This window comes from Lithobates pipiens, unplaced genomic scaffold, assembly GCF_037356315.1.
Source record: "Lithobates pipiens isolate NorthernLeopardFrog02 unplaced genomic scaffold, aLitPip1_a1.2 Scaffold_1, whole genome shotgun sequence".
Classification (NCBI taxonomy): Eukaryota; Metazoa; Chordata; class Amphibia; order Anura; family Ranidae; genus Lithobates; species Lithobates pipiens.
This window is the reverse complement of record NW_027507685.1, coordinates 78,407,610-78,479,698: the sequence shown is the minus strand read 5'-3', so window position 1 is coordinate 78,479,698 and position 72,089 is coordinate 78,407,610. Positions and strand designations below refer to the sequence as shown.

General features: G+C 45.2%; 1 protein-coding gene across 3 annotated transcripts; it reads left to right on the top strand.

Annotated features, from left to right (window-relative positions):
* The first annotated feature begins 24,923 nt into the window (after positions 1-24,923).
* Positions 24,924-69,195, top strand: LOC143936148 (suppressor APC domain-containing protein 2-like). Of its 3 annotated transcripts, XM_077460642.1 has the most exons (7): positions 25,022-25,202; positions 25,704-26,026; positions 33,422-33,543; positions 49,102-49,236; positions 53,105-53,203; positions 66,362-66,445; positions 68,969-69,195. In XM_077460642.1, the coding sequence occupies exons 1-7, from the start codon at positions 25,159-25,161 to the stop codon at positions 69,071-69,073; spliced, it is 912 nt and encodes a 303-aa protein (XP_077316768.1). In that variant the 5' UTR covers positions 25,022-25,158; the 3' UTR covers positions 69,074-69,195. The 3 variants fall into 3 exon arrangements, with proteins under 3 accessions (XP_077316844.1, XP_077316768.1, XP_077316688.1); XM_077460718.1 differs by having other exon boundaries at positions 24,924-26,026; positions 66,362-66,509; XM_077460562.1 differs by having other exon boundaries at positions 25,054-26,026.
* The last annotated feature ends 2,894 nt before the right edge of the window (positions 69,196-72,089 follow it).

The window sequence follows — 72,089 nt, the reverse complement described above, 5'->3', positions numbered from 1 at the left end:
TAAAAGCCCTCAATCACTTCACAGTGCAACCAGGGCTCAAGTCCTGCGAGAACGCATGGGAACGGAATTCCTGTACTTTTTCCATAACAGGAACTCAGTTCCCATTAGCAGCTACGTCTTGCAAGACTTTGAAGTATGTAAGATGTGTGGCAGGTGTTACACCAGCAGCCGCCGACACAGCTCGCAATAGTAAGTACCGCACACCACAGGTGGACTGACCATTCAGGCATTGCCAGTAGGGGGCCCCATGACAGCTTCCTATTTGATCTACCTGTGAATCACAGCTATCTGATGGGTGGATCAGGTCCCTGCTGCTAAGAGATTGTATTTAGTCAGACCTCTCGTGATGCGCTCCTCCCCGCCGGCCCCTCCTGATTCTCTGTCTCCTCATCTTCCCCTCCCCCAGTCTCCTGCATACTTGCTCTGTGTGTCGCGCTGAATCCCCCCTCCTCTATCTTCAGTGCCATATGATGAGAGAACCCAGAAGAGGAGCACAGCTATTCTGCTCACAGGACATGCAGGTAGAGAGGTGAGCTGAGGGAGGAACATCAGTTTGGGGTGGTAAGCTGAGCACAATATCTGGCAAAGTTTAACGCCAGGTGGGAAGTTTATGTGGAAATATGTGAAGGGTTGGAATAGCAGCGAGTGTGTGTTGGAGCCCTGCAGAGTTTGCAGCCCTCCAAGCTAACATACATCTCCTAAGCAGGAACACATCACTATCTCCCCAAACATTCTGTCCAGATAATGTGCAGTTAATTTATGACCTTTCCATTTAACCCTGTGTTATCCAAACTCTGTTCAATGAAAAGTGTAACTCACCACATAAACACGCTATATACAAAATAACATTCCCCAATAAAGACCAGAACATGATGTTCACATTTGCATGGAAGCACAATTGAATGAATGCTGATTATTCAGAGAATTACCGTATTTATGTTTGAGGATTTTTTAATTTTTTTTATTTACTAACAGTTAAGCTTCATACACACAATATAAACATTGGATGAAAAATACCACTTTTGAAGTGTTCATGCATATGAGTGTATAATTTTTTTTTTGGTGGGGGAGTGGATCTTGGGTGGGAGTTCCCACACTTTTTTCCCCAAGACTTGACCCCCGAGCGCAACTGACCTGTAGCAGTAAATCTGCTATTATATGATCGACAACTGGTTAAGATCATCAGCATTATGATAACTCACAGGCAGCAGGCACTCTATCATGGCTCTGGCTGGCTCTGTCACAGTGTGTCACATAACATGGCTGCCGGGTGCTGATTTTGTTAACTTATGACCAATGTAGTCTATTCACAGACACCCCCAATGCACACCTGTGTTGAAGCCTTGAAGGCACTGGCAGCCACACAATCGGATCTGCTTCCCCTCTGTTCCTGCTGCTGGACACCATGAGCTCAGCTGTGTCTCTCTGCCCATCGCCCCCCCCCCCCCCCCCCCCTCACAGCCTCTCAAGTCTTACTGGGTGGGGAGCGGAGGAAGATCACTCCGCCAGGGAAGGCAAGGAGATAAACACGTAGGCGGCTGGCCAGGACTTGAGTCAAAGCAGAAGAACATGCGAGCAGAGCTGAATGGGCATTCACCTGAAACTGAAGAAATATTCCCTCTACTCCAACCAGCACATGATCATCAGAAAGCGGCACAGATAATAGAATAAATACACCCCCTTCAGCTAGTAGGAGCTGCGGAGCGGGGGTGTGTAATTCAGAATTCTTTTTTTTAATTCTGCACTGACTGTCTTTGAAACTGCCCCAGCCCCTGTTCAAATCCAATCCGGGACAAAACCAGGGACAGACTTGGTTCAGGGACAGTGTCCTCAATCCGGGGACTGTCCCCAGAAACTGGGGATGTCTGGTCACCCTACCTTAAGGCCCGTACACACGATCTGACTTTTTGACAACAAACATGCAAATTAGCTGTTTTGGAGCAACACCCGACCGTGTGTACGCTCCATCGGACAAACTTTTTCGGTTTTCATCTGACTTTTGTTGGCTGTGCGAACAGACAAACTTTCTGGCAACAAAATTCCGATGGAGCAAAGTCTGATCGTGTGTACAGGAAACCATAGGACTTTTGTACAAAGTACAAACACGCATGCTCAGAACCAATGCAAAAGATCAGACAACAATACAGAAGTTGACCAAAGGTGGCGGTAAAGAGCAGAAAAAAACACGTGATTTGGTGAAAGTTGGCTGAAAAAGTCCTGCCGTGTGTATGCAATACAAGTTCTCGGCCGACGCCCTTTGTACAAAAATCCACGGGAAAGTTTGTACAAAGTCCAATCGTGTGTATGAGGCTTTAGAATGCACTGGTCTGTGTTTTACAGGCACTCTTTTACGGGTATATGCTATACAACCAGTGATGGTCACTCATAATCTAAATGTTAAACTCCTTTAATGTGAAAGATATGTGCATGTTCACATGAAGGTGTAGTCATGTGTTGTGGAAAATTTGATTGTATAACATTTTATTCTAGGATGTGTGTTTTATAGTTTGTCATCTGTCTCCCTGTGTCCGGTTTGATCGAGGAGCGCTCTAGCAGAGCATACTTGGGTCAAATCGAGACCAGTGGTAAAAAGTCAGTATGAAAACCTTCTCATCGGATTTGAGACGTGTTCTCTGTGTCTGTGGATATTTGTAGGTACCAAGCGCAATGCGCTGGGCTTCTTGCCTTCAAATGAATATGGGCATTAGAGAAGCGAAGTCTACATAACGAGATAGACATATTATTTTATCTCTGTGTGGCTACGTTATCCTTTTTGGATACATATCTGCTTTAATAAGAGGACATTTGTATCTGCCTTGTTAATATACTAGTACCGTATGTTAACAACACCAGTAGCAATGTCCCCGCAGATTGTCTCAAGCTTTTAAGAATCATAATGAGCTCACCCCATACTGTTTACTTTGAAAGCACTATGGTCTGTGCGCCATACTGACTAAAATGTATGTCATTTCCTGTGATGTCATTTCCTGTACTAAGGGAATGCCTGCCTGTTGGGGGCAGGACTTCCTGTTTGTCATTCTTTGGGAGATAATAAAAGTCGATGTTGAGCCCCCAGGGGGGGTGCATAAGCATGCAACTGAGAACGTAGAAGGATGGTTGAGTCTGTTCATTGGGATGAATGTGTTGGAAGGTAAGCCTGAAAGCATTATATCATTAAGACGGAAATGGGTGCTTATTGGAAGCACAGCAGTAGATGAGGCTGTGGATAGCATACAGCCAAATTACCACGACAGATGGCGGGCCAAGGGATTTATGGACCAAACAGAGCCCCCCTCTGCACAGGCAGAAAGGGGGAGAAGGGAACCCAGTCCAGGACATCAAAACGTTGTTGTCCTGAAAAAGGGATACGTCTTCTCTGCCTGATGCATTGGGGAGGTTCTGCTTTGTGAAAAGAACAATTTTCCGTCTTTTTGAGATAATGCTGGAAGTTTGATTGTGTGTGTGTGTGTGTGTGTGTGTGTGTGTGTGTTTTGGATCAGTTTGAGTGTATCTGTTTGAAAACTGCATGTTGTGTAAGTAACTGAATGAGAAATGGATTTTTACCTATGTATGGAACAGGTAGACTGCATGAGTCTTGTAGAGCAGTTTGTAACTGCAAGTTTGTGTGCCATGTGGCCTTGTGTTGAACAGGATATGCCCTGTGGGAAGGGAAACAATGGCTTCCAATGAGCGGAAGGTCCACTTTAGGGTGGACCTCCGCTTTAATGTGACAAAATGAAAGGTATGCAGTTTGCAATAAACTTTGCATAATATAGTTAATTTGCATTTAATCTTAATGATTCAATGTCAGGCAAAATGGTCGCCCCTCACGCATTTTCACTTAATCAAATCTGGCTGTCTTTGAAAAAACAAATTGGACACCCCTGGCTTATATATCGTGGATGTCTGTAGATGTAGTGATTTAGTGTTAGGATGGACTTTTCTAGATGTTGCCTATAACATAGCAAATCTTCACTACTTACTTACTCTAGCTCCACTTAAAGAGTAACTTCACCTTTGGTAGCACACATGTAGAGTAACTCTCTATTAAGTCCTATGGAGAATTTTTAATTTTTTTTCCAATAGAGGAAGGAATGGAGGAGGAGCGCTGGCAAGGTATTGGGGCCCTTTTGCGAGGATGGTGTACTTTTCCCTGAATGGGCAAGGTGAGAATACCTCTTTAACCACTTAAAGAGGAAGTAAACTCTCCCACTCTGATGCTTCTTTTCATTTAGTCCATTATAATAAGTCATTATCAGACTATAGACACTGTAATCCAGCCCAAATCGCATATTACTTACTGTTTAAAGAAACTTTAAAAAACTTGTTTCCAGGGGTTAGGCAGCGCCATCTTAAGTATTGTTTTCTGAGTCCACAGTGGAGTGTATTTCCGCCCTTACATTGAGCACTTCCTGTACTGTTAACCAAGCCTCCTTCTCAATCCAATGTTTCTATGGCAACCCTGTTTCTCTGCTCATAGCTTACTTGTTTATTTCATAGTATTTACTTGTGCCGATGTCTAATGTTTCCCTTTGTCAGACTTATCAGCTTCAGCTAATAAGACTGCAGTAATGGGTGCAGTTTAGACTGTATGTCATGTCACATGGTCACATGGTGTGTAGGAGGAAGCTCTGAGTGATTAGCAGAGTTCATAGCTGTGCCCAGGAAGTCCTGATAACAGATAGATAAGACATAGAGAGTGTGCCTTAAATCAGGGGAGATCTGGGCATGCTCAGTGACTTCATTCTACAGAACAACAAGGGTTACAACAATACTAAGCAAGTAAGGAGATATCTACAAGCAGTGTCCATTCATGTTTTTTATGCTGATTTACATGGGACAAAGTTGTGGGGGAGGGTTTAACCACTTTCAGACCGGACCAATTTGCTGGTCAATGACCAGACCCCTTTTTGCGATTCGGCACTGCGTCGCTTTAACTGACAATTGCGCGGTCGTGCGACGTGGCTCCCAAACAAAATTGACGTCCTTTTTTTCCCACAAATAGAGCTTTCTTTTGGTGGTATTTGATCACCCCTGCGGTTTTTATTTTTTGCGCTATAAACAAAAATAGAGCGACAATTTTGAAAAAAACGCATAATTTTTTACTTTTTGTTATAATAAATATCCCCCAAAAATATATAAAAAAACATTTTTTTCCCTCAGTTTAGGCCGATACGTATTCTTCTAGATATTTTTGGTAAAAAAAATCGCAATAAGCGATTATTGATTGGTTTGCGCAAAAGTTATAGCGTTTACAAAATAGGGATAGTTTTATAGCATTTTTATGAATAATTTTTTTTTTTTTTTACTAGTAATGGCGGCGATCAGCGATTTTTTATTGTGACTGCGACATTGTGGGGGACCCATCGGACATTTTTGACACATTTTTGGGACCATTGTCATTTATACAGTAATCACTGCTATATAAATGCAGTGATTCCTGTGTAAATGACACTGACAGTGAAGGGGTTAACCAATGGGTGGCAGTGTAGGGGTTAAGTGTTCCTAGGGGTGTGTTACTAACTGTGGGGGGGTTGGGCTTTCATTTAGTGAACACTGATCTCTGCTCCAATCACATGGAGCAGAGATCAGCGTCACTAGTTGCTAGGCAGAATGGAGAAATGTTATTTACAACGGCACTTCTCCATTCGGCCACTCCGTGAGACGATCGCGGGGATGCCCGCGACGATCGAGTCCGCGGGTCCCACGACCGGACTCACGGGGGTCCCGACCAGCGCGGGAGCGCGCCGCCGGCAAATTTAAAGGGATGTACATGTACGCCCATTTGCCTGCACGTGCCATTCTGTCGACGTACATCGTCGTGCGCTGGTCGGCAAGTGGTTAAAGACCAGGCTCGTTTTGAGATTTTGGTGTTTTCATGTTTAAAGCTGTTTTTTTTTTGTTAGAAAATTACTTAGAACCCCCAAACATTATAATTGTTTTTTTTTCTAACACCCTACAGAATAAAATGGTGGTCGTTGCAATACTTTTTTTTTTACACCGTATTTGCGCAGTGGTCTTACAAGCGCACTTTTTTTGGAAAAAATTCACTTTTTTGAATAAAATAAGACAGCAGTAAAATTAGCCCCATTTTTTTTTTAATTGAAAGATAATGTTACACCGAGTAAATTAATACCCAACATGTCATGCTTCAAAATTACACCCGCTCGTGGAATGGTGACAAAGGTTTACCCTTAAAAATCTCCATAGGCAACATTTAAAAAATTCTACAGGTTGCATGTTTTGCGTTACAGAGGGGGTCTAGGGCTAGAATTATTGCTGTCACTCTACCAATCCCGGCGATGTGTGGTTTGAACACCGCTTTCATATGCGGGCGCTACTCACGTATGCGTTTTCTTCTGCGTGCGAGCTTGTGGGACAGGGTGAGTTTAAAAAAAATATATTATTTATTTAACCTTTTATTTTTACACTGTTAGGAATTAAAAAGGTGACTTTTTTTTTTTTTAATTACAGGGAATGTAAACATCCCTTGTAATAGAAAAAAACATGGCAGGTCCTCTTAAATATAAGATCTGGGGTCAAAAAGACCTCAGATCTCATATTTAGACTAAATGCAATAAAAAAATTAAATAGAAAAAAATTGTCATTTAAAAAAAATTGTCCCTTTAAGAGCTATGGCGGAAGTGACGTTTTGACGTTGCTTCCGCCCAGCAATTGTATGGAGATGGGTGGGGGCCAACTTCCCATTACTGGTCTCCATACTGAGCCATCGACAGGACGCGATCGCCTCCGCCGCTGCCGACAGCTCCGGTAAGTGGTGAAAGGCACCGGATCGGGGGGCCCTCTCCCGCCACTGATAAAAGTGATCTCGGGCGAATCCGCTGCAGGGACCACTTTTATCTTGTAGCGGACCGCCTTCTGAAGAAGGGGATACCGGGGTTATGGCAGCTAGGTGCTGCCATAACAACGATATCCTCCTTCAAACAGCTGCCATAAAACTGCGGCAGCCGGTCCGTAAGTCGTTAATGACCACTATAATACAGCACCAATACTTTAGAACCTTTCCAAGTTCAAAAACAGGTATAAAGTAAATTTCTAAAAAAAGCTGTGCTACCCTAATCCTAAACTACTTTTCCAACTTCTAGATCTATATCAACCAATATACATGTAGCACCATGGTGTTTAGGCAGGGTTGCTCACAAATTATTTTGCCAGATAATAAATATTCTGCTTAATTGTTAGAAGATCCATTGATCCCTCTATAATTCTGGAGTTGCTGCACCTTTTCTCTTCTGTCACTGGGTCACACTGTTGCTGGTGACATTAGATCGACAAGGGCATAGCAAGGACAGAGTATGAATGGATGGGGTGTCTCAGCCAATTGGCAGGGGTTTCTTTAGTCCCTTTGGTCTGCTGGGGGAGCCTATTTATTTGGGTAGAGTCAGGTGATATGGGTTCTGTGCCACCTGGAACACTATCTGGGCGGACGTGTGTTATGTCGTCCAGGGTTGCTAGACCAGAAGCTTGAGGCCTATCCCAGAGACACCTGACTGTTAGGCTGCATGAGGCCTATCCAGGAGTAGGAGAAGCAGCGTAGGGTTGGGACTGCAGGATTGGAGTCCAACCGAGTTACAGAGGTTCAGACGATGGGGAATCAGTCATGGTCGGAGGTAAAGGGGAAGCAGTTGCCACTAAGGGACCACTTACCTTATTACCAGAGACTACTGTGAGTAAGTATAAAGTACCAGAGCAGCCTTCTCACCAGCTGGGGACGGTGAAGAAGTGGAAAAGCTTGAGCAAGTGCCAAGCCAGGGACCCAGCGAGTTAGAGGGGGTGACGCTTGAGCAGTATACAGCGAAATAGCTGTGGAAGAGCTCAGGGGATCCAGCGGGCAGCTGAGATCTGGAAATCAAGTGAGAGACTTGGAGCTCAGTGATTGAAGGCCTACAGAGTGAAACTGTAAGAAAAGAAAAAAGTTCTATGTGTGAAGATCTTTGGAAACTGTTAAAAGCTTAGTTACCATAGGAGACAGCGGTCCTGCCAATACAGAAGGTTCATCCGGCTGGAGGCTTTGAACTGTATAGATGTTCACTTATTGTGTCTCGGAGCCTGCTAATTGCCATTGCATCTAGCTAAGGGGGTCCTGACCCTAACCCTCTCTCCCACAGTTCTTGTTAAGAGACCATAAATATCTTTATTTGCATTCAAAAAGTGATTTTTCAATGATAATTGAATAGCTCCTTAACGAAGGAACAGGGAGCAGTTCTAATCTATCACCACTCTATCCAAAACTAAAAATAAAGTTTTGCTGATACTTTAAATAAATGGTTTTATGCAAAGGGAAATTTTTTCATCTTTCTGCTTTTTATATAAAATTGAGGGAAACTTTTGAATAATCATGGAAATGGAGCTGGCATTGCATTGCTTATGAAATATACAAGCTCAATTGTGCGATTTAATATTATGCCACTTTAATTTGGAGCATTTTTGATTACCTATTTCTTTTATTTACAATTTATATAATGCAGAGAACACATAGGATATGAAAAGCGTGCACTAATATGTACTCATTCATATAATTTGTTTTTGTTGGAGTGCCTAGCGCTGTACATTGTTTGTAGTTTATTATACTTAGGTAATCGCCTCTGGCTTTCCGAACTATAAAACACATCTGGTTAGAACAGACTCACTTTGAAATTTGACATTGCTTCTGCACTCTAATTTCTGATTCCATACGACAGAGGCAAATAGTAAGACCGTGCTAAAGTGTGTTCAGCTGTTTCTGCTGTTTACAAAGATTACAGATCATTGAATTGTTTCCTTTCATGTGAGATTAGTAAACTAGTTTTGCAAGCAAGTCAAGAAATGGAAGCAGTAATGGATCAAATGCTATTGGTGGTATTTTCATTGTTATAATTATAGATTTGTAGCAGCAGTGTACGGATTAAAGGATTACTGTACTTTGGTTAATGTTCAAAGTTCAAAAAAACATATTTTGCTATGTATAAATTGTTTAAATGTTATGGCGGCTATGGTTGTCATACAAGCCTACCTCTAGTCTGCAGGGGATGTAAAGTATAGGGAAGCAGGCTGTATGAGAGGATTCTTATCATTCACACATTTTCAGTATTATTCCAAATCCCAAAAGGAGTCTCGAGACAAGCTCACTCCTGTCTTGCCTGTTGCGCTGCTTTAATAGACATGCATTATGTCATTTGGATGCGTTGTCCTTTAATTTAAACACTGAGGCTACTTTCACACTGGGGTGTTGGGGGCATCGGCGGTAAAGCGCCGCTATTTTTAGTGGTGCTATACTGTAATTTTTGCATCACTTTTTGACCACTAACGGAGCACTTTTAACCCCCGCTAATGGCCGAAAAAGGGTTAAATGCAGCAGCACTTTGCCGGTTCTTCGGCAGCGCTGCCCATTGATATCAAAGATGCTTCTTGCAGGACTTTTTTGTCAGCGCACCGCTCCAGTGTGAAAGCACTTGGGCTTCTACACTGGAGTGAAAGGAAAGGCTCTTTACAGGCGCTTTGCAGGTGCTATTTTTAGCACTATAGTGCCTGTAAAGCTCCTCAGTGTGAAATCAGCCTTATGCCGCGTACACACTTTCCAGACTTTCCAGCACACTAGGTATGATGGGATCAGTCCATCGGATAATCCGATCGTGTATAGGCTAATCCGTTTTTCGGGGGGAAAAAAAATCAGACGGACCTAGAAAACATGTTTTGAATCTTTCCGACGGACTCAAGTCCGGTTGAAAAATCTGTTTGTCTGTATGCTAGTCCGACGGACCAAATACAACGCAAGGACAGCTATTGGCTACTGGCTAATGAACTTCCTTGTTTGGGCCTATCTTACGTTATCAAGTTCAAACCGAACGGACCTTCGAACGGAATTAGCCCGTTCGTGTGTAGCCAAGTCCGTTCATTCAGAAAGTCCATCGGACCTCCGCTGAAAGTCTGTCAGGAAGACCATCGGACCTAGTCTGTCAAAGTCTGGTTGTGTGTATGCGCCATTAGTCAAAATGCATACATTAACTTTTAGTTTTACAAAATCATAACTCTGTAAACATAAATATATTTAATGATGCATTAATAAATACAATAATTTGATTTTAGATCTGCCTTGAGTTCAGCTTTAAACCCCCCTAGCGGTAATCCCGAGTCTGGCTCGGGGTAGGAATATACTGATAGGAGCGGTAACCCCGAGCCAGACTCGGGATGGCTTCGCTCGATGCAGGGGAGGACACAGGGAGAGTTACTCACCTTGTCCCCTGGATCCAGCAATGTCCGCCGCGCTGTGTGATCGAGCCGTCCTGCGCTCGATTCACAGTGCCGAATGCCGCCGAGCTACGTTCCCTGCGGCGTTACAGCGCACGGGAGCGGAGAACGGCGGTAAATTCAAAAAAGTAAAAACACACAAAACACACACAGCACTGTAATCTTACAGATTACAGTGCTGTATTAAAAAATACACACCCCCTTTGTCCCTAGTGGTCTGTGCAGTGCCCTGCATGCACTTTTATATTATAAATACTGTTTTTTACTGCCTGGAATTTGGAGATTGTCCATAGCAACCAAAAAGTGTCAATTTTTCAGTGTTTTGGATTTGATTACATTATTGAATAATTTTTATTATTCTTTATTATATTATAAACTTTATCATACCCGGGATGTCTGCTAGACTCTGGTTTGAACAGATTTAAGAGCGTTATTCCTAAGAATTACAGGACTACAAAATAAAAGCCAGATTTCCGTGCAAAATAATTGTACCGCTTTCAGCACCTAATTCCAGACTGAATCATACCGCCAGGGAGGTTAAACACTGACAGTCTATTTTTTATTTGTGTAATTAAAGGGGAGTTGAACAGTCCGGATACCCTGTAGCAAGGCCATTTCCTTTACAAGAATCTTCCCAGAAGAATATATGTGCAGTTAATATATTTAATGCATGCAATTTACTTATGCAAGCCTCCCTTGTGTAGACATCCAAAAACCCTAAGGCCGCGTACACACGCGCGGACTGTTTGCCCAACCTTGTTCGTCAAACAGTTTCGGCAAACAGTCCGCTCAAAATTTGCATGAGCGGACTTGCCCACACACGAGCGGACTGTTTCAGCGAACTGTTTGCCAAACAGTTCGCTCAACTTTTGAAATGAACGGACTCGCCCACGTAAGGAGGAGGCAAATCCGCCCATTTCGAGCGCGTGTACAGGTAGGCGGGGCCCGCGAAGGAGACGTCGCGGGCTCCGCCGCCTGGAATGGGCTTAAAGGGGAACCCCCACGCCGAAAAAAATCGGCGTGGGGGTTCCCCCAAAGTCCACACCAGACCCTTGTCCGAGCATGCTACCCGGCCGGCCAGGAAAGGGGGGCGAGCGAGCGCGCCCCCCCTCCTGAGCCGTACCAGGCCGCGTGCCCTCAACATGGGGGGTGCCTTGGGGAAGGGGGGGCCGCGCGGCCCCCCCACCCCAAAGCACCTTGTCCCCATGTTGATGAGGACAAGGGCCTCTTCCCGACAACCCTGGCCGTTGGTTGTCGGGGTCTGCGGGCGGGGGGCTTATCGGAATCCGGGAGCCCCCTTTAAGAAGGGGGCCCCCGGATACCGGCCCCCCCACCCTATGTGAATGAGTATGGGGTACAATGTACCCCTACCCATTCACCTGTGAAATAAAGTACAAAAAAAAACACAACACAGGGAAAAAATATTTTATTGCACAGCTCCGGGGGTCTTCCGTCTTCGGGGGTCTTCTCGCCGGACTCCTCCGCTATCTGTGTGTAGCTCTTTTGCTAGCGGAGGAGTCCGGCTTTCTTCCTCCCCGCCGCCGGCCTCTTCTCCCGACTTCGGGGGTCTTGTCCCCCTCTTCGGTTCTTCTGCCGGGCCACCGCGCCTTCTTGTAGCTCTTTTGCAGGCGGTGGCCCGGTCTTCTGTCGCCGCTGCCTTCCGTTCTTCTGTCGCCGCCTTCGGTTCTTCTGCCGGGCCACCGCGCCTTCTTGTAGCTCTTTTACAGGCGGTGGCCCGGTCTTCTGTCGCCGCTGTCGTCGCCGCCGCCGCCGCCTTCCGTTCTTGTTCTTCTTCTTCTTCTTCTTCTTCTCCTGGAGATGTTGACTCGACGAGCTCTCCGGCCGGAATGCCAGGGACACGCTCCGCTGCCACTTATATAGTGACAATGGGGCGGTGTCACATGGTATATGTCACATGGGTTGGTCACATGGTGACCCCGCCCCCTTACGATGTCATAGTCCCCATGTGACATCAACCCATGTGACCAACCCATGTGACATATACCATGTGACACCGCCCCATTGTCACTATATAAGTGGCAGCGGAGCGTGTCCCTGGCATTCCGGCCGGAGAGCTCGTCGAGTCAACATCTCCAGGAGAAGAAGAAGAAGAAGAAGAAGAACAAGAACGGAAGGCGGCGGCGGCGGCGGCGGCGACGACAGCGGCGACAGAAGACCGGGCCACCGCCTGTAAAAGAGCTACAAGAAGGCGCGGTGGCCCGGCAGAAGAACCGAAGGCGGCGACAGAAGAACGGAAGGCAGCGGCGACAGAAGACCGGGCCACCGCCTGCGAAAGAGCTACAAGAAGGCGCGGTGGCCCGGCAGAAGAACCGAAGAGGGGGACAAGACCCCCGAAGTCGGGAGAAGAGGCCGGCGGCGGGGAGGAAGAAAGCCGGACTCCTCCGCTAGCAAAAGAGCTACACACAGATAGCGGAGGAGTCCGGCGAGAAGACCCCCGAAGACGGAAGACCCCCGGAGCTGTGCAATAAAATATTTTTTCCCTGTGTTGTGTTTTTTTTTGTACTTTATTTCACAGGTGAATGGGTAGGGGTACATTGTACCCCATACTCATTCACATAGGGTGGGGGGGCCGGTATCCAGGGGCCCCCTTCTTAAAGGGGGCTCCCGGATTCCGATAAGCCCCCCGCCCGCAGACCCCGACAACCAACGGCCAGGGTTGTCGGGAAGAGGCCCTTGTCCTCATCAACATGGGGACAAGGTGCTTTGGGGTGGGGGGGCCGCGCGGCCCCCCCTTCCCCAAGGCACCCCCCATGTTGAGGGCACGCGGCCTGGTACGGCTCAGGAGGGGGGGGCGCGCTCGCTCGCCCCCCTTTCCTGGCCGGCCGGGTAGCGTGCTCGGACAAGGGTCTGGTGTGGATTTTGGGGGATCCCCCACGCCGATTTTTTTCGGCGTTGGGGTTCCCCTTTAAGCCCATTCCAGGCGGCGGAGCCCGCGACGTCTCCTTCGCGGGCCCCGCCTACCTGTACACGCGCTCGAAATGGGCGGACTTTCCGAGCGGGAACAGTTTGCTCATTTCGAAAGTAGCCTACACACGGGCGGACTGTTCGCTCAAACACAGTTTCAGCGGACAGTTTTTCGGAATTTCCGAAAGACTTTGTCCGTCCAACTGTCCGCTGAAACTGTCCGCTGAAAGCCCACACACGGGCGGACTGTCCGCCCAAACACTGTTCAGCGGACAAGGTTGGGCGAACAGTCCGCCCGTGTGTACGCGGCCTTAGGCTGGGTTCACACCTATGCAAATTGGATGTGGGTTTCACCACATCCAATTCGCATAGCAGGAGAATTTGACCGTCGCTCTGTGTGACATGTGACATGTCTCCGGGATGGCTGCGAAGTGCACTGCACAGAAACGCTGTGCATCTTTGCCTCCTGTTCAGGGCAGAATTCAGGCAAAGATTCTGTCTTGATTCATCCCTGAAACGGAGAACAGGGATGGACAGCGTTGCTGTGCGATCCGTGGCCGGTTTAAGTGTGAACCAAGCTTGATGCCTCGTACACACAATTGGACTTTCCACCAACAAAACCGTGGATTTTGTCCGTAGGGTGTTGGCTCAAACTTGTCTTGCATAGACACGGTCACACAAATGTTAGCCAACAATTACAAACGTATTGACCTACTAGACGTAGTATGTGGTTTTTCAGCTCTTTAGCACCACCTTTGGGCTCCTTCTACTAATTACGTGTTAGTAGAAGTTTAAGTGTTGAGTCGTGCTTTTCTTTTCGCGTTTTACTTTTAGAGCTTTTCATTTCATGCTTTTCATTTCGTGCTTTTCAATTTGTTTTTGAATGGCCATTTGTCAACCAGGCATGTTGTGGAATCAGAGGAGAAAACGTGTTGTTTATTATTGGCCTTGGAGTTATTGCTTTGACATTATTTTTTTGGATGAATAACAATGATTTTTTGTGCTATTGCCTAATGATGGCCGAACGGTTCGCCCGGCGGTCGTTTTGCGGCGAATTTCGGCTGTTCGCGGTCCGCCCGATCGGCGGACTATTGCCGCCGTTTGCCCGGCGGACTTCCGTGTTTACTGTGTAAAAGAACTTTGACCTATGATGACACATCCATCATGGGGTACAGGACAGCTAATTGAGACATTACAGCACATAGACACTTGGACATTCCCCCTAACTTATAAATAGACCCGATCCGGCGGCCATTTTACATTATTTCTTCTGTCACTATAGGGAGAGGTTGCTGTGTGGAGCAGGGAGAGATTGCAGTGACCCAAATCGCTAGCTATTTGGTACACAAAAGTTCTTTTCAGGACTGGTATAGGTGTAGTTCAGGATATAGGTTTGAGGCACTGCTGTGCTACTGATTGTTGCAGCAACCTGAGTGTCTTTTGTCAGTTTAGAGAAAGGGACAGGACGGTGTGTGCTGCAGGGACAGTCCGTTTAGTCATTAGCTGTTACTATCAGGTCCACAAAAGTGCTATTCAAGTTATTGTTCCAGCAGCCTTTGTTTTGTCAGTTTATATAGGGACAGTCAGGAAGCTGTGTGTGAGGCAGTGAGGGTCAGTTTAATCAGTAGCTGTTACTATATAAGGTCCACAAAGGTTCTTTTCAGGACTGGTATCAGTGGTATGGTAATAGGCTTGTACACGTATAATATTCTTTCTTCCAAATATAGAAAGACTATTATACTTGACTGCTGCCCTTCTGCTGCAGTCTGCTAATCATTCACAACCTAATTGTTCCACAAAGGTCCTTATAAGGACTGGTAACTTGGTCTAGGGTGCTACAGTACATAGGGTTGAGTGAGGTATAGTCTGCTATTCTATAAGGACTGGTATAGGTCCACAATACATAGGGTTGAGGTGCACTACTGCTGACCGCTGCCCTATACTGCAGCAGTCCTTTATCAGTATAGGGACTGATGTACAGTCTGCTAATCAGTCACACACAACCTACTTGTTCCACAAAGGTCCTTATAAGGACTGGTCACTTGGTCTAGGGTGCTACCGTACATAGGGTTGAGTGAGGTACAGTCTGCTATTCTATAAGGACTGGTATCGGTCCACAATACATAGGGTTGAGGTACACTACTGCTGCCCGCTGCCCTATACTGCAGCAGTCCTTTATCAGTATAGGGACTGACGTACAGTCTGCTAATCAGTCACACACAACCTACTTGTTCCACAAAGGTCCTTATAAGGACTGGTAACTTGGTCTAGGGTGCTACAGTACATAGGGTTGAGTGAGGTACAGTCTGCTATTCTATAAGGACTGGTATAGGTCCACAATACATAGGGTTGAGGTGCACTACTGCTGCCCTATACTGCAGAAGTCCTTTATCAGTATAGGGACTGAGAGTTTTGTCACAGGGTCATTTAAAAAATGACAGACAGAGGAAGAGGCAGGCCCTTCTGCGGGGGGGGGGGGTAGGGGTAGGGCAGGAGCAACAGGCTTGAGCCAAAGTGGGAAGTTGCAGAAGGTGCGTTCAATTCATTTAAAGGACGCACCAGACTTGGTTAAGTGGCTCACTCAGCCTTACTCTTCTGCACCCTCCTCATCCTCTCGATCTGCACCCTCTTCTTCACTCTCTGCTATGTGCACCCCCAACTGACGACAGTACCCAGATCAGCCCAAGGAGGAGGTTGGTCCCCGGTGTTGCTGCCTACTCCGAAATCTCTACTTATAGCGGTGGGGAAGGTGACGTCGATGATGACGTGTCTAGTGATGTCACATGGGTGCCCACAAGAGAGGAAGAGGAGGGGAGTTCAGAGGGAGATATGGACCAGCAGATAGGGTGGGGAAGCAGGAATAACTTACATTGAACAAGAGGGACAAAGCAGACTGTAAATGTATCAGGAGCGAGTCATCGACCATGTACGGTCACATCTGGCGCTCCCAGGACACCGGCACATGGCTCCACAGTGTGGGCTTTTTTTAACGTGTCCGCTGCTGACAATAGCGTTGCCATCTGCAATCTTTGCAGTCAACGCATTAGTCGCGGTAAGCCCAACACTCACCTAGGGACGACCGCCTTAAGAAGGCACATGAGCAGCCATCACTGAGCCCAGTGGGAGCAAAGGAACACACAAAGCCACACTCCAGGCTCTAACCGTCCAGCCTCGTCTTCTACTTCTCCTCTCTCCTCACAATTGTCCTCCACTCCACCTTCCATCACGCCAAGCTCACGTTTTTCTGCAAAAAGGCAGGCTTCCATGGGCCTAATGTTCGAGCGTAAAAAAAATGATGACGCCGGATAACCCTCTTGCCCAGCGGTTGACGACTGGCTTGTCAGAACTCATAGCCCGCCAACTACTGCCATATAAACTGGTGGACTCGGAGGCCTTTCGCAAATTTGTGGCCATTGGAACACCACAATGGAAGGTCCCAGGAATGAAGTATTTCTCACAGAAGGGCATCCCAGAGCTATATGGCCATGTTCAGCGGCAAGTGAATGTATCTCTGGCACACAGTGTCGGTGCCAAGATACATCTGACCACAGACACGTGGTCTAGCAAACACGGGCAGGGAAGTTATATCACTTTTACTGGCCACTGGGTGAACCTTCTGACGGCCGTCAAGCATGTAACCCGTGGCACCGTGTAGATTTGGTTTTACCGCCACGGATTGCATGCAGGCCTGGCCCTTCTTCTCCTCCTCCTCCTACTCCATCCTCCTCCCTCTCCTCCTCGGCTGACTCCTCCTTTTCCGCTGCTAGCGTCTCTTCCGCTGCGCCGCCCAAGCTCCCCAGAACCTATTCGACATACCAGGTGAGACGTTGTCATGCCGTGCTGCGTCTGTTGTGCCTAGAAGCCAAGAGCCACACTGGCCCGGCACTCCTTTCAGCTTTGCGTTCACAGGCAGATCAGTGGTTAACACCGCTCAATTTGACAGTTGGTAAAGTGGTGTGTGACAACGGTGCCAATCTGCTTAGCGCATTGAAACAGGGCAAAATCACACACATGCCATGCATGGCACACGTCTTAAACTTGGTCGTGCAGCGATTCATTGTCAAATACCCTGGGGTCCAGGACATCTTGCGGCAGGCAAGGAAAATCTCGGCCCATTTCAGAAGATCTTACACGGCCATGGCTCACCTTGCTGACATTCAGCGGCGACACAATCTGCCGGTCAGACGTCTTATTTGCGATTGCCCGACGCGATGGAACTCAACCTTCTATATGCTTGATAGGCTGCTCCAGCAGAAACGTGCAGTTAACGTCTACCTGTATGAACTCTGCGGCAGAACAGGTTCTGGTGAGCTGGGGGTTTTTTCACCGCGCCAGTGGCTGCTCATGCCCAACGCATGCAGACTTCTGCGCCCATTTGAGGAGATCACCAAACTAGTCAGTCGCAGCCATGGCGCCATCAGTGACATGGTACCTTATGCCTTCTTTATGGAGCGTGCATTGCGTTGTGTCATTGATCAAGCTGTGGAGGAGCAGGAGCGGAAAGATGAGGAAGTCACAATGCTGGATGAATTCCCAGGGGGGGCTACTCTATCTGAGACAAGTGAACAACAGGAGTCTGAAGAGGAGTCAGAGGAGGATGGTGCCGGGGCGGATGAGGAGGAGCAAGAAGAGCATGCTTTAAACCTTTCTGGGATCCCTGTTGTGCGTGGATGGGGAGAGGAGAATGAAGAGGACGACATTATCCTGGATGATGAGCAGGAGCCAGGCCACCACACCTCTTCCAGTTTAGTGCAAATGGGGGCCTTCATGCTCCAGTGTTTTAATAGGGACCCCCGTATAAAAAGCATAAGGATCAAGGACCAGTACTGGGTGGAAACGTACTTAGACCCCCGGTACAAACACAAAATGGCGGAAATGTTGCCGCCGTCACAGAGGGCTGGCAGAATGGAGCACTTCCAGGCCTTGCTTCGAGAAATGCTGCATTCTGCTTTTGCGTGCGCTGGCAGAGGAGCAATTCCCACTCCCAGAGAAGGAGTTGCGGGTACCAATCCAACAGCGCCTGCAAGAAGAGGCCGGTTTGAAGATGTGTTGGTGACTTTGGATATGAGGTCATTCTTTCAGCCGACCCATCGACAGGTGTTAACCCGGATCCAGCATCAGGGAACGCCTAGACCGTCAGGTGTCCGACTACATCGGGTTAACGGCCAATGTGGACGCTCTGAGGAGTGATGAACCCCTGGTCTACTGGGTGGGCAGGCTTGACCTCTGGCCAGAGCTTGCCCAATTTGCAATCGAACTGTTGGCTTGCCCCTCATCCAGTGTCCTGTCCGAAAGGACGTTCAGAGCAGCAGGGGGGATCATGACCGATAAGCGTACTCGCCTAGCTCACGACAGTGTTGACTACCTCACATTTCTAAAAATGAATGAGGCATGGATCTCGGAGGAATTCAACACATGTGACCAGTAGACCATGTATATGTCTATAAACAATTTTTTTAATCGAGCACACAGACCTTCTTTCTTCATTTGGCTCACTTCCTTGTCCAAAAAAAGCAAACCGTACTATATGCCCGTACCCTCCTCTTTGAAGAGGTTGAGCGGTGACATATTTCTACTGGGGCTGCTTATTATGAGGGGCTCCCACCATCCCTGTGCTGTGCTGACTTCCTCCTGGGGCTGTACCTCTGCTGTGCATATTATGAGGGGCTCCCACCATCCCTGTGCTATGCTAATTATGAGGGGCTCCCACCATCCCTGTGCTATGCTCATTATGAGGGGCTCCCACCATCCCTGTGCTATGCTGACTTCCTCCTGGGGCTGCTTACGGTGCAGGGGTCAGTGCTGTATATCACGGTGCTAATGTCAGTACTCTCTATCACGGTGCTGCTGTCAGTGCTGTATATCACGGTGCTGGTGTTAGTGCTTTGTCACGCTGCTTGATGTCAGTGCTGTATATCACAGTGCTGGTGTCAGTGCTGTATATCACGGTGCTGATGTCAGTGCTCTCTATCACGGTGCTGGTGTCAGATGACTCTATTACGGTGCAGGTGTCATTGCTGTATGTCACGCTGCTGATGTCAGTGCTCTCTATCACGGTGCTGGTGTCAGATGACTCTATCACGGTCCAGGTGTCATTGCTGTATGTCCCGCTGCTGGTGATCATCTCCTGCACCCTCTTCTTTGCCTACCCTGACCTTCCCTCTCCTCCATTGCCTTCATGCGCTCCACAGTCCTGAATTGTCACAACAATTTCCCATATAAAAAAAGAATGCTTGTAGTTGTCGATCCCAGATTCACCTCATACATGTGTTATGTCATTGGCCATGTGGTGGGACTATGTTTGCACAGCTATTAATTATTTTGTGGCTGCAAATTTGACCTGTAGGTTTGCAAAGTTCGCCTCCCATTGAAGTCAATGGGGCCCGCCGCGAACGTTACGGTTCGCGAACTATCGGCCGTGTTCGCGGTCCGCGTTCGCGAAACGTCCCGTCGGAAGTTCGTCCATCACTACTATTGGCATATAGCATGTCTAATTTTTTATTGTACACAAAAAAAAAAAAAAATGTGGAGAATAATACTTGACTATGTGTTTTACTTCAAATGACAGTTTGGGAGTAGGCAATGTAAAATTGACAAGGGACACCAACATAGTTGTATCTTTGATCTTAAAAACTACAAATAAATAAATAAAATTATAATAATAATAATCTTGATATCACTAGAAAAAAATAGCCTTTGAAAATTTGCAATAACTCTATCAGTATCACCAGCAAAGCAGCTTCATTTTTATCCCATTAAAGAAGAAGAGAATAGTGCCCTGCGTTTGGAGATTTCATAATTTGCCACATCACAAATGTTTCTCTGTTATGCCCTGTACACACGATCAGACTGTCCGGCGGACTTTGTAGCGGAGGTCCGCCGGACTTCCCGAACGAGTGGACCTGCCCACACACAACCGGACTTTCCCGGCAGACTAGGTCCGCCGGACTATGGCGGGAGTCCGCCGTACTTTTAAAATGAACGGACTTGCCCACACACGGAGAAAAGTCTGTTCATTTTGAACGTGGCTCCAGGTAGCCGGGACTAGCGAAGGAAGTCAATGTCACCCCCTTCGGCGGTGAGATTGAAACGTCGCTGGCCCCGTCACCTGGTATGGACTTAAAGGGGAAGCCCTACGCCGAAAAAATGGCGAGGGGGTCCCCCCCCCAGGTCCATATAAGACCCTTATCCAAGCACGCTACCCGGCCGGTCAGGAAAGGGGGTGGGGACGATCAGGAGCCGTACCAGGCCACGTGCCCTCAACATGGGGGGGGGGGGCTTTGGGGAAGGTGGGCCCATGTTGATGAGGACAAGGGCCTCTTCCCGACAACCCTGGCCGTTGGTTGTCGGGGTCTGCGGGCGGGGGGCTTATCGGAATCCGGTAGCCCCCTTTAATAAGGGGGGCCCCCAGATACCGGCCCCCCCACCCTATGTGAATGAGTATGGGGTACAATGTACCCCTACCCATTCACCTGGTGAAAAAAATAAAAAAAATACACCACACAAGGGTTTAAAATAATTTATTGCACAGCTCCAGGGGTCTTCCTCAGTCTTGGGGGGGTCTTCTCGCCGGACTCCTCTGCTATCTTCTGCTAGCTCTTTTACTAGCGGAGGGGCCCCGCTTTCTTCTTTGTCGCCGCCCGGGGGTCTTCTTCCGTATTCGGGGGTCTTGTCCCCCTCTTCGGTTCTTCTTGCCAGGCCTCCGCTTCCTTCTTCCAGCTCTTTTACTACTGACTGACATCCCCTCGGAAAGTCCGATCATGTGTACGGGGCTTTAGACTACTGCTGGGTGCTGCCATCATGGTTGTATTGTCAGCGGGTGAGATCCTGAACTCATTTTTAATTATCATAAGACCCTTGCACACCTGCACAAATAAAAAGAAACACGTGAGAAGTATTGACATATTGGTATGGAATGTCTGGTGCTTAAAGAGATCCAGATGGACAAAGAATTTGAATATTAAGTGTTGGGGTTTATATTTTATGTTTTATTGTGCATTGCGATCCCTTTCCGTATACAGAAGTAATTAATAGATTTCATACAGGTATGATGGCTGGTGGCCTATGTCCCTAATGGGGAATTAAATATTTTGCTTTGTGTGTTTGTTTACTTTACCTATTGCATTGGCTCTCCCATATGAGGGAGGAGTTTCGGAGCACATGATCCATCTCACTTGGTCCCAGTCACTCTGAGCCCACGTACACACGGTCGGAGATTTTGCCAACCAAATCTGTCGGATTTTGCCCGTCGGATTTAGTCCGATGGATTGTGTCCGAAACTGTTGCATACACACGGTCGGGCCAAGTTGGCGAAAAATCTGATCTTTCAGAACGTGATGACGTAATCTCGTTACGATGGGACTACATTCAGGCTAGTAGCCAATAGCTTTGATGTAGGAATTTGATCTGAGCATGCGTGGCACTTAGTCCAATGAAAATGCTCTACACATGATCGGATTAGGTCCGTCTGGCCCAGTTGGTCTGGAAATATTTCCAACATGTTGGAAAATTGGGTCGGACGGAGATTCGGACGGAATCAGTCCGATGCATACCACACACAGTCGGACTATCTGACGACACGGTCCGATAAGACTCATTCCGACAGATTCTACGACCGTGTGTACAAGGGCTAAGAACCGTCTACTTGCATACCAAACTTGGCTCTGAAGAAGAGGGGATACCCCTCAAAACGTGTCAGCTTCCTTTGAACTTTTATCCCATCTCAGTATACTGACCAGCAGATACTGCTGTATGAGGTACTTGATGGACTTTGAACTTTTGGCGTGATTTTACCATTTGTTTGTATGTAATTTTACCTACAAATAAATTTTAGTGTAACAAAGGTAATACGAAAGGTGGGGGCGCCTTCTGTTTTTTATTTTATTTTAGACACACCTGCATAAATAGCCAGTGTTGGTCACCATTCGGGATGAGCTCTAGGGTTGCCACCTTTTCTTCCAGCCAAACCCAAACACTCAGGCTGGATTCACACCTAAGCAGTTTTAGTGCTTTTTGCATTTTGCACTACAGAATGTGTTCTAGAGGAAACCATGTTAAATGGACTGTGGTGCAAATCTGCAAAAAGCACTAAAAATGCATAGGTGTGAATCCAGCCTTAAAGAGGAAGTAAACCCTGATGAGTTTACTTCCTCTTTCATTCCCTGCAAAGGCAAAGCATAATGGACTACTATTCATCGCATTGTAGTCCATTATGTGTCACTTACTTGACACAGGAGCCAGCAATGTCACCGCTGTCCCCTGTAGTCCGGCGCATCCATCTTCTTGGTGGGGTCTTGCAGCTCCGCCGCTGTCATTTGGCGAAGCCGCGCACGGGAGCCGACACGTGCGGCAGCACCTTCGTTGGAAATGCCGCGCTCAGTGCGTCTACGCGCTGCTGTCTAAGGCGCATGCGCCATAGACAGCAGTGCCTGTCTTCGGGCAAATATCTCCTAAACCGTATAGGTTTAGGAGATATTTCTTGGACCTACAGGTAAGCCTTAATCTAGGCTTACCTGTAGGTCAAAGTGTGTTGTAAGGGTTTACAACCACTTTAAGGCCTGATTCACACCTATGCAGGTTGCTGTTTGCATATTGCAGGTGCATTTGGTGTTTTTCAATACATGCTTTTGATCCATTGAAGTCTTTGGAACCAAAAAACTGAAAAAAGTCCCTGGCCCTTTTCCTAAAATGCACAGATGTGAACTACATTCATAGGAAACCATGTTTAATGGACTGCAGTGTGTTTCTGCAAAACGGAAAATGCACTAAAAAATGCATAGGTGTGAACCAGACCTTAGCCGTGCACGGCAATTTATTTTCTCTTTTTTTGTAGTATACACTATGCATATATTTTGTGATTAAATAACATTTCTAATCATATGGAGTTAATCCCAACTTTTCAAATTTGCTGTAGGAAGACACTATTTGGGTGTTGGCTGCTGTTCTACTTCAGGGTGTAAACAGCTTCCCTTTTTTTAAAAAAAAAACATGACCCCTGGCTATATCTGATGACCTGGGACAATGTTTTGGTCACATGGTCTTAGCTAAACTGCCAAGGCAACTCAAGTGGCTAGTTCTGCCAGGTTGTCATTTCCTCAAGTCACTTTGGCAAGACCATGTGTTCTGTGCCTTAGCATTGTTCTGCCCTGGGTTTCAGCTGCTAAAACCCAGGGCAGTTTTGCCAACCATCAGTGTTTTTACTGGCAACTAGCAAAAAACTGGATCTTTTCTCCTGCCAGTAAATGCCAGTGACAGGAAAAAATTGCCAGTAAAAAATATGGCTGCGACGCGCGTTACCATCCAAATGCCTGCTACAGTGTGTTTGGGTGGTGCCCCTGGCGGAGGGCAAGTCTGGGGGAGGCAGTGCCTGAGTGTGTCGCATGATGTCATAGTTTAAGCAAGCTGAGTGGCACGGCCAGGGCTGAGTGTGCGAGTCTGCGAAGCAAGTCAAGCTGGGAGTGGGACTGCCAGTGCTGTTCGGACTGAAAGGACCGCCTGCCGTGGACAGAGACTGCCACTGTGACTCAGGAGGGGTCGTATCGGTGGTGTCATCATCATTTGTGCTGCTGCACACTGCTGTCATTGTCACTGTGAGAGTCAATTTTATGTGTGTGTGCCTGCCCATTCTAATTTATTGCCCTCCTGAGTCCTGTCCCTGAGCTATTTACTGTATTGAAAATAAAATAAGAAATATGTTTTTGCCTTAATATCTACCTTAAAGCGGGAGTCCGCCGGGACTCCGCGTTTTTTTTTTTTTTTATAAAGCCAGCAGCTACAAATACTGCAGCTGCTGACCTTTAAAATAGTGACACTTACCTGTCCAGCGCGCCCGCGATGTCGGCACCTGAAGCCGATCTCTAGATCATCTCTTGGGTGCTGCCGCCGCCATCTTGGGTATGGGAATCAGGAAATGGAGCCTTTCGGCTTCATTTCCCGGTTCCCTACTGCGCATGCGCGAGTCGCGCTGCGCAATAAGGATGGTCCCCGCTGCCTCTGGGATCTGTGTGTTTCCCAGCAGGCAGCGGGGCACTTGCGGAAAGGGGCGGGCACTTGCGGAAAGGGGCGTAATCTACGCCCCTTTCCGCAGAGAGCTATCCCGGAAGTGGGTGCAGATACCTGTACTGTACAGGTATCTGCACCCCCTCCCCCCTGAAAGGTGCCAATTGTGGCGCCGGAGGGGGGGAGGGTTCCGATGAGCGGAAGGTCCACTTTAGGGTGGACCTCCGCTTTAAATGACATTGCTAATTGCATGTTTGTAGCCTAATTACTGAAATTTGCACTTAAAACTGTAATTTTGTAACCTTCGGAAATGCCAGTAAAAACTTGGCTGTGCCAGTAAATTTTGGGTGTCTTGCCAGCAAATTTCAATGTGGTAGGTTGGCAACACTGATCCAGGGACTCATTTTCCCCAGTAAGGTAGAAGTTTCAGTTTCCATTTAATGAAGCAGACTTGCTGTAACACTTGAGTATAAGTCAGCTGTAAACTGTATACTGTATCCTCCAGTTGCCTTTGAGTGACTCATGCAATGCGCTGCTTTCTTTGGCTGCATCAACTAAAATATTTATTTCTATGTAGAAGATTTTAGATGGGGGAGCACAAAAGAAAAAAATGATAGGTGAAATTGGTGGAAGGAGGGGCAAAATAGGGAGAAAGGGACAAAGGCGAAAGACACAAAGGACGGAGGGGACATGGTACTGGGGGGATGGGAGGGAATGAAAAATCTTCTCTGGTCCCGTCTGGTCCAGGGTCCCCTGTGAGACACTGCACATGTGACAGCCTGTAAAAGATACAGGAAGCATCACACGAGAAAGATAGATAGATAGAGACTTAGCAAGAATCACAGAGAGATTATCCAGGGAGGGAGGAGGGACAGCTAACTGGCCCAAACACAGACCAAGAGGTCGGGAGATAGCAGTAAAGAGAAAGTGGGAGAGCGAAACAGCACCCATAACTAATCCTAAAGACAGAAACAGCTCTTCTGACAGATGGAGACCCTGGAGGAGATGCCAAGCCTAACAGAGGGGAGAGTGTGAGTAAGATCAGAGACAAGACATAGCTGTACAAAATAGGAGACTGGGACTGTGCTGTGTATTGACCTCAGGGAAAACAGTGTGCTAGAGGGATTGCAAGTACCAGAGCTCCATAAACTAGGCAGGCATTGCTACTTGTCACACAGGAGAGGCACACTGCTGTCAAACAAAGAGTAGACAAAGACCACCACCAGCTGTAACACAGAAAGTGAATGACTAAAGGCGAGGGTTGTGAAAGAAGACAGCACATGGGACAAAGAACAAGAGAGAAGAGTCACAGAAGAGGCAACACAGATGACTTATTAGATTGCTAGTCAAGTTACTGTTTGACAATACTGAAATCTTTTTGCATTGCCTACAAAATTCATTGTTGCACTCTGTGCACTAACTATAGGTGGTAATTGCAGACATATACTTTAAAGCAAAAAAATAAGATATTCAGAGATCACTATGAATAAACTATTAGTTTCTTGCCCTACCTCTCCTCTTTGTGCCCCCAGATCCTCCTCTGCCACCTTGGGCTCCCCTGGCTCAATTGCCCCAACCCCTGTCTCCTCTGGCCTCCCTTGCCCTTCTCGAGGTTTTCTCCGCAGCCTTCGGGTGCTCTACAATATCTTGGAGGAAGAAGGGGGCGGCCAAGTTCATGTAAAGGATATCGAGGGTCTTTGGGGAGGACCAAGCATTCTGGCTGGGGTCCCTCAGGCACTTCGAGATGCTACAGCTTCCAGCGGAGGATACCTGAGCTTTCCAAGGATGGTGAGGGGGCTCACACAAGCACTGCGGGCAGCAGATCCTCAGGAAGTGGGGACTCCCAAAAAAAGAGGTGAGTTTCAGATTCTTGTTAAGTCTTTTGATATTCCCTTCTAATGCTGTTTATGTCCTGTCTTATTCTTGTTAGGGCATAACAGTGGGTGGAGAGGGTGCAACTGCAATCAGGTCCTTGCATTCATGGGGCCCACCTATGAAAGCTCCTCCTCTCATCTACAAGCTGTGTGCTTCCATTATACAAAATAAAGCAGTATTTCACTTTTGTACACCTTACATTTTTCATTGTGATGATGCAATTTTATGAAATCTTATAAAAATTATAGACTCAAAAGCTGTTGGGACAGCTAAAGGTTTTATAATGAGATATGAGGAATGAGGGGGTGTTTGAAATTGGGTGATTTTTTAGGGTTAGACTGCTAAGACCTGATATTTGGTTAATGCTGGAGAGGTAAATCGTATATTTTTTTTACCTTTATGGGATCTCTGAATATACATTTTTCATGTTTCTTCACCTTGTGCAAAAGAATGATACTGTTCTTGGTTAAACAATCCTAAGAAAATGTTAAAGGATGAATGGGATCATGAGTTAAGTAGGTGTTGGGAGCTGGAAAGGGGGATCTCACCTTTACTTGTAGGAGAAAATATAATAAACCAGCAAGTGACTGAGCCCACAATACTCCAACTATAACTAAAATATTCCTTTTAGGTCGATAGATACTTTTAGCTGAAATATCTGGTGCTCTGAAGAATTGCGTATTCTATGAAAATGCTCCATTCATCCCTTCCACGTCATCACCTCCTGCTCCATGGCACGCTCTCTGTCCCTCAGCTTCATCCCTCCCTCCCCAGTGTCTCTGGTCGGACACTTGTGTATCATAACCCTCTTTAATCTGCACCATCTGTCTGGGTGTAATCTGTACATTAAGAGATAATGCACAGAGCATGAGGGGATTATTACTTTATGCAATAAAAATGATTTTTCACGCAACCAGTCAGTTCCAATAAATAAAGCACACCATTTGGAAATGTATACCAGAATTATGTCAAACTAACCAGCATTCCGGAAGAATAATTTGTGCAAGCTATGAAATAGTAATCAGTTAATTGACATTTACATTGCCCATGTACTTTGTCTTCTTAACATCATTAAAGAACCAATACTAAACATTGAATGCATAATGTTTAAAATGGTGAGGTTTAAAAATATGTTAATGGTTATCAGAACAGGACAAATTTCAGATAAACTTGGTACACTAAGTAACAATGTTTTCCTGTAAAATAATACTACCACTTGTCATTTTACTGTCAGCTTTTGTCTGTGCAGCAAAGGCACAGAAATATTGAATATCTATTACAAAGGGGTGGGGACTTTTACTACATTATATAGCTGGGACTGTTTTCAGTAGTTCCCCTGCTTAATGTGACTTCTGTGACTATTATGAGCTTAGCTTGATCTCTGTTTGAACCCAGGGTCACTGCAATGTCAGAAAGAAGAGCAGTGACAGATTGATGAGCCCTTCCATCTGCCGTCATTGAACCTAGACCTTTTGGGTCCATAGCTTGAATGTCCCAGAACCAGTAGCCAAAAAGTTGGAGATTAAAGAATTGCTGTCCCCAATCTGTGTCTGCACAGAGGAGGCATCAGAGGTGTTATTTGACAACTGATATCTGATCAACCAGAACCTTTCAATATATGTGTATATTGTCAAATTTGGAAAATGTGAGCTTCCTTGTGACAGTAAGGACTTTTTTTTACATAGGGGAGTCAGCAAGTAAGCTTCCACAAAGCATTTGCAAAGTTTTTTCAGCAGCTTTGTTGAAGCCTTTAAAGCCCAATTCCAGTATTTAGATAAAATCTATCATTGCAGTGATCCCACCCCCACCACCCCCCCCCCCACCCCCGCTACAAGGGTCAAATGCTTGCTACATCTAGATGGAGATTAAAAAGCTGGAAGACTTGCTTTACCCCCATGCCTGCCATCTCTGGCGTTTTCCAACCTCCAGTCTTCCAGGTTGTGGGTAGTCCCTCAGCTTTAGTATGCACATAAGCACGCACAGGGGGTTGTGCCTGGGCACACCCTAATCACTATGTCCAGTGCCGGCTCCCCATACTGCCTGGGCTTCCCCCCATGTTGCCCCCCCCCACACCTGACAAAGCTGCTCTCTCCTCTCCTCTCCCCCGTCTTCTGTGGTTTCAGGATGTAAAATGGGGGAAGGGGCTACAAAATATGTAAATTACTAGCCCCTTCATTTTCTAAATGAACACAGTGAACAAACTTGCTCACTGTGTTCATTCCATTCTTGACTGAAGCATAATAACCTGTGTTAATTATGCTTCAGTTTGTGAATGATCGGGAAGCCGCTCAGCACAGAGCACTTCCTCTTTTATTCACTGAGGCTGAGCTGGGACCAACTTAGAGAGGAGGCTTTGCAGGACTGGTCACACCACTGGAGGAATCCTACTAGAGTGAGGAATATGGTGAGCATTACTCTTTATTCCTGCACCCCTAGACTAAATGAGCAGTTGACCCTTGCAGTGTGGGGGGGGGGGGGGGGCATTGCAAGTTTAGAGTTTAAGTCCTGTAGATTGGGCTTTAAAGCACCATTTGGCTCCAGTTAATTAGATCTTAATGGTAGCGCTAAATGTGAATTTAAAAAAGCTGTTAGCAGATTTCAGTAAGCTTTAGTACTACTTGAAGTTGTTGAAATCCTGCAGAAGCCCATTAGCTGCTAGTTTAAGGTGACAAGCAGCACTCCTATTAAAGAAAAGAAGTCCCACTATAATTTTCAAATAGTTGTGGAATCTAGTGCATAGGGCACTTTGTCCCATTCTGATCCGTTTGCTCAATGCGGTAATCAAAATACATCTCTTTTTCTGTTTCTGCTGGATTTCAGCTCCACCCCAGGCTGAAGCCCAATTTATGGGCATTCCTTTTGGGGAGCTACAACACAGCACTGTAGCCACTCTTTTCTCTCCAGTGTGCTGAAATAGTCTACTGTGAGCATACCTGTTGTGGTACTGACCAGATGGGAAGGCAGGTTCAGCAAGGATCAGCTGAGACAGAGAAGCACAGCACTCCATAGAATGATGTTCTTATCTCTGCACACTGGTGCTGACAATCTTGTGTACATGTTCCCCTATAAACACATACACAGCAGGCCCCCCTCCCCCACTGTGGTGAATGACAGCACACACTAGCTGCCAGCGATGAGCACTGTCATTCACACCTCATTAACAGTTTATCTCCTGCCGAGTAGTGTTATTGAAGAGCAGTGGGGGACAAAGAGCCCAGCTGAGGAGGGGGCGCTTTGTCCTCCTCAGCACCTGCTGCCATGTGGCCTCCCAGGTGGGAGGCCTGGAAGTTGGAGAGCTGACCCAAGTGTTTTGAAGAGCTGACTGAGGGGAGCTGTGCCACAGAAGATCTGTATGGGACTCCCGAGAGTACAGACTGTAAAGATCCTCTTTAGGCTACCCCTCTGTGCTAGGAAAGTCAGTTACTGGATTCAGCAGAAAGGGGATGCTGGCTAGTGTCCTGAAGAACAACAATCCAAAATCCTGACAGAGGACTTGTTCAAGAGTGCACAGTGCATCAAGTAGAAGTTCCACAGCTCGGTAAAGAAGTTGTCCTTAATGTAATCAGTTGAATCTCAAGTATCCCACCACATTGCCTTCCCTATCCAAGTTCTCAAAAAAACATCAAAAACAACCAAAAACCCCTAGTCAGATTATTGAACAAACCAGCATAAGTGTGTGCCTGGTTGTGGAAAATATTGTGTGGCTGGCTAAAGAGCTAAAACGAGAGATTACTAGCGGCTCCTATGGGGTGGTTCTACATTGGTAACACTTCGGATTTTTCATTAATTCTTGTTCCAGTGACAGTGATCACTAGGGACAAATGGAGAGGGTGATTCTACCCATCAGAGAAACAGTAATTCAAATTTGTCCAGGGTACTAACCCTTCCCCACCCCGTCCAATCTTTTGGCTCTAGATACATTATATTGTCAAAAGTATTGGGACACCTGCCTCTACACGCACATGAACTTTAATGGTATCCCAGTCCGTAGGGTTCAATGTTGCGTTCACCCATCCTTTGCAGCTAAAACAGCTTCAACTCTTCTGGGCAGGTTGTCCACAAGATTTAGGAATGTGTCTATGGGAATGTTTGACCATTCTTCCAGAAGTGCATTTGTGAGGTCAGACACTGATGTTGGACAAGAAGGCCTGGCTTGGAGTCTCCGCTCTAATTCAGGCCAGAACTCTTTGCAGGCCAGTCAAGTTCCTCCACCCCAGACTCGGTCATCCATGTCTTTATGGATCTTGCTTTGTGCACTGGTCCAAATCATTTGGTGGAGGGGGGATTATGGTGTGCGGTTGTTTTTCAGCAGCTGGGCTTGGCTTCTTGGTTCCAGTGAAGGGAACTCTTAAGACATCAGCATATCTAGATTTGATATTTGCCCCTTCCTGTGCCAACATGACTGCCCACCAGTGCATAAAATAGGTCCATAAAGACATAAATGAGCTAGTTTGGGGTGGGGGAAATTGACTGGCCTGCACAGAGACCTAACCTCAAGCCGATAGAACATCTTTGGGATGAATTAGAGCAGAAACTGCGAGCTAGGCCTTCTTGTACACAGTGTTAATTTTGTAGACTAAAATATTGTCTACTAAATTAATACTATTTCCACCAACTAAATACGACTAAAACTAAAACAATTTGAGATGACTAAAACTAGAATGGTATTTTAGTCAAAAGACTATGATTAAAACTAAATTGAAATTTGACATCAAAATTAACACTACACTATCACATAAGAATATGTAGGGAGCATCTACTAAGCTGCTAAAATGGAAAATTTTTTAGAAAAAGGCTTTTCTTATTTTTTTTTTTTTTTTTATATTTAAGGTTGGTAATATATTCAGGTAATGTGCAATGGCATTACAGCCAATAGAGTTTACAGTTTGGGCCGGTTCACACTGCGAGCCGCGGCGAGGCGTCTCCGACTTCCTCGCCGCGACTTGCAGGGGGGGTCAGCGGCGACTTGCAGAGGACTTCTGCATAGAAGTCAATGCAAGTCGCCCCCGAAGTCGCCCCGAAGTAGTACAGGAACCTTTTTTCTGAGTCGGAGCGACTCGAGTCGCTCCTCTCAGAACGGTTCCATAGTACTGAATGGGGGCGACTTGCGGGAGCGAGGCGAGGCGAGCCGTGTCGCCTCGCCTCGCCTCGCAGTGTGAACCGGCCCTTAATTGGAGTTTTTTTATATTTTCAAGTTGTACTTCTGCTTGTAAAAAAGCAATATTTTTGTTTGTTTATGAAACTTGGTTTTATTTATAAAGATGTTATATATGGCCACGGCTAAATCTGTGTCTGTAGTGCTGGTTCAAACCTTAATACCATAAATAACATGATTTGATTTTTACTCCAGGAGTATATAATGAGTATGGCAAGTCTAAAGAAATGCTTAAATAATCTTCATTTAACTAAACCTATTCGATCTTAGATGATTAAAATGTACTGGAGATTTTAGTCGAATAAAATACAACTAATGCCACGTAACACATGATCGGACTATCCGGCGGACAATCCGCCCGTGTGTGGGCTCCGGCTGACTTTTTCTTTACCAAAGTCCGGAGAACTTAAAAAGAAGTTTTCACTCAAAATTGTCCGCTGGACAATCCACCCGTCTGTGTGCTATTCCGCCGGACTTTTGAAATGAACGGACTTGCCCACACATGGAGTAAAGCCCGTTCATTTTGAACGTGGCTCCAGGTAGACAGGACTAGCAAAGGAAGTCAATGTCACCACCTCCATCGGCGAGATTAACAACTCACTGGCCCTGTCACCTGGTATGGATTTAAAGGGGAACCCCTACGGCGAAAAAACGGTCTCCCCAAAGTCCATAGCAGACCCTTATCTGAGCATGCGTCCCGGCCGGTCAGGAAACTGGGTGGGGACGAGCGAGCGCCCCCCCCCCCCCCTCCTGAGCCATATCAAGCCATGTGCCCTCAACATGGGGGGGTGTTTTGGGGAAGGGGGGGCTGCAAGTCCGCCGGACAATTCGATCGTGTGTATGCGGCATTATTCAACCCCAATCCTAGGGGATTTGTCACTATTGAGATTTTCCTTTTTCCTTTTTTGTATTGTGGATTTACACACTCACACTTATTTCCCATTTTTTTATTTATTTTTATATATTTTGACACAAGCACAATATATAAGGTGAACTATAAGGAACACAACCCTTTTTATTAGTTACCATTGTTTATGCCTTAAGGTATAGCGCCAAATCTACTTCTCTCTTTTCGCCAGCTTATAAAACAATTCAGATTACTAAGATATGACTAAAACTAAAATAGCATTTTAGTCAAAAGACTAAAATACGACTAAAAATAAAATGCCATTTTAGTCAAAAGAACTAAATCGAAATTTGATGTCAAAATGAACACTGCTCATCCAACATCAGTACCTGACCTCACAAATGTGCTTCTGGAAAAATGGTCAAACATTCCCATAGATACATTCCTAAACCTTGTGGACAGCCTTCTCAGAAGATTTGAAGCTGTTATAGCTGCAAAGGGTGGGCCAACTAAATTTTGAACCCTACAGACAAGCTTCGTACACACGATCAGATTGTTGGCAGGGGATTGTCTGTTGACAGACTGTTGTCCTAAAATCTGACCGTTGGCATGCTCCTTTTGACAATTGTTGTCCAACTTTCTGCCAACAAATGTTGGATGACATGCTAGTAAGTTTTCAGCGGACAACGGTCTGTTGTCAGATTTTCTGATGGTCAGTACACAAGTCTGTCACACAAGTTGAAAGTACAAACACGCATGCTCAGAATCAATGCTCACCAAACACAAAATTAGCAGAAGGGGTCCAAAGGGTGGCGCTCAAGAGCTGAAACTCCTTGTAGTACGTCACTATGTTTGTGTTTGTTGGCCGACAATTGTGTGCCGTTAGTATGCAAGACAAGATCTAGGAGCATGCCCTTTTGTCAAAAATCAGACGCTCGGTTGGCCAACTATCTGATCCTGTGTACCAGGCTTAAGACTAGGATGCCATTAAAGTTCATGTGCCTATAAAGGCAGGTGTTCCAATACTTTTGACAATATAGTGTATATTTTATTGGCCTTATTTTAATGCATCCAGCAACAAAACATACATTTCTGGATATGATACAATTTACACATTTCCTTGTCTAGTCAAACAGTTGCTTTGCTCCATGTGTCTCCAGTCCTAGAAATAAAAATCCGTCCATAAGAAGCCCTGATATGAACTCCTAATTTCATCAGAACAGATGCAAGGTTAGTAAGATGGGAACAGATGGAGAGAAACATTAATTACACGCAGAGACATATCAAACCTTTTAAAAAAAATCCTCTTTATAAAAATTCAGTCCATAATACACTAATATTTGCCGGATGTAACACACGTCTCTTCCTTTTAGGTACAAAAGGCGTGACACGATCCCAGAGCATCCACAATGATGTCCCCTCCTCCGTACGTCTGACACGGCAAGAGCAGCGCATACGCCGGCATACATTAACTAGTGGCATCGATTACAATACGGTACCTAAGGGACATTTATTTAAAATATAACTAACATTGCAGAGAGTAGATGCGATTCTTATTCCAGTTTTCGATGTGCATATTTAATTAAACAAGCAAGCATAGATTGTTTAGTTATATTGGTCTTCCTGCTTATAGTTACAAATTTGGCCATCTATGTGTCTGAATATATGGTGCTTCGCATTTGGCTGAAAGTGTCACTATAGTCACACAGCAAACAGTCATATTATGAGTGTTATTCTCCAACTGTCATTGTCCTGCATGGAATTCAAGTGTAACCAAACCCAGCTTACCAGCCCTTGCAATTAATGCGGAGGCTGCATTTGTTTCGTTTTTTTAGGCCGAGAACATTTTATGCAAGTATAAAAAATAATATCTTGTTATAACAAATGGGTGGTACATCAATGACATCACTCTTAGAAACGGCTTTATTGCACAAAATAGTACATCCGCCAAAGCCCCACCTAGTGGCCGCCCCTGCTGACATGTTTTACCCCACTGGCCTTATTGTAGACATCTCAGATGGCTAGGAGGGGCATGGCATGTACTTGTAGTGCTACCCCTGAAGCAGCCGCTGTTGTTTGGGTCCTCTGTTCCTAGTGCCAATGGCCTTCTAGGCAGCACGACACGCTCTGACTTTCTGGCAGGTACAACAGTTCAGTCCCAATCCGGTGACACGGGGGGAACTGGCACTCAGCAGTGTCACCAGCCTCAGCAGTAGACCCCACTAGCACGCAGATTAGCAGTATTTTTTTTCCTCCTGCAGCTACTCATCTCCTTGTACTTGTAGTCCCACACAGTCTCCTCTGTACAACACTTCCTCTTTTGGGGACTACATGTCCCACCAGTCCCTGCAGCTTCTACAGTTCTCTTCCAGATGGGGAGCTGGCTGTTCCTCCTCGGTCTGTGCATACAACAGACCGAGTGGCAGCACAGTGATGTAGTGGTTAGCACTCTCACCTAGCAGTAAGAAGGGTTGCTGGTTCGAATCGCAACCACGACACTACCTGCCTGGAGTTTGCATGTTTTCCCTGTGCTTGCGTGGGTTTCCTCCAGGTACTCTGGTTTCCTCCCACACTCCAAAGACATGCAGGTAGGTTAATTGGCTTCTGTCCAAAATTGGACCTAGTATATGAATGGGAACCTTGGATTGTGGGCTCCTTGAGGGTAGGGACCAATGTGAGTGTGCAATGTACAGGGATAGGGACAATTGTAGACACTCACTCCGGTTGAACTGGATGGACTGGTGTCTTTATTCAACCTTACTAACTAACCAATCACAGCTCCCCCATTCACCTTTCCAGGCAATGGACATGGCCTCTCCAGCTGCAGTTTTCTTAGTTTCTCCTTCTCCTCATTCCATGCAAACAGGCCCATAGAAGCCACTCCCAGCACTGTTTCTCTGCACCAATCTTTCCCTCTCCTTCCCAAGCATGGCAGTTCTGAATACATATGGCTATGAAGAGTAGTAGACATACCTCCCAACTTTTTGAGATGGTAACTAAGGACACATAGTAGCAAAATTATGTAGGCATAGAATGCATCTACTTAAAGGAGAATTATATTAAATTATTAGTTAAACCCATCAGTGCTTTTTGTTACCATTACTATTCCTTTAAACTGGCTCTTGAAATTAACAAATGCAGCCATTTTGAATTTGAATGACAGGTTTGGCACTGTGAAACACTTTTTGAAAGATAAATAGTGCATTTTATATACAATTATATAGATCAGACCAAAATGGGGGACAAATCAGGAGGAAAGACGGACAGAGGGACTTGTTCCAAATCAGGGACAGTCCCTCAGAATCAGGCTATGGAAACAGAGTGGTGGAATATTATGTGGATCTACAGAAAAATATCTATTTATCTTTCCCGAATTCTAGTCCTTGTAACGCCCTGAGAACTAATATATAGAACAGTCATCAGTTTTCTCAGTTATCTTCTGTGAACTGCAGCAGAATGCCTCCTTGTTTAATGGAGATTAAGAGAGAAGGAGGGATTACTCGTCCAAATCAGAAGAGTATCCTAGTGATGGCCATAACTCCCCCATAGATACAGTGGCTTCAGTGAGCTTAGTCATCCCAAGACATAACTGACAACATCATCTGGTGAAAATCCAGAAAAAAATCCAGAAAACAAGAAAACAAATGCAGCCACCACATCTAATGACTGATATGCTGCAATATATAATATTTTCTGTTGTAATTTTGGATGCACTTTAAATCAAATTTTCTAATATGGGGTCGAATTGCAGCACATAGTTGCCATTTATTGGTTGTATTTATTAACCAAATCTATCTACAGTATCTATCAATCTATCTATCTCTCTATCATATCTAAACTTGTTGTTGTGTCTGTATGAAGACAGCAGTTTTTAGTATAGTATGTCATGACATGCTGGCCTGGGTGTAGAAGACATCACACATTTAACAGCCATATTGTTCTCTTACATGTAATTTTCTCATATTATTGTTCATTATTAAAGTACATAAGGCTTCACTTCCCTGTGGGGACAGAGAGTTCAGCAGCTGTCCCACCTCTAGGCTTGCAGCACACACTTGTAACTCATCCACCTGTGATCTTTTCATAAGCGGCAGTTAATAAAATATATGACTCATTCAACAGCTACCTTCATGTTCTTCCAGTATTTTGCCACAAAACACGTCAAGGCTGACGATGGATGTTGTACTTTGTAAACCACATTTGTAATGGAAGGACGTAAAGGCACCCACACAGGTTTTCCTTCCAGTTTTTTGATAGCCTGACTGTTGAGATGTTCTAAAAAATGTGTGTGGGACATTTACGGTAATTTTTTTATTGCTTTGTCACACTGAAGAGCAAACAGTAATTAGATAGGGAAATGTTTGATTTCTTTGTTCTTGTAGTATTTGGGGAAAATGAACATGATTCATTTTTTAATAATGCAAGCAAAAAAAAAATATTTTAATGAAAAATGTTTGTAATTTCATTGCAATCAAAGAAGACGCAAGTGTGGCACCATCATAAGAAAATATTCTCTGAGAATGAGCTAATGAACCACATAGACTCTTCTTCAGTCCATCCAATTAAATTGACCAAGTGCCATCAGTGGCCCTCATGGGATCAAAGATGGGCAGAATTCACCCCCCCCCCCCCACACACACACACATTCTCATTGAAATATCTGCCGTTTATATGACCAGCTTGCACAATTTAACATTGCATTTGTAATGGTGCACAGGGCCTTGAGAAATTTCTATATCCCTTAGCAGGGACATAGACAATCGTAAAAACCAAACATAGTTTCAAATCTTTTCTTAGCTTTGTCAAAGAAAAACAAAGTTGCAGCTGAACTTCTGCTTTAACCAGAGTGACACTGTTTGTGAACTAGATAACAAAATGAGAATGGGGATTCTCAGGAAGCAAAGGAGGACACCTAGGAGGCTAGTAAACAAAACAAAAAATATAAAGAAGACACAGCACAATAGTGTTCACAATAGTTATAATTGTAAGTCATTAATTATGTACAGCAAAATACATATATGCATCTGACCTAAAACCCATCCCAAGATACCATACTACACTAGAAGGATCAGCTGAGAGGCTTAAGATCCATGTAAAGATTATGCCATTATGCCAGGATGACACTTGGTATAGATGGGGGTGGAAGACAATGTTTGAGGGTACAAAGAGAAAGAGGTTGTGCCTTTTAAAATGTTGTGTTCTGCCCCCTTCTGTAACAGGTGTCCCTTTTTTTTTTTTTCCTGGATCTGTATGCCCTGACATAATCTTTATGTGGCTCTAATGCCTCCCAGCTGATAGGATGTATTGCAATATTTACTTATAACCCATGATAAAAAAAATTCTAGTGTAGCATGGTATCTTGGGATGGGTGTTATCCTGTTGTGCATAATTGATGATTTACAAATATAGCTATTGAAACGGTATTGTGATATACTATCTTTATCATTTTTATTTATGTAGCCATGTTGTTGCAGCTAATGACAAACAATCTGCCAAATCACCCCACTGCCTGACTTCATACATCACTTCCAGACAATGAACAGTCTTTTGCAAGCTTTGTTTTTATTGGAGGATAAAACTTGGATAGTGATTAAGAACATGGGATGCCCATAGGATAAGTTATTGCCATCATATTTAAGGATTTGGTACATTCTCAATAAAGTTAGAGCCAGAAGATTGAATGTGCAAATTGAATTGGATACAAATTTCCTCCTGCATCTCCATGCAGACTGTTGTTCCTTCTGCAGCTTAACCTCCGCGGACTGTTCCATCTTCTCTTACCATGTGGCCGTGTGGTGGCAGAGACATCACTAATGACCGTGTAAAAGCAATGTTCTTAGATTTCTTTCACCTCCTGCACATAACTTGTTTCCTCCCGTACACTTGGTTCCTCCTGAACCAACTTGTAGTTACTGTATTCAAATATGACACATCCTCTTCTATTGAATAGTAGGGGCCCACTCTGAATAAGCCTCCCTACTGTGGCTCTGGTTGCTCGCTGCCACTAGGCCTGAAACCTGCAGAACCTCTCCCTGGAGGCCCAGTGGGTTAAAAGCATATCTTCTAGGAAATATGGACTACTGTTCCCAGCCAGCCCAACTTGCAAATCATGAGCCAGCAGGCTACATTGACTTGACACCGTCTCTTTTCTGATTCAGGACTCCCCATCATCCACTGTGTGTTTGAAGACTCTGCTAGTGACCGTGCACTAGCAGAGTTCCCCCAGACTCCTTGGCACTTCCAGCCCTTGGCACCTCCAGCTCCACTGTGGTAACACTCACCGACCTTCCAACAGCCCTGAGTCCTTGATGAGGAACTTTAACTGGACCAAAGGTATTGACAGTTTCTCCTGCCCCTCTGCACCATGTGGTGGCAGAGACATTACCAATGACCGTGTAGAGGCAATGTTCCCTCACAGCTCTCCCCGGGCCTTCGCCTGCGATCGGTGCACCCCCCTAGATGGAGATGGCCTCTTGCTACTGTCTAACATGCCATTCCTCACTTCACCCAGCCGACTCTGACCCCAATGGCATATCACCTCAGCTTATATATGAGGCCCACCCCCTGCCAATACCAATTGATTGGTCAGGGCTCACACACAAGCTGCCTGCCACTCCAGTTCCAGTTCCAGGCCCAGCCCCTCTTCTAGAACATTCTCCTCAGAAGCAGGCTAGGGACCACAGAACTGAAGTGCAGGTGGTCACACCCACTGCTACTCTGACCACTCACAGCTCCCAGATCAAAACAGACAGGCCTAGTATGCAGCACAAGCCTGCCTAAACATACTGGCACTGGAAAACCTAGTAAAATAGGAGTGTGCTACATTTACTAGATTTTTTGAAGACTGCTGAGAAAGCCTCTGTATTTAGCTTTAACTCTCCTTCTCTTATATGGTTTGCAAAGAGTTATTTGCTTTATTCAGGGTGTGCAGACATTTCTGAGAACCTCCATAATGATGTCTAAAGTGTTCAAAATTATTTATGAAAATGTTTGTGAAATTGTTAAAAAAATGTAGTGTTTGCTCTGATTACTGCAATCTATTGTTTCTGGTGGTAGAAGGGGTCACTTTTCTTTTCTTTTTTGCAGCTGCTGATCGGCCTGCTTTTTCTGAACCTCAGGCCTCTAAACTCTCCATGACACACACCACAGTTGCAGTAGCCGAAACAGAGGTGGACTAGTTTCGCACAGCTACACCATGCTTACTCAACAGTGTTCCTGTGCGAAACTAGTCCACCTCTATTCCGGCTATTGTAACTGTGTTGCGTATGTCATTGTTTGCCATGGACTTCAATCACGTCGGTGTGCAGCCAATTTCTTCCTTCATTCAGTCTTCTACTGCAGACGAGCCAGTGCTTGCACCCGTGTGAAGAGTCTTATACTATTCATTGTGCCTGAAGTCTCACCTTGAGTGGCAATTTTCCTTTGCTGTAGAGACCATGTGACCAGTTCAGGGTGAAGGATCCAAATTGCAGGCTTTAAAAATATCAATATACAGCACTATATTTAAAATATATATACAATTAATATATATGAAATATAAGTATAAATCATTATCCCAGACAATTAAACTGATCAACCAGTAAAACAAGTAATATACAGTACTAATTAGAAAAAGTCTGCACACCCTAAACAAAGCATATAATTCAATAGACTAATATTGAACGGAGGCTACAGTTAAACACAGAGGCTTCCTCAAGAGTGTCTAAACATTCAAGTAATTAAAAATGGTGAACAAACACATGTTGTATAACAGCGATGAACTTTCATGAATTATCACTGATTGACCATTTGTTTTACACAACACAATTTTTATTATGGACATTAATGTGTTTTTTGTGTGCACAGTTTATTAGTAGATAAGATGCATATTATCAATATATACACAAACGTATTTTGGATTTTATAGGTTTTATTTTTTTTATTTATAGTGCTGTATATTGGTGGTATGTATTTTTGAATATTTTAGTGATATTTGTACAGCCACTAGAGTGGAGTTTTTATAATATTTATGAACTTTTAGGAGTGCAGAAAATGTATTTATTTCACATTCCAAGAATGGATGCACAGGTACATTTTGGAACAGTTTCTTAACTGCTTTGCAGGATTTTAATGTAACATCACATACCTCTGAAGTTTTTGGGATTTGAACAAGGAGACACCTATTAGCAAAAGTTTGTAGGCTTAACCCCTGAAAGGAGAATTATACATAAAACATTATTGGTTAAACCCAGAAATGTTTTTTTTTTTGTTTTTTTGTTTTTTACCACTACTCTGCCTTTATATTTTTTTGAAATTTACAAATGCAGCAATTTAGAAATTTTATGAAATGTTTAGCACTGGGAAACATGTTTTGAAAGATAAATAATGCATTTTATATACAACTACAGTACATAGAGAAGACCAAAATTAAGGACAAATGAGTAGGAAGGGGGGACAGAGGGACTTTGTTTCAATGATTCCAACGCACTATTCCCAACGCACACGTCCCTGTATAAGTGGCTGTATGTAAAAGTGGGTGCTGAAGCGACCACCGGCTGGGACCGTTATCTCTAGAGGGATCACCAGCAGGAAGATGAAGGTCCTGATTTTCATATACAGTATAGCTCTTTAGTATCACTAGAGGGGTATTAGCAGGAAGAGGAAAGAGATCCTTAGTCCTCTATATACATTTTTAGTTCTCGCCAGAGATGTCACCAACAGAAGGAAAGAAGGGCTAATTCCTCTAGGTAGATATTTAGTTATCACTAGAGGTACCACCAGCATGAGGAAAGAGGTCCTGATTTCCCTTTACTGATGTTTAAGCTGGCCGTACACTGATTGAAATGTTGCCAGTTTCTAATGAACCACCCAAAATCCTCTTGTAGGTGGTCATGTCGGCTACCTCCAGATTAACATCCCTTGACTGAAAAATTTTAAGTGCTGCGCAGAATATTGTTGGTCAAAAAAATTCTGCATTCAATCAGGTGCAGCCATTGTTTGGGTATTTTGACAGCAGGTGTGGCACAGCAGGAGATTTGTCTGTCCGCGCTGTATAATTTTCTTATTTTACCAAAAGAGTAACTGATGCTTGGAACAGACTTCCAGCAGAGGTAGTTTGTCAGTCAACAGTGAATTTAAACATGCTTGAGACAAACATAAACCTATACTCAAAAAGGTACAAAAAAAAAGTCAAGAAGGGGCAGCCTTGATGGACCACGTGGTCTTTTTCTACCACCACTCTTCTGTGTTTATATGGCAGGTTCTGGGTTCATTGCTGTCAATGTAATAGTTTTGGTTATGTAAGGGCCCTGATGGAGTGAATGTAGAGATCAGAGACTACAGGCTTTACTGCACATGTTGGCACAATATGCTGCAAGTCCCCTGTGACCTCCCAATGAGGGATGCCAAGAGGACATAGTTATGGTGGCCTTCAAAGATGGCCCCAACCGTGTATGTATGCTCAGGGGCCCTGTGCCATCTATGTTGCTTCACATTCACTCCATATTTCTCTCAGTTTTCTCTCATCTCATTTATTTTGCTCCCTCCTTGCAGAGTAAAATAAAGACAGAAGAGGACAGGGTGGGTGAGAGGGGCCACAGGAGCTCTGAACAGATAAAGGAGGGGTGGGAAAGAGCGGGTGATGAGGGAGTGTCAGCTCTGGCCGCATAACTTCACTATTCACACAGGGCTGCTGTTTGGGAACAACAGGAGGACAAGTCTGTGCGGCTCAGCAGAGAAATTGGAGAGGGTTCCAGAGACAGGGTCACCCAGGGGGAGAGCGAGAGAACTAGTTACAGGTGGAGCCAAACAGCCAGAGAGGTAGATTACCAGGGGGGACAGAGGGCAGGAGAGAAAAGTGGGGTCTATGGTGAGGGACAGAAGGCAACAGAGGAAGAGGAGAGGATTAAAGGGGGCCAGAGAGAGGGGGAGAGAAGTGACAGCCAGTGACAAGAAGTCTGAGCCGAACAGAGGCTGGGAAAGAGGAGGGGGCCTGGGAGCTACAGACAGGTACATACACTGACACGCCTAGCACTTCACAGGGACTACATGTACACACCCACTGCTATACAGCCACATCTACATAGCATAGCCACTCACATACACGTATGCACACACATGTACATTCACCCAGAAACATGCATGCACATACTTCCACCCCTCCATGAGAGCAATACCAAATGAACATATACATGTGTAAACAGACACCTGAATAACACTGAGTTACACGGTACTCTGCACCCCACACACGGTATGTATGGCTGTGCACGCTGCCTATACCATCCTCATCCTCCCACTTCACAGCAGCCGAGAGGCCCTGACCTTCTACCTGTGGGTGAGTCTATAGGATGGTGTCATATGATTGGGGGGGGATTGTGTATGTGGGCCTAACACTCTGTCTTTGTCTGTCTATCTATTGATCAGTCTGTGTATTTATCCCATAACTGTTTTTCTGTCCATTTATCTAAAACATAGAACATAGAATGATTTTGATGGCAAATTGATGGCAGAAAAAAGACCAAGTGGTCCATCAAGTCTGCCCATTTTTTTAAATGTTATTTTATATATGTTTTAGTCTTTTTTTTTTTTTTTGTTAACTTTTTTCTGAGTATAGACGTTTACTATTGACTGACTCACTACCACTACTGTTATATATTTATACATGTATCTTTCCATCCAGCTACGTCTATCTACTTTCTCATATTTCTTTCCGCTTTGTCAGCTTTGTCATATCTAACAATCAGAATATCTATCTTTCTAATTATATCATGTCTGTTCTATCTATTTATCTATTTCACTTGACAACTTTGTCATATTGAATAATCAGTATTTCTATCTTTCTTATCATTCCATATTTATTTTATCTAGCTATAGCTCCATCTTTGTGTTCCTTTCACTTTTTATATCATTCTGTCTGTATGTGTATGTATGTATGCATCTATCTATCTCTCAATGATTTTATATCAGTTTGCCTGTGTGGCAGTCTGACTATCTATCTAATATATGCTTATCTATCTATCTATCTATCTCATATCTGCTATTTTATCTATCTATCTATCTATCTATCTATCTATCTATCTATCTATCTATCTATCTATCTATCTCATATCTGCTATTTTATCTATCTATCTATCTATCTATCTATCTATCTATCTATCTATCTATCTCATATCTGTTATTTTATCTATCTATCTATCTATCTATCTATCTATCTATCTCTAGCTATCTATCTAGCTATCTATCTATCTCATATCTGTTATTTTATCTATCTCATATCTGTTATTTTATCTATCTTTCTATCTATCATATGTCTATATATAATATAAAATCTGTCTTCTATATATGTGTTGCAGTATTGTCTGTCTTGTCCTCCAAGACTCCCCACATGCACATGCTGTAATCTGTTAATCCTCAGCGGGGTTGTGACACTTGGTCTATGTTTATGTGACACACAGCGGTGACTCTGTTGTATTTTTCTTCTGGTTTGTGCAGTAAATAAAATGATGGGTTTGGTTGTTGTTGGCAAAAGCTACACTTAGTGACTCCAGTTTTTTCTCAATCCTCACCATAATGTTATCAGGTGAGGCTAGACTGTAAATGTCATAATATGGACAGAACAATGAGATATGACAAGTAATGTGTGATCTCTGTCCTTGCAGCTGTCATACTTCTAGAGCAGGTTAGAATACATAAGAGAAATGTGATTGGTTACTAAGCAAAACAAACATTTCCTTCTCCTTAGCTTCCCAGCTTTAAATAGCAAAGGCAATAGTGTTGTTACACACACACATTACAATCTGTGCACTCCATTGTTTGATTTGATATTCTCATTTAGCTTGAGTAGCAGAATGGGTGACAATATGATACCAGGCACCTCATCCCTACTGAATTGAAAATTATAGCAACAGGATTATTGGGATTATAGCTGTGCCCACAATTAGAAAGGATACATTTTATAAAAATAGAAAGTTTATTCATATAAAATTAAAACAAGTTATGGGTTCAAATAAAAATCAGAGTATAACACATATCATATTACTGGTCACTGGTGTCCATATATAGAAAGTGATCAGTGCTTGATATCAGATCCCAACATGTTTCGCCAACATTGGCTTCGTCAGGAGATTTCTAAGGACCACCAAATTTCTATAAAGCTCCAGAGAGACATCAGAGAACATCACCAAGTGAGCCAACAGAAATATGGAGGAGAAGCTCTGTACGATCACAGGGGACACAAGGGGACAAGGTAAACTCTGATATGGACACAGATTAGTGCAGTGGCTGCAGCAGCTAGCTCTGGAAACAAACAAATGGTGCTAGCATATACTGACCACTTTCACCAAAGCAAAGGATCATAGTGGTTGCCCCTGCCTTTCAGCGATATTTTAATTTGTTGTTAAAAAAAACTGACCCATGTGTGGAGATCTTTCAGAGATTGAACTGATTTTTCTGTCACAAATCACAGAAGAAGCGATCATGAGGGTCATAAAAATAAATTTCATGTTGGGTTTTAAATTATAGTGTTCAAACTATTTTTTTTTACTAGCTCAGGGATTTAATTGGTAACTGCTAAAAAAATCTAAAGTAGATTGAATTGTAATCAAAAATAATAATAAACAGAATTAAATTATTATCACTCCTGTAGAAAATGCAACTCCCAATCCCAACCAATTTCAGTCACATTACCAAAGTTCTAGGCATTTGGTCATGTGATCCCTGCCAAAGGTGCTAATCAGTTAATCTGAACACTGATCTTCCCTTTAGCAGGATCAAGTGATTGAAAACTAGACATTTGGTCAAATGGCTGGCAACTGAAAGAGCCTGGAGCAGCATTTTCCCCAGGATAGGTAAATATTTCAGCCCCTCTGAAGCTGACCATACATTGATTGGAGTTCAGCCGGGATTGTCTGAATTTTGTTTAGTGTGTGGCAGTTCCTGCTCCACAGAAGTAAATTAATTGCTCGACTTCTGTTGAAGGGACACGTTGGAAATTTTTTATTGATCAGCTAAGAAGCTGCAGCAACTGATCCGTTTATTCTGACAGCGTCATGTGCTGCTGTCACAGCACAATGTCCCTAGCAGGAGACACTCCTCTATCCACCTTGTTTGTGTGGATAGGGGAATTTGTTAATTTTTTTTTCATTAAGCCCTGGTTCACACTCACAGCCTGAATGAAATCATGCAAGCTCAGCTAAAGTCGCACAATTTCATTATGCGGATATCAGTCCCGACTTCGGGGGCGATTTCAGTGCGGGCTTCTGCACATATGTCTATTGAAATCACACTCCGAAGTCACTAAAAGTAATACAGAAACTACTTTTGGGAATCGGTGCGTCGTCGCACCGATTCGGATAGTGCCCATGCCGGCAATAGCCGCTGATTTGGCATGTGAATACAATTTGACATGCCAAATTGCAGCAATGTAAACCAGGGCTAAGGACCGGTTTACACTGGGAATCGCACAGGAATGAACTGTGCGTTCCTGTGCAAGTCACATGCAGTTCTGTGCAATGTGATTTCAGCCCATTCATTTTAAATGTGTTGAAATTGCAGCGCAACAAAAGCAGTGCATGCACACTGCAACTGGATCACATGGTACTTCTGTTCTGTGCGATCCAGTGTGGGCAAATGCACTGCAATTGTAATCTGTGTTTGGGACGTTATTAATTTAATATTGACACCCGCTGCAGATCGCAACTGTCCCTTAACCTGCTGGACTGAGTGTACAGCCAGCTTTAAGCTGGCCATACATGGATGGAAATTTGGCCAGTTCAGCAGGGACCAGATGAATTTCGATCCATGTATGAGCAGGCTATTGTACGGATGTCAATCTACTGATTGAATTCTGTACATCTGCATTGTTGAATTTATATAGCTGTCAGTGCTGATCAATGTATTCGGAGAGCTGGAAAGTAAGTCTCCCTGCTGTAAGTAAACAATAGCTCAAAGGGGAGGATTCTCCCACATCAAGTGTGTGGATGGGAGAATCAAGTCAGATTTTTTGTTCTCTCTGCTGGTTGAACATCTTTTTTCAAGACTGTTAAGCCGCGTACACACGGGCGGACTGTCCGTCATACTTTCGAATGAACGGACTTGACCACACACACCACTTTTTGAGCGGACTAATACGGCGTACTAAGTCCGCCATACTATCCGCCCTACTTTTGAAATGAACGGACTCGCCCACACACGCGGAGGAAAGTCCGCTCATTTCGAGCGCGTCTCCAGGTAGGCGGGGCCCGCAAAGGAGACGTCGCTGACCCCGCCGCCTGGTATGGACTTAAAGGGGAACCCCAACGCCGAAAAAAAACGGCGTGGGGGTCCCCCCCAAGTCCACAACAGACCCTTGTCCGAGCACGCTACCCGGCCGGCCAGGAAAGGGGGGCGAGCGAGCGCCCCCCCTCCTGAGCCGTACCAGGCCGCGTGCCCTCAACATGGGGGGGGTGCCTTGGGGAAGGGGGGGCCGCGCGGCCCCCCCACCCCAAAGCACCTTGTCCCCATGTTGATGAGGACAAGGGCCTCTTCCCGACAACCCTAGCCGTTGGTTGTCGGGGTCTGTGGGCGGGGGGCTTATCGGAATCCGGGAGCCCCCTTTAATAAGGGGGCCCCCGGATACCGGCCCCCCACCCTATGTGAATGAGTATGGGGTACAATGTACCCATACCCATTCACCTGTAAAATAAAAGTACCAAAAAAAACACAACACACGAGATAAAATACTTTATTGCACAGCTCCGGGGGTCTTCCGTCTTCGGGGGTCTTCTCGCCGGACTCCTCCGCTATCTTCTTGTAGCTCTTTTGCTAGCGGAGGAGTCCGGCTTTCTTCCTCGCCGCCGGCCTCTTCTCCCGACTTCGGGGGTCTTGTCCCCCTCTTCGGTTCTTCTGCCGGGCCACCGCGCCTTCTTCTAGCTCTTTTACAGGCGGTGGCCCGGTCTTCTGTCGCCGCTGCCGCCTTCCGTTCTTCTTCTTCTTCTTCTTCTTCTTCTCCAGGAGATGTTGCCTCGACGATCTCTCCGGCCGGAATGCCAGGGACGCACTGCGCGGCCACTTATATAGGGACAATGGGGCGGTGTCACATGGCTTGGTCACATGGGTTGATGTCACATGGGGACTATGACATTGTAAGGGGGCGGGGTCACCATGTGACACCAACCCATGTGACATAAAGCCATGTGACACCGCCCCATTTTCCCTATATAAGTGGCCGCGCAGTGCGTCCCTGGCATTCCGGGCGGGAAAAGTCCGCTCATTTCAAAAGTACGGCGGACTGGCATACACACGGGCGGATTGTCCGCCGAAATACGAGTCCAACGGACAGTATTACGGAAATTCCGAAATACTTAGTCCGCCAGACTGCACGCTGAAAAAGTCCGCTGAAGCCCACACACGAGCGGACTGTCCGCTGAAATGTGTTTTGGCAGACTAAGTTGGCCAGACAGTCCGCCCGTGTGTACGCGGCTATAGGCATTAGGCTGGGTTCAGATTTGTGCAATATGTTAATGCGTGTTGCACGAAGGCAAGCTATTTATTTTAAATAGTATGTCAGGGCACTTAATCGCTGCCAAAAGCACAAATGACCCTTGTTTGTGATTGTGGTGCGCTGCAGTGCAGGTGTATTGCTTAAGTGCATGGAGTACTGTTCAAAACAAATAGCCCCCCCCCCCCCCCCCCCAGCGCAAAGATTTGCAGGTACCTTGGATAACCATTGGTTTGTGTGTATAGGCAGAAGAGAGAAAGCGGCAGCTTTTTCCTGTGTGGTTTCACTTTTCATACACATATTTTTTACCTGTAGAAACACATTCATCCTATGTAAATGTATTTATATATTGTAGGAACATAGTAAATCAGATCAGAACCAGTAGAACAAGAAAATGTAAACTCAAGAAGATCCTGCCAGAGGGATGTCCCTTTGGGCACCAAAGGTTGTGTGCCTACAAGCTTCAATAAAAGTCTGGACCTGGTGACACCATTTTTACTTATTGCTAACATGGGTTCCTCTGAATGATTTGGAGACGAGGGACCTATCAGACAGTTTTACCTCCACAGTGACTTATTGGGTGTTGGATATGGATAACGTGAGTCCGGAAACAGGCATGAGGGAGGTGCCGTAACCCTGACTGTATATTCTTTTTCAGTGAGCTATATTCATGGCTTCATGACAAATATTTATCACAAGATTCCCACATGGGTTTGACATTCCTCAGTACGGTGCTGGTAATCGCATGTGTCCAACCATGCATGACACAATGCCCATTCGCTGGTGGCTAGATAGCAGGAAATATAGCTCATATATCAGTGTACATGGTTTATTTATTCCTTGTTTTGTACTTGTCCACAAAATGAAATGGACTATAGATCAAAGAAAGTTATTAGATGGGGATATAAAAATCCATTGTTTGTCAGTGCAACTCAACAGACATTGTGTAAATGAGCCCACATAGCCACCCAGGGTAAAGAAAATGCGTGTGGTTGGTAGGATCACCAGGTAAAAATAAAGACAAAAAAAAGCAGAGAAAAAGAAAACAAATCTTTAAAAGGAAAGTCTATCTGCTTCGTTTAAATTTGGAGTTATTCCTTTTAAGTAAGCCCAATTCTAGTCACTAAATTCTCACATAAGTTTTACCACCATACTTTTATTTTATTAGCTGTTGTCAATCATTTTAATGCAGCTTTCATTAAAAGAATGCCTGGTGATCCTGCCATGAAGGTTCTTGTTCAGGCACTTACTGTTATAGGATGACAACACTGTCCCAATTGTGCTCCTGCATTGCTACCCTTTTGCACAGGCTTTTGATGGTGACTTGAAGTGGCCCAACTCACATTACACAAGCATAATCCATTGTTGTCACCATCAGATAATCCACATTGAATGTGCCTGCAAAGGAGCTGCAGGAGATCAGTATCACTGAGATGTAACAAAGGATGAAAAAGATGTGAAAACAGTATTTCATTAAAGAAAATGCAATTATTTATGATACACAGTACTTTAGTAAACTAAATGTGATCCATTTGGGGGTTATATCTACACTAAAGACCATTTTTTTAATAAACATTACTGTTGTTTATCCCTCTACAGCTTCGCCGTATGAAAGAGTTGGAGCAGGAAAGAGATGCTCTGTTAGATGGAGTCCAACTGGTGGACAAAGCACGGGACTGGTACCGGGAACGTCTACATGAAGCAGAGCAGAAGAGGGAATTGCAGTGCACATTGGTATGGTATTCCAATCCTACTTTGTTGTGAACTAATATTAATGTGGGCAGCAGAGTAGCTTAGTGGTTAGTACCGATGCTTTGAAGCAATAGGGTCCTTAGTTTGACTCACCGCCAGGACACTATCTACATGGAGTTTACATGTTCTCGCTGTGCTTGTGTGGGTTTCCTGTGGGTGCTCCGGCTCCCTTCCACACTCCAAAGACATGCTGATAGCTTAATTGGCCCTAGTATGTGTATACAAATCGGCATGTACATGTGTTATCACATTCTGCATGCCTGTCCCAAGCTCAGCAGTTGAGGGAAGACCCGGCGACTTAACTTGCCAAGAAAATTCTAAGGAAAGGGCGCTCAAGCATTTCAGACCTGTTGCCCATAGAATTGCTGAGTGTTAGCTACAATTGAATATTGCCCAACATTAATATGTTAAACTTTACTGATTTCATTTTTAATGTAACATCAATCAATTCCATGTAATGGCCTATTAACACTATATCATTGTAGTGGACTACCTATAGGTTGGTTAAGTGGGCATCTAAAGATCTATAGCTCATGGCAGCTCTAAAACCCAAGGTGCTCTATTAATTTAATACTGCTCTTTCTTGAAACTCACTGTCTGTTGTTTGCAAGTGGTAAAAATTTGAAATATTTGGAATAAATATAAGTGAAAAAAATGTACATTATTTTATCGGACTGAACAGAATGAACAAACAGAAAAAAAATCACCACACAAAAGAATGAGTACCGATACTTACCTACTCCACTCTGATTTTTGTGGTCTTATCTGGCTAATGATCTCCAGCATCCAACAAAATAACAGGTGTGTCACATACCTGCGTCTCCCACTGCCAGCTGCTATGTCACAGTGTTCTGCTGGAGCATAGCAGTGGTATGGTAGCCTGCGGGTGGAACAACAGTGCGAAGCGGGGAACACTGCCATCCAATACTCTCAAAAATGTGTTGAATGCTGAGCACCCTTTGGCTGGTGTAGTTCTGCCAGAGATTAAAGGTCAGAGGCACAGGTGGGTGGACAGGTAATTATTATATCTCTTGGGGTTCTTTTTTTTTTTCCACTAGCAAAGTCACTTGCTTACTGGGCACTTAAACCTCCTTCCTGCCCAGACCAATTTTCAACTTTCAGCACTGTTGTACTTTGAAAGACATTTCCGTGATCATGCTACACTGTACCCAAATAAAAAATTTTCACACAAATAGAGCTTTCTTTTTCTGGTATTTAATCACTGCTGTTTTATTTTCTATTTTTTGCTAAATGTATTTATTTTTGAAAAAAAAAACAAATAATTTTTCATAGTTTGTTATAAAATTTTGCAAACAGGCAATTTTTCTCATTTATTGATATGCGCTGATGAGGCTGCATTTATGGGCACAGAAAAGACGGCACTGATGTGCCCTGATGGGTGGCACTAAAGGGCACTGATAGGCAGCACTGGTGATGAGGAACTGATATGTGGCACTGTGGGCACTGGTAGGCGGCACTGGCAAGTGACACAGATCACTCTGCAGCAGCTCTCCACGATCAGGACGGACGTCCTTCTGACAGCTGACGATCGCCTTTTTTTTTTCTCCTCACGCTATCAGCTAATAGCTGATTATCGGCTCTGTTTACATCACATGATCAGCTGTCATTGGCTGACAGCTGATCACGTGGTAAGGTGTCGGGACTCATAGACTCGCTGATCAGAGCGGGGCAAACAGGCCACTCTAGCACTGGAGGACATCATATGACGGGCTCCTGGCAAAGTAGGTCCGTGCTGTAGCCATCATTCGGCTGTAGTGCGGACGAGAAGGGGTTAAAGTGGTTGTAAACTTCAGTCATGGAATCTTATAAAAGCACATATTTGCATTTTTTGCTTATCTCTGTAAAAAGTTCTAAGTGTCAGGTGCTTCCTGTCTCTGTTATCAGCAGGAGTCACTTCTGATAAGTTTTCCCCACACCGAGGTGGGGGGGCGCATCAAGTTTGTCTGTGCTGCTGACAGATGAAGAAATATTTGTAACATGATTTCCCCTTTTGAAGGGATGTTGAGAGGAGAAGACTGCAGATAAACAAGTAAAACCTATGTAGGAGGATTTGTTTCATTTTTGTCTATCATCAGACACTGTTCACTTCACTGGGTATATGTGAGGGTTTACGACCACTTTAACCACTTGCCGCCCGCATTATATAACAAATTGACGGTGGAAAAGTGGTTGCATAATCCTGATCGGACGTCATATGACGTGATCAGGATCATGAGCCGCTGCGCGCCCCCGGGGGCGCGCATCGCGGCGATCGTTGTTGCGGGGTGTCAGTCTGACACCCGGCAACTACGATCTCGGTAAAGAGTCTCCAACGGAGACTCTTTACCACTTGATCAGCCGTGTCCAATCATGGCTGTTCACAGTGTAAATAGGAAAAGCCGGTGATCGGCTTTTCCTCACTCGCGTCTGTCAGAGGAGAGCCGATCGGCTGCTCCTCTGACAGGGGGGGTCTGTGCTGATCGATTATCAGCACAGCCCCCCCGAGGATGCCCACACTGGACCACCAGGGACGCCACCAGACCACCAGGGATGCCCAGGACAAGGTATGCCACCCTAGACCACCAGGGATTCCAGTCAGTGCCACAATGGATGCCAATCAGTGCCCACAATGGGCATCACTGATTGGCATGGATTATTGTTTGGCACTGGCATCCATTAGTACAATATATTATAATACAATGCCGCCTATCAGTGCCCATCCGTGCTGCCTATCAGTGCCCATCCATGCCACCTATCAGTGCCCATCCATGCCCACCTGTGCCGCCTACCCATGCCCACCTGTGCCAACTACCCATGCCCACCTGTGCCAACTACCCATGCACATCCATGCCAATCCGTGCCAGCTATCAGTGCCAATTTGTGCCACCTATCAGTGCCCATCCATGTCGCCCATCAGTGCCACCCATCAGTGCCGCCTATCAGTGCCACATATCGGTGTCCATCAGTGCCACTTCATTGGTGCCATCTCATCGGTGCCCATCAGTGCCGCCTTATCATTGCTCATCAGTGTAACCCCATCAGTGAAGGAGAAAACTTACTTATTTGCAAAGTTTTGAAACTGAAACAAAAAAAAACATTTTTTTTTTCAAAATTTTCGGTATTTTTTTATTTGTTTAGCAAAAAATAAAAACCGCAGAGGTGATCAAATACCACCAAAAGAAAGCTCTATTTGTGGGAAAAAATGATAAAAATTTCATTTGGGTACAGTGTAGCATGACCGCGCAATTGTCATTCAAAGTGCGACAGCGCTGAAAGCTCAAAATTGGTCTGGGCAGGAAGGTGTTTAAGTGCCTGGTATTGAAGTGGTTAAAGCTCAACTCCAGGCAGATATGAAGAGATTGCCTATAAATGCAGTCATATGTTTATTAGAAATATTCATTTTCTTTTTAAATATCTCCATTCATTCTTAAATGTAACTAGTGTAAAAACATGTGGTTGACTTTTCAGTCTCATGTAATCCCCTGTACCACAACTCTTAGACTGGAAGAGGGAGAAGTAGTATTTGGGGCTAGTCAGATCTCCTAATTGCTAATATGAAAGAAGAGAGAGCAGAGAGATGAATTGATCACTCTGCTGCTACTCCTTTATTGTCCTGTCACAGGCTGGGGCAGCATGGTGATCTGAGCATGTTGCTTAAGTGTAGTAGAGAAAGGGTTGGGTCACTAGGCTGAGGGTAATGTGTCAGGGTCACCGGTCCTGCCAAGTTGTTGTTTAATTAGGAATTACATAATTTTTATATTCTGTATTTCTGTTCAGGTTTTTATCCATTGCCAGAAAAAAGGATTGTGTCTGCATACAAGTTATCTCATGTTGTTGTCTCTTGCCTTAGGATCAGACGCCTCCTCCTCCCCTTCTTGGATCAGCTCTTTTGGTACAGATTCAGGAAGTCAACAGATTCTTGAATGACCTAATGTCCTATCCAGATAAGGTAACGACCTGTAAACCCCTAGATAAGTGGTTGTCAACCTAAGGTATAGGGAGGTAGCCTCATTTGCAGCTCTTGACATCCCCGAAGGACCACACATAATATTCAGAATAACAAATGCTACAGAAGACTGTCGGGGACTGCAGAATAGTAGAGAGGTAATTGTTAGAAATTATGGATCATGCTGTTTGAGACATGCTGTAGAAAAAGGCCAGAGACCAGGAACTTGTTACATGAGAAAGATTGCCAATAGATTCCCTTTACAAAAATCTATACTCTTGTTGCTGGGGTCCGAGGGCCACAAGATGGTCAGCAGGGCACTCCAACATCCTCGAGCCCTCTATTTAGCAGCTTATGGTGTAAACTGGTCCAGTTTGGACAATTATACAGGTGATACTCGAAAAATTAGAATATCATGCAAAAGTTGTTGTTCAGGTGTGGCTTGACAAGAGGAATACATAATTTGAAGCCCATGTCCAGGATCCGTCTGTGTGTGGTGGCTTTTGATGCAGTAACTCCAGCCTCAGTCCACTCCTTGTGAAAGCCCCCAACACTTTTGAATGGCCTTTTCCTGACAATCCTCTCCATTCTACAATCATCCCTGCTGCTTGTGCACCATTTTCTTCCACGCTTTTCCCTTCCACATAACTTTCTATTAATGTGCTTTGATATAGCACTTTGGGAACATCCAACTTCTTTTGCAATTACCTTTTGAGGCTTTCCTTCCTTATGGAGGGTGTCAATGATGGTTTTCTGCAAAACTGTCAGGTCAAGTCTTTCCCATGATTGTGATTCCTACTGAACCAGACTGAGAGACCATTTAAAGGCTCAGGAACCCTTTGCAGGTGTTATGGCTTAATTAGCTGATTAGAGTGAGACACATTGAACCTAGAATATTGTACCCTTTCACAATATTCAAATTTTCTGAGATTGTGGATTTGGGGTTTTCATAAGCTGTAAGCCATAATCATCACAATTATGACACAGTGGTGTAGTGGTTAGCACTCTCACCTAGCAGTAAAAAGGGTCACTGGTTCGAATCCCAACCATGACACTACCTGCCTGGAGTTTACATGTTCTCCCTGTGCCTGCGTGGGTTTCCTCCGGGTACTCCGGTTTCCTCCCACATTCCAAAGAAATGCAGGTAGGTTAATTGGCTTCTGTCCAAAATTGGCCCTAGTATATGAATGAGGACCTTGGATTGTGGGCTCCTTGAAGGTAGGGACCGATGCGAGTGTGCAGTGTACAGGGATAGGGACAATTATAGACACTCACTTAGGTTGAACTGGATGGACTGGTGTCTTTATTCAAACTAACTATGTAACTATGTAATGACAAATCACAGCTTGAACTATCTTGATTTGCATGTAATGAGTCTATCTCATATCTTAGTTTCACCTTTTAAGTTGCGTTTGTGAAATAAATGAATTTTTGCACGGTATTCAAATTTTTTCAGTATTCCCTGTACTTCTTTGGAGTAGGCAGAAATTTGGACAGCTATAAAAGTTTGAGCCAACTGATGTATGAACTCAAATCAGGTCTCAATATAAAACAGGGTGTTATATAAAATAATAGTTATTTAGCAATAATAAGTTGTTTGTGAAATATACTAATCACTGTGTATAACAAATTTGTGCTTGTGCCTGTAATTTAGTGCTATTGGTTTAAATGGACATATCCTTAAAATTTACACATTGAGTGCATGATTCAACAGACCATGTGTCAGCAGTAGAAAGGTAAATGAGTAGAAAAGCACGTTCTAGTCATGAACAAATACTAAGTTCTCATAATTCCATAAAACCATCAATAATATTGTTGCGGTTTTATGTCATTAGAGACATCTAAAAGTCTATTATTTTCAGGCAGACCCTGTCTGATAGTCTTGCAGCTATACCAGGACCATCACGACCTGCATGTGTACTGAGCAAAATATGACTGCCTGCAAAATAAAAATATAATTACAAAGTATACACAGAAAAAAGGTTCTTAGGACTTAGCCCTATACATCCCCTTAGTACAAGTAGCTTGGGCTTATACTTACCTACAGCCCCGATTCAGCAATTATACCACTGATATATAACTGGCCAGCTCTTTTATTCTGCATATGCGTGTTGTTGCCCCATTCATTCTTATGGGTAGCCTTACTCATGGTGGCCTCCAGTGATTGCTCAGAGAATGGCTGTCCCCATAGGAATGAGACCTTTCAGGTCCATGTGGGTGGTAAAATCACTGCATTGGGACTGAAGGGAAGTATAAGTCCAGGCTGCCTGCACTAAGAACCTGCACTTTTATTTAAGGACAACTTAAGCTAAAGTGAATTTCTCCTTTTAAAAAGACCCTGTCAGACACCCAGTCACCATCATATTCCAAATTTACTTGATTTAGCTCTAGTTTCGTAACCAGGGTTCCATGGAGCCCTAGGGATCCTCCAGAGGTTGTTAGGGGTTTCTTGAGCAGTGAGCAATTTCTGTCTCTCAGATACAGTAAGTTTCCACTGACACCATTGATACTTTTAGCAATCTGTAAGGGGTAATTCTTCCCAATGACCACATGTGTAAGGAGCATTCTTCCCACTGACCATCACACTAATGTATCATGAGTTATAGATATAGTCAGGGCTGGTACAAGGGGTGGGCGGAGGGATGGCTGCCCTGGGCGGGGTGTGGGAGGAAGCGCTGGGTTGCTGACAAGCAGCATGCAGAGGAATCTGGACAGAGAATATTTAGGTTATGGCTCCACTCAATGCTACAGCCTGCCCAAAAAGTGCACTGAGGATGCGCCCATACATATTGCTTGCCTCCTCTCTACAGCAGCAACCACATCCTGGCACAGAGGGAGAAGAATTCACTCTCTCCGGTGCTTGATTTCTCCTCAGTCTGGCTGGATCGGACTGTGACACTGAGAGCTCCTCTACAGGTGGGCGGAGCAAGAAGACAACAGTGCAGTCCCGATCATTGCTCCACGCCCCCTGCATACATCACACAGCTCTCCCAACATGAATATCTCACAGGACGGATGGCAGTTTTCTTCCATGTTAGTCTCCACTACTCTGCCTTCCAAACTGTACCTGGCTGTGCTGTAAACCCGCCCTGTACTATGCAGAGCAGGTTTACAAAAAGAGAAGAACAATTCTTATATATGTTGGGAATATTCTGGGACTTTTCAATTGTTAATGTTCTCTGCTGATCCATCCAGTACTTGTGTATGGGGGAAGGGGATCCAGTGCTTAACTATCTCCCCCCTGCTGTCTCCCATCCTGAACACAGGATATGTCTCACTATGTACTTTACTATATTATTTGCCTGAAATAAGCTGTGTGCAATGAAAAAAATACCTGTCCCTATTAGCCAAGTCTGATGTCAGTGTATTGAGCCCTCCCCTGCTCTGTCAGCCCTACATTCCCAGCAAAGAGCTGAGGTGTTGGCATAGAGCTCTGTACATGTGCAGACTGGGTGGGAATAAGGGCTGGGGAAACATGACATATATAAAGGGCCTAAGCCCAGTAACTGACAACCTTAAATCACTACCCAACCCTACCCCTTATTAACAGATGACTTGACAAGGTGTGGAGAAAATGGCCAGCCGGCCTTTTACTAATACAACATATAAAATTTAATAAATAACTTTTAAACTTTTCGCGGTCACTTCAAACTCCTTTAAATGGGTCATGCACAAGGTGCAACCACGTGTCACAGTGACCTACCCTTTTTTAACCCTTCCGTGTTAACCCTCTTAACCCGGAAGTACAATAACCACCCCCATCTCATGGATGGGTACTACATGTTCCACACATGTACCTCTCCTTCTCCTCTTCCAGCGACCCAACAGACTGCCACCGCACACAAAGGGCAACCCCTTACTCTTGCGAGTGCCTCCACACCTTGAGGCCTCTCTGAATTCCCTCCTGCAAACCCACCGACCAAAAGTCAGTCCCCACGTCCGTAAGGTGCACCCCATCACTCCTCAAATACCTCCATGTGTCCACTTCCAGTTCCCGGTGGCGGATGAAAACGCCACCATTCCTGACAAAGAACCCACTGACCTCCTTATATACCTTTATTCTGGCCTTGTCCACTTTTTTATCCAACCACGCCCACCGCCAAGACGTCCTCCCCACCATATTTGACCACACCATTACCATGCTTGGATAAGCAGCTTTTAGCCTAAAAAAAATCACATGTGATGTCCCGAATAAGCTCCCTCGTGGACCTAGCTCCCATATCATTACCCCCTACGTTTAAGAGCAATACATCAGGGGGCCCGTCTAACCGGGCAAACCTGTGAACCTCATCCAGAACCCTGCTCCATCTCATGCCTGGAACCCCAATCCACAGAACCAGCACCTCCAGTCGGGGTATACGCAGCTGTCTGCCGTTCGGCCGAACGTCAGCTCTCTTGGGCCCCCCCCCCAGTAGACATATGAGTGGCCAAGTATCCACACCAGGCCAACCTCTTGACCTGTGAACAACAAAAACGACAACCAACAAATAACTTGTGAAATGCAAAAATACCATGAATTTAACCACCCCCACTACTTGTGAACCCCCCCCCCCCCCGCTATACCAACAGCTGTGGGCGAACATACAATCTAAACCTGTCAGAATCCCACCTGCCAATGCGCTTAACCATCTCCTGACTTAAACCTACTCTGGATGCCTCCGTCGCCGACCCCTATACGAAACGAATGTGAGGAAAAAATCATCGGATCAAACCCAGCCAAAGTGAGGCACTTCCGGAATGCTGCCACAAATTGGAACCGTGACAGGAAAGACCCATCCTCGTGAATGAGCAACGAACCCTGTGGTCGCATCTCCCAGAAACTCCTTACCACTCTCACCGGGTAAATACTGGACTCCGCGATCCTACCAATCGTGACTTGACACCCCTTCCCGCTCTGGTCGGTCTTAGATCTTCTGATCCATATGCTGAGGTGTTCCTGACCCACTACAACATCGCCTGCCATCAGACCCCCTTGTACCCTTTTTGACGGACTTACCAATTCACCCACTCTTAACGCCCCAAAAAAGTCCAACACAAACACCGTTATGAACAAAGCTTGCTCATAAACCGAGCTGCAGACCTTGTCCACCGCCGTACACGGAACCTGAAGTATCTCGAAGGAGATGGGCCGCCTGCCGTCGCTCTTCTTATGCGCCTTCCTGTACCCCTTCACTGCTTGTTTCACCCAGAAATCCTTTGTGTAGTCCCTATGCCCTTGCCACTTAAATAGAAACGCCAATCATGCTAGCTTCCTATCAATAGCCGCAGGTGAGACAGCCGTCTCCAACCCCGCGCCGATAAAATAAAATACTGCATATGGCACGCTAGGATCAACACTGGACACACCGATCCTAGTCAGGCATTCAAACCAATCGCTCCATACCTTGGAGTAGGCGTTCCACGTGCCTGTACTCATGGATTGCCTGATCCACTTTGCCACTGTCCCAATGCTATGCCCCATATCCAGTTGGGACAGGTGACCCCGTGCTGCTCCGCCTCTGGTGCCAAGTGCCGGAATCTGTCCCACTGGAAATGAGGCAAGCGCCAGCCAAATTGTTCTCAACCCCTGGCAAATGCACAGCATAAATGAACGCATTCACCTGCAAACAACGTAGTACCAAATGTCTTAACAGCCTGACCACCGGCACTGATGCCGCCGAGAGGCTGTTTACCACCTGTACCACCCCCATGTTGTCGCAGTTGAATTGCACCTTCAGGTTGCGGAATGATTCCCCCAAAATCTCCATGGCCACCACAATGGGAAATAGCTCCAGCAGTACAAGATTCTTTAGTACCCCGGCCTCATCCCACTCCCGTGGCCATCGAGCCGCACACCATTGTCCCTTGAAGAAGGCCCCGAACCCCGTGGACCATGCCGCATCCGTGAAGAGCTACAGGTCGCCATTGCTGACCGGGCCCGACATCCACAGGGCGCGCCCATTGAAAGACTCAAGGAAGTCTTGCCATACCCCCAAGTCCTCCCTGTGCTCGCTATTGAGACTCACAAAGTGTGTCGGCAACCGCACTCCCGCCGTTGCCAAGGACAACCAGCGGCAGAAGACCCTCCCCATCGGCATAATATGGCAGGCAAAGTTCCGTTTCCCTAGCAACGATTGAAGTTGACGCAGCGTCAGCTTGCGTTTTCCCCTGGTCCCCCGAACCTCCTCCTGAAGCTTCTCCAACTTGTCCCTCGGCAATCGGCATTCCATCCTCACTGAATCTATTTCTATGCCTAAGAATGTGATGAGCGTCGTAGGGCCCTCCATCTTTTCTGAAGCCAGCGAGACCCCGAATCGCTCTGCCAGGTGCTGCAACGTTCCCAACAGGACTGGGCAGGTATTGGCACCTGCCGGGCCAACACACAAGAAATCATGCAAATACTGAATGATAGAATTGATGCCCGAAACGTCCCAAACCGCCCACCCCAGAAAGGAGCTAAACTTTTCAAAAAGAGCACACGAGATGGAACAACCCATCGGAAGCCACCTATCCAAATAGTAGCCACCTTCCTACATGCAGCCCAGCATACGAAAGCTCTCTGGGTGAACCGGTAACAGGTGGAAAGCTGACTCGATGTCCGCCTTGGCCATCAATGCCCCTCGCCCATACCACCGTACCCAGGCGACCAGTGCGTCAAAGGGGAAATAGAATTATTGACCGACCCACCTTTCAGGAATGAAAGGTGATGGATCGACCTGAATTTATTCAGCTTTTTTGAGCACAACCCCCAGTGGCGAAACCACCATGAAAAAGACCTGCCATGCACCCTAAAGCAACCTCCTTGCCCAATTTGTCGGAGACCACGGCGGGGTGCAGCAGGGCCGACCTTAAATTCTTAGCCACCGGGGGAACAGCTGCTAAAGAGCAAGGGATCTTGAAATGGCGGTGAAACCCCCTTCCAGCAACTTCGCCGCTGCCCGGTCGGCGTACCTACTGAGGAAAGGAAGCATCCTTTCCACCTGCACTGGGGTCATCCCTTTTACTTGTAGACTCCCCGGGACGTCCCTTCCCCCTCTTAAAACACTTATGCCGCATACACACGTAGCAGACTATCCGGTGGACTTAGTCTGGCGAACTCTCCGCCTGACTTTCCGAACAAGCTACTTGTCCACACACGGCACTTTTTCAGCGGACTAATGCGGTGTACTAAGTCCGCCAGACTATCTGCCGTACTTTTGAAATGAACGGACTCGCCCACACACGCGGAGGAAAGTCCGCTCATTTTGAGCGCATCTCCAGGTAGCTGGGGCCAGCGAAGGATGCGTCGCTGGCCCCCGTCACCTGGTATGGCCTTAAAGGCGAACCCCTACGCCAAAAAATTGGCATGGGGTCCCCCTCCAGGTCCATATCAGACCCTTATCCGAGCACACTACCCGGCCGGCCAGGAAAGGGATGGGGACGAGCGAGCGCCCCCCCTCCTGTGCCGTACCAGGCGGCGCGCCCCCCCCACCCCAAAGCACCTTGTCCCCATGTTGATGAGGACAAGGGCCTCTTCCCAACAACCCTGGCCGTTGGTTGTCGGGGTCTGCGAGTGGGGGGCTTATCAAAATCCGGGAGCCCCCTTTAATAAGGAGGCCCCCGGATACCGGCCCCCCACCCTATGTGAATGAGTATGGGGTACAATGTACCCCTACCCATTCACCTGTGAAAAAAAGTAAAAAAAAAAAACACAACACACAAGGGTTAAAATAGTTTATTGCACAGCTCCGGGGGTCTTCTTCCGTCTTCGGGGGTCTTCTCGTCGGACTCCTCCTCTATCTTCTGCTCTTTTGCTAGCTCTTTTACTAGCGGAGGAGCCCGGCTTTCTTCTTCGCCGCCGCCCTCTTCTTCCGACTTCGGGGGTCTTGTCCCCCTCTTCGGTTCTTCTTGCCGGGCCACTGCACCTTCTTCTAGCTCTTTTACAAACGGTGGCTCGGTCTTCTTTCACCCCTGTCCATACCAGGTGACGGGGCCAGCGACGCCTCCTTTGCTGGTCCCGGCTACCTGGAGGCGCGCTCAAAATGAGTGGACTTTTCTCCGGGCGGGAAAAGTCCGTTCATTTCAAAAGTGCGGCGGACTGGCACACACACAGCCGGATTGTCCGCCGAAATGCGAGTCCGGCGGACAGATTGGAGTGCAAAAATACTTTCTCAGTCCACCGGACTTTTGGGTAAAAAAAAGTCAGCCGGAGCCCACACACGGTAGGACTTTTCCACCAGATTGTTTGATCGTGTGTACGAGGCATTAGACAACGAGTGATTTCCACCGCAGCCAGAACACATGTGTTTAAAACGACAGCTCGCCCCAAAACTGCCAGCAAAAACCCCATCGTTTTTCGGCCGGTTGTCCCGAGGCTGTGGAAGCCCCGACCCCTGCCTGAAAAAACTGGTTGGGAGCCCGCGTCGCTGTCATCAGCTTCATCCACAGGCTAATATCCTTGTGGTCCCAACGCAGCGAGGGACGCACCGCCATACGTTGACGAAATTGCTCATCGTATCTAAGCCATGCGACCCCCCCCGTACGTCCGATGGACCTCGCTGATGGCTTCCAGGTACACAAACAGTGCCGAAAAATGTTTGGGACTTTTTTCCCCTATGAAGCTTGCCATAATGGCAAACGTCTGAAGCCAATTGGCAAACGTACGAGGAATCAACCGGTACCTTCTTTTCTCCTCGTCTTTCTTACTTTCTTCAGGCTTCAACCTGTCCAGGTTGAACGTCTCCAATGGCAGCAAGGTGAATACTTCCACGTACTCATCCTTCTATATTTTGTCTTTGACTTCGGCTTTCAAATGTGCTCCTAACAGGCCCTCGACGCAAACGTATACTTCGCTCTTCGCTGCATCCGCCAACCTGATGGACTCCGCTTTCTTCTCTCCTGCTTTCCCCTGGCCCTCTGAAGCCGCAACAACTTTCTGAACCCCGGAAGGCTCACTTACCTCTTTTGCAGGTCTGGCAACCGCAGCAGGCACCTCCCCTGCGACCCTCTCGGTCACCACCACCGGACTTGTCGCTGTACTTGGTGCTCAAGCCCAAGCCGGCCCTCCCAACGCATTTGGCTCAAAACATTGCACCAGCTCCTTGAGCCCCAAAAGCAACCCGCCTAGCCCTTCCACTGAACTCAAACCCACCTCCTTAGAAGCTGGGTGCACCGCATGGCTTCCCCCAACCGCTACCGCCCCCCCCCCCTGTGCCGCTGACCCTGTGTGACTACCCTGACACAACAAATTATGCAATAATGAAGCAATAGACAATGAAGAATTGCACTCACCGGGCTGCCCAGGACTGGGCCCAACAGCCGCTGCACTTGTTTGCTGTCCTCTCCTCCCTCCTCCCTTGATTCCCTGGGTACCTGCTTCGCATGCCCCTCCCTGCTCCAGCAGTGGGGGTGACCTGGTTGGTGGATGCCTGCTGACCCCCCTGTAGCCCTGCGGGGCCTGCATCAGGGCTATACCTCTCCGGTGGCCGGGATCGTCGTGCCCGCGTGGTAGTCACCCTCCCCCCCCCCACGTCACCTGCCACTCCCGGGTCTGCTGCAATGGCCGCTTTCTGATCCCTGAGCCACTCAGTGCCTTGACTGGCAATCGCCGCCCTCAGTTGCGCCACGAGGCTGTCCGACGCCATTGCAATGCAAAACGGAGCAAAGCAGAGAGGGTGATGTGAATCTCTTCCTCCCCCGCTCGAGACTGACATCACATCCTCCTTCCTGCACTATACTTTTTGCCTGCGCACCGCCCAGCCCCTAGACACTCCCCCTCTCTTAAAGCTCTAACCTCCATCCCTTAAAGCAGTGACTGTGCTATTCCCAGCACTGTCATGCCGTCCCTCCACCTATGTCTCTCTGTCTTCTACTCCGGGACTCTTTATTTCAGCAAGCCACAAATGCCATGGATGTTGTTGGGAATCAGATCCCCCGTGTGTGTCAGAGCGCCCCCCGTGTGTGTCGGAGCGCCCCCCGCGTGTGTCGGAGCGCCCCCCGCGTGTGTCGGAGCGCCCCCCGCGTGTGTCGGAGCGCCCCCCGCGTGTGTCGGAGCGCCCCCCGCGTGTGTCGGAGCGCCCCCCGTGTGTGTCAGATCTCCCCCCGTGTGTCATAGCCTCCCTGTGTGTCAGAGTGTGTCCTCCTCATTCTCCTTCCCATGTTGACTTTAGACAGCAGAGCAGAAAGTAGAGGAGTCCAGTGTGGAGAATGTGTGATCCTGTTTTCCATAGGCTAGTGAGTTTGGCTTCAACTTGTTAGTGTTGCTAAATCTGCCAGTACATCTAACACTACCCCCCTTCCCAGACTGACTATGCTGCTATCAGCCTTGCCTTCTGTGCTCTTTATCCAGATTGGGGGTACTCTAATACAGGATGTGTGCCACTGGCCAGATCACCAGGTAAAAACAGAGGCGAAAAGCCTAAAATAAAACGAATGCAGCCACCACATCTAATGATTGTTAAGCTGCAATATATAACATCTTGGGTTTTATAGAAGTCTTCTGAACCCCATTTCCACAATCCTTAATACGTTTTTTTTTTTTCCCCATTCCCGAACTCTCCATCACTTGCTACTGAACCCTTGCACTGTAAATGGGGGGGGGGGGGGGGGCGCGCAATTTGATATGTTCGCCCTGGGCACTGGGTGACTTTGTCCCGGCACTGGATATAGTAATTATTACCAGAGTTCACTGAGACTGGAAAGTTATTTCAGGGGTTCATCTATGTTGAAAAGGTTTGTGAAAAGCTGCTCTTTGTGTGTTTGTGTGTTTGTGTGTTTTGACACCTCTAGGGAATGGTAAAATATCTGAAGGCTTAGACTGTCCCATCTCTGCTTCTTTTGTGTGTGCTTTCCCTTCTGCTAAAAATTATAGAGTATATGCTTCTGGAGCTACAGTTCTGTGGAGCTTTGCTTGTACATATCACAATTTCAAAATTATGCTATCATATGTTAGGGTCAGTTTACAAATGTATAACAGTGTTGCCAAAGCAGCTTGTTTTATTATCTGTTGTGTTATGTATTGGTATGTTCCACTTCACTCCCCCTCTTGTTTCTGGCTAGTTTGTACCCCCCTAGTTTTCCACTTGATGGTGGTAGGCAGCCTAATTATTTTCCATGCAAAGCAAGGAATCTGATTTGTCTTTTTTTACCTACAACTACAAGATAAAATTAACGTCATCCCCTTTATGTGCCAAACTGGATTAAACCACATTGGGGTTTACGTCTGTGTTTTCTTGGTGAGTTGAACTGCCTGTGGATCTTTGTAAGTCAGTAAGGTGATTTATTTTCTAGGAAGTTGCATATAGTGACATTTCATACAGAAATAATAATCAATGTTTTATTTTCTATAAGGGATTGGCAAGGTACAGTGGTGTGAAAAAGTGTTTGCCCCCTTCCTCATTTCCTGTTCCTTTGCATGTTTGTCACACTTAAGTGTTTCGGAACATCAAACCAATTTAAACAATAGTCAAGGACAACACAAGTAAACACAAAATGCAATTTGTAAATGAAGGTGTTTATTATTAAAGGTGAAAAAAAATCCAAACCATCATGGCCCTGTGTGAAAAAGTGATTGCCCCCCTTGTTAAAACATACTATAACTGTGGTTGTCCACACCTGAGTTCAATTTCTCTAGCCACACCCAGGCCTGATTATTGCCACACCTGTTCACAATCAAGGCATCACTTAAATAGGAGCTGCTTGACACAGTAAGGTCCACCAGAAGATCCTTAAAAGCTACACATCATGCCGAGACCCAAAGAAATTCAGGAACAATTGAGAAAGAAAGTAATTGAGATCTATCAGTCTGGAAAGGGTTATAAAGCCATTTCCAAAGCTTTGGGAATCCAGCGAACCACAGTGAGAGCCATTATCCACAAATGGCGAAGACATGGAACAGTGGTGAACCTTCCCAGGAGTGGCCGGCCGCTCAAAATTACCCCAAGAGCGCAGCGACGACTCATCCAAGAGGTCACAAAAGACCCCACAACAACGTCCAAGGAACTGCAGGCCTCACTTGCCTCAGTTAAGGTCAGCGTTCATGCCTCCACCATCAGGAAAAGACTGGGCAAAAATGGCCTGCATGGCAGAGTTCCAAGGAGAAAACCACTGCTGAGCAAAAAGAACATCAAAGCTCGTCTCAATTTCTCCACAACACATCTTGATGATCCCCAAGACTTTTGGGACAACATTCTGTGGACCGATGAGACAAAAGTGGAACTCTTTGGAAGGTGTGTGTCCAAGTATATCTGGCGTAGAAGGAACACTGCATTTCATAAAAAGAACATTATACCAACAGTAAAATATGGTGGTGGTAGTGTGATGGTCTGGGGCTGTTTTGCTGCTTCAGGACCTGGAAGATTTGCCATGATAAAAGGAACTATGAATTCTGCTGTCTACCAAGAGATCCTGAAGGAGAATGTCCGACCATCTGTCCGTGTACTCAAGCTGAAACGAACTTGGGTTCTGCAGCAGGACAATGATCCTAAACACACCAGCAAGTCCACCACCGAATGGCTGAAGAAAAACAAAATGAAGACTTTGGAGTGGCCTAGCCAAAGTCCTGACCTGAATCCTATTGAGATGTTGTGGTATGACCTTAAAAAGGCCGTTCATGCTCGAAAACCCTCTAATGTAACTGAATTAGGCCAATTCTGCAAAGATAAGTGGGCCAAAATTCCTCCAGGACGCTGTAAAAGTCTCATTGCACGTTATCGCAAACGCTTGGTTGCAGTTGTTGCTGCTAAGGGTGGCCCAACCAGTTATTAGGTTTAGGGGGCAATCACTTTTTCACACAGGGCCATGATGGTTTGGATTTTTTTTCACCTTTAATAATAAACACCTTCATTTACAAATTGCATTTTGTGTTTACTTGTGTTGTCCTTGACTATTGTTTAAATTGGTTTGATGTTCCGAAACACTTAAGTGTGACAAACATGCAAAGGAACAGGAAATGAGGAAGGGGGCAAACACTTTTTCACACCACTGTATATTTGCTGTCCATAATGGTAATTTAGCAAATAACGCATGCATCTTAGTGTTGTGAATAAGCCTGTATTTTTTTTTTATGCCATCATGTACTGGTCTGATGTCTGGAAAATTCATTTATACAAACAATGTATCTATTATAATTTGTGAAATATGAGTTTTGCCAATAGTGTATGTCCCCTATCCATTTCTTGATGTGTCTTCTCTCTATCCATTAAGGGACATCGAAGGCAGTCCCCGTACAGCAATAAACATTCGGATACCATCGCCTCACTACGATATCAAAACCAGCTGCTGACACGGGTGAGTATGATGTGTGAGGATGTCATGGAAGTCACTGGAAGTGGAAATACTGTGAAAACTCATAGTGAGTACACCCCTCGCATTTTTGTAAATATTTTATTATATCTTTTAATGTGACAACACTGAAGAAATGACACTTTGCTACAATGTAAAGTAATGAGTGTACAGCTTGTATAACAGTGTAAATTTGTTGTCCCCTCAAAATAACTCAACACACAGCCATTATTGTCTTAACCCGCTGGTAACAAAAGTGAGTACACCCCTAAGTGAAAATGTCCTAATTGGGCCCAAAGTGTCAATATTTTGTGTGGCCACCGTTATTTTCCAGCACTGCCTTAACCCTCTTGGGCATGGAGTTCACAGGTTTGTAGTGATATAGTATATATATAGTGGTTAGATAATTAATTAGTTATTATAAGTACTCTTCCGCAGCAACCCAATTCTTCCAGAGAGATGCACTTTATTGACTTCCAACACAGAACAAAGTCTTGCAACAGATTACACAATCCAACAGAGTATAATCTGACAATGAATATTTTTCCTAGACCCGTGCCTTCATAATCACACACCCAGACAAGACTGAACGCCATTTTATATCCCCAAAACATTGATTGGCTGAGCAATTTGATTGGCCCTTTCCATTAAAAGCTTTGATCTCCATGTGTTTTTCAGAGAGACAGAAGATGACCCCCAGCCGTGAACAGCTGTAGTCATAAACTGCACTAATTTGCATTCTTTCATATTAACATCAACAAGTTTCCTTCAATATGCGCAATTAGATTAACAGATACCACATTTAACTACCTTTTGGTCAACGAGTCCCCTTTGATATGTGTAATTGAGTTGGCTTGGACAAGTCACTCAGTCAACTGAAATCTGGCCTGGTCAATCTTGTACTGTATGTGTCCATATAACACCATATATAAAATACATCGACATATATATATCCACATATGGTACATATATATTACAACAAGGTTGCCAAGGTTGAGGATGCCCCACAGATGCTCAATAGGGTTTAGGTCTGGAGACATGCATGGCCAGTCCATCACCTTTACCCTAAGCTTCTTGGCATTCATGGTTCCCTTAATGAAACACACAGATGTGAATGGAGCTTCATTGTTCTTGTGTAAACACAAATTCACTTTCAGGCCCCACCCCTGCCTAAAGTAGTGAAAGTATGTTTTTTGGCTTGCTTTTCCAGTGACACACATTGTTTTCAATGAGCTGCGCTACCCATGGCAAAGTAGCTCATGGGACCATTTTGGTGTGGTGTGAGCGGCACGTTTTTTTATTGCATTTGTCATCTGTTTTTTCATGTGGCAAAATGTGTTTTTGCTTCTGTGTTTGGTATGCGGTTAACAATTAATGACACTAAAAGCATATCTAGGTAATTTTAGGTATATAAATGTGGCCATACACTGTACAATCTTCTTTTTAGTCTTAGCAAAATTATATAATAGGAGGACACACCATCTATCCAATCAGGCAGACTCTTGCACTACATCAGAGGTGCCCCGTGGGCTGCATGTGGCCCCAGGGTGTTTAGCCAGGCTTACCTGAGCCCTCAAACTTGTCCCATGGGGACACGCCATCTCTCTTCTAGGGGGTTCTCGGCTGTTGATTGGATAGACTGATAGGAGCGCAGGCATTGGCTCTTGCTGCTGTCAGTCAAATCCAATGATGCTGTGCCCGGGGGCGGGGCAGAGTCCTGCATCTATGGACGCCAAATGCTGGACTTGGGAGCGTGCCCGCAAGGTAACCCCCTGGGAGAGCGCTTCTCCTAGGGGGTTGTCCAATGCAGGAAGGAGCCGAGAGAGCCCCCAGAAAAGCAGGATCAGGGCCATTCTGTGAAATACGAGCTGGACAGTGGTGGTAAGAATGTTTTGATATGTTTGTTCTTTAAAAATAAATAAATAATAATTTACCTTTAGTGTCACTTTTTTTATTTATTTTTTTATTTTTTAAGCACTGGAATCAGATCGCATAGTTGTTCTCACCCATGTGATTCCAGTCCGAATCCACAGTTCACACTGCGATCTGTAAACCGAGCTGGGGGTGTCATTAACATTGTATTGACACCTGCGCCATTTCACAGAAGGCAGTGGGAACTGCCTGCGGGAGAGAAGGGATGCGGAAACCGGCGCTGGAATTGCACTGGTTTCTGCATTGCTACAGTGTGAACCCAGGCTCATTGCAGAAAGATTACATCACAAAAGAATCAATGCAATGTTTTGGAGTTGCACAGGACCCCTTCATCACATACTTGACGAAGGGGTCCTGTGCGGCTCCAAAATGTTGCACTGATTCTTTTGTGATGTAACCGCTGCAATAAAAGTTTTGGACTGCAAGTGAAGATCCATGGTGTGCTGGTGATGAATATGTGTACTGATTTGTGATATATCCAGTGTCCAGCTGGTAATCGCTACAGCACCCTCTACTGATGAGCCTGTAATCCAGGAACGTGTGCAATGGGAATATAGACAAGACTGCATCATAAACCAGATCTTTGTGTCTTTCCAGGAGATTACGGTACAGAATGAGAGAATGTGGAAGCTGCAGAGAGAGAACGAAGCACTATACAGGGAACTGGAGGAGCGTCATCTAAAAAGAGCCACTTTCATCTAATGCCTTGTCTTACATAGCCTCCTCATGGCATGAAACATTTTTTCCTGAGGGCATCAGAAAAAATACTGCAAAAAGCCTGAATCTATGGGAAATGTCATGTTGGAAGAACAGTCTGGGTACATTATACAGTGGTGTGAAAAAGTGTTTGCCCCCTTCCTCATTTCCTGTTCCTTTGCATGTTTGTCACACTAAAGTGTTTCGGAACATCAAACCAATTTAAACAATAGTCAAGGACAACACAAGTAAACACAAAATGCAATTTGTAAATGAAGGTGTTTATTATTAAAGGTGAACAAAAATCCAAACCATCATGGCGCTGTGTGAAAAAGTGATTGCCCCCCTTGTTAAAACATACTATAACTGTGGTTGTCCACACCTGAGTTCAATTTCTCTAGCCACACCCAGGCCTGATTATTGCCACACCTGTTCACAATCAAGGCATCACTTAAATAGGAGCTGCTTGACACAGTAAGGTCCACCAGAAGATCCTTAAAAGCTACACATCATGCCGAGACCCAAATAAATTCAGGAACAATTGAGAAAGAAAGTAATTGAGATCTATCAGTCTGGAAAGGGTTATAAAGCCATTTCCAAAGCTTTGGGAATCCAGCGAACCACAGTGAGAGCCATTATTCACAAATGGCGAAGACATGGAACAGTGGTGAACCTTCCCAGGAGTGGCCGGCCGCCCAAAATTACCCCAAGAGCGCAGCGACGACTCATCCAAGAGGTCACAAAAGACCCCACAACAACGTCCAAGGAACTGCAGGCCTCACTTGCCTCAGTTAAGGTCAGCGTTCATGCCTCCACCATCAGGAAAAGACTGGGCAAAAATGGCCTGCATGGCAGAGTTCCAAGGAGAAAACCACTGCTGAGCAAAAAGAACATCAAAGCTCGTCTCAATTTCTCCACAACACATCTTGATGATCCCCAAGACTTTTGGGACAACATTCTGTGGACCGATGAGACAAAAGTGGAACTCTTTGGAAGGTGTGTGTCTAAGTATATCTGGCGTAGAAGGAACACTGCATTTCATAAAAAGAACATTATACCAACAGTAAAATATGGTGGTGGTAGTGTGATGGTCTGGGGCTGTTTTGCTGCTTCAGGACCTGGAAGACTTCCTGTGATAAAAGGAACTATGAATTCTGCTGTCTACCAAGAGATCCTGAAGGAGAATGTCCGACCATCTGTTCGTGTACTCAAGCTGAAACGAACTTGGGTTCTGCAGCAGGACAATGATCCTAAACACACCAGCAAGTCCACCACCGAATGGCTGAAGAAAAACAAAATGAAGACTTTGGAGTGGCCTAGCCAAAGTCCTGACCTGAATCCTATTGAGATGTTGTGGTATGACCTTAAAAAGGCCGTTCATGCTTGAAAACCCTCTAATGTAACTGAATTAGGACAATTCTGCAAAGATGAGTGGGCCAAAATTCCTCCAGGACGCTGTAAAAGCCTCATTGCACGTTATCGCAAACGCTTGGTTGCAGTTGTTGCTGCTAAGGGTGGCCCAACCAGTTATTAGGTTTAGGGGGCAATCACTTTTTCACACAGGGCCATGATGGTTTGGATTTTTTTTCACCTTTAATAATAAACACCTTAATTTACAAATTGCATTTTGTGTTTACTTGTGTTGTCCTTGACTATTGTTTAAATTGGTTTGATGTTCCGAAACACTTAAGTGTGACAAACATGCAAAGGAACAGGAAATGAGGAAGGGGGCAAACACTTTTTCACACCACTGTACATGGTGTAGTTAGAGAATAACAAGCAAAGCAGAGATCTAGGTGGCCTTTGGTTCAACACGTCTTCCACTTTTTCATGTTGTGTGGTTCGTCTCTTCCTACTGGACAAAGAAACCTCCATGCATCAGCATTAGAACATAAAGCACATAGATTGCATATTGTATGGGTGAAGACCTGCAGAGCATTGCTGAGTCTGTTGTGTTATGGACTTGTGATGTTCACAGCACTGCACAGTGTTAAGCTCTCAAATGACTTACCTTCACCAGTAACCACAATAACAGAACGGTATGGAGTTAATACTTCCTTGCTGTACAGGCACTTACTGGATATTACCTCAATGCGACACTCATTAAAGAATATGCCTTTTTTGACCAATGACCTGTTGAGTTTCTTAGACTCTATCTTAAGGCGCACATATATGCAGTTGTTAAGAGAAACCACACAATTTTAACTGGATGGTTTTTCAGACATGTGGTACTAGCAGTGGAGGGTGCCTTTAGCAGCATATTTTTATTTTAACCACTTGACCTCCAGAAGATTTACCCAACCTTCGTTACTAGGCCATTTTTTGTGATATGGCACTGCATTACTTTAACTGACAATTGTGTGGTTGTGCAACGCTGTGCCCAAATAAAATTTGTGTCTTTTTATGTCTTTTTGTCCCACAAATACAGCTTTCTTTTGATGGTATTTGATCACCTCTGCGTTTTTTTTATTTTTTTGCACTATAAACATAAAAAGACCAACAATTTTGAAATTATATATATATATATATATATATATATATATATATATATATATATATATATATATATATATATATATATAAAAAAATTTTTTTTACTTTCTGCTATAAAAACTATCCAATAATAATAAAAAAAAGTAAAAAATAAAATGTCTTCATAAATTTAGGCCAATATGTATTCTGCTACATATTTTTGGGAAAAAAAATCCCAATTGAGTATATTGGTGGGTTTGCGCAAAAGTTATAGCGTCTACAAATAATGGGATGTTTTTTTTTTTTTACTTGTGTAGCGCACTACTCCCTTGGGAACGGAAAAGTTGTTCATTTAGCTTTATGTTAATAGCCCCCTGTTCTTCCTTCCCATGCAAAGTTTCACAAACACCAGACTTTTTATATTCTGTAAAGCTTTATTCTTGAACTTGTATTATTGGAACAAGTAGATAGAAGATATGAGATACCTCCATAGATTCTGGTTCCTGACTCTGATCCTGCGTACTTTCCTTTTTATTCACTCCTGAATAAT

Coding starts and splice junctions, on each gene's coding strand:
- LOC143936148 (XM_077460562.1), top strand. CDS start 25,654: ATGAATAAACTATTAGTTTCTTGCCCTACCTCTCCTCTTTGTGCCCCC. Junction 33,544..49,101: donor GTGGCATCGATTACAATACG/GTACCTAAGGGA, acceptor ATCCCTCTACAG/CTTCGCCGTATGAAAGAGTT. Junction 49,237..53,104: donor GGGAATTGCAGTGCACATTG/GTATGGTATTCC, acceptor CTCTTGCCTTAG/GATCAGACGCCTCCTCCTCC.